Source organism: Talpa europaea (assembly GCF_964194135.1).
Source record: "Talpa europaea genome assembly, chromosome: 10".
Lineage (NCBI taxonomy): Eukaryota > Metazoa > Chordata > Mammalia > Eulipotyphla > Talpidae > Talpa > Talpa europaea.
The window spans coordinates 77,670,409-77,742,497 of record NC_140077.1 but is presented as its reverse complement, the minus strand read 5'-3'; positions in this window follow the sequence as shown (position 1 = coordinate 77,742,497).

Below are 72,089 nucleotides of genomic sequence, written 5' to 3'. Positions count from 1 at the left end.
TTATGATTCAAAAAGAAACATGGAAATACTATGTACATTTGAGGATCTGTTGGAATACAGATGAAATATGGAAAAAAACAACCAAACTAAAATATGATGCTGTTCTAATTATATCGTATAACTTGTTAATAGTTAAAAACCTCATTAATTGTATTATCTGGATTTTTAAAGTTTAAAAACATTATTGTGGTCATTAATTTCAATTCTTTGAATAGGATTGCATCATAATAATTTATTATTATTTAGAATTAACCTAAAATCAACCCATTCCTCTTAAAGGAATTTTCACATAAATTCCTTCTTTTCTTCCTGAAAACAGTGCTATTTTTGAGCATTTTCAATGGTATAGCCAGCCTCTCACTTGGTTCTCAAAGATTCTCACCTCCTGCTATTCACACCCCGTTGAAATCTTCCCTTCTACTTGCTTGAGCTTGAGGCAGTCTACAGCTGCAAACTATGCCCACAGGCCAAATCTGACCATCCAATTGATTTTCTTATGGTGTGCAATCTAAAAATGGTTTTGCATGGATTTATGCCATCAACTTTTAACATTGAACAGATTCCTTGCTTACACCTAGTTTTCAAGATTTTTTTAAATAGTTACATTTTAAAAGTTTATATAACTACCTATATTTCTTCAAATTTGCCTCTCACAATAACTAAAATATTTACTGTTAACCCTGTAAGAAAAATTTTGCTAACCCCTGATTTGCATTCCTTCTCCAGACCCCATCTGGTTTCAGGGGGAGGGGGAACCAGATTTGGTAAAACAAGTGGAGATATGATGGGGACCACCTCAAATACTTTCTACTAATACTCTAGCCCAATTCGCCACCAACTTAACAATTGAATCATCATCTTGTGTTAAGGTTTGTTTGTACCCGGCTTATCACAAGGGATGGAGAGTTCACTTGCCTAGTGAATGATGCAGGTCTAAAATTCCACTTCTGTGCCTCCCCGGTGGGGCAGGGGTTGAGCACCATGCTATGAACCTGTCCACATCCTCTGCAGCATGGGTTCAATTCCCGGCCCGCCAGGGAGATACACACATGGCACAGCAGACCTCTCTTACCTCGCCCGCTGCTCCCCTTAGCAGTGTCTTTGGTCCATCTGTCTGTTCTGTTCCCTGCTCTCTCTGGTGAATTCTCTCACCCTCCCGTGCCTCTGACCTATACCCCAGTTCTTGTATAAATAAATAAATCTTTAAAAAAATAAAAAAATAAAATTCCACTTCTGGTACCAGTTATCACAAGCTGAGCTCTCTGGAAGAGATGCTAAGACAGAAATTGGGCTGAAAGGTGTTTAGTAAGATTCACACCTTTGAGAATAAAGAAGTGGGAGCTGGACTGAGCAGATAAATTGAACTGTGATATGGACCCAAAAAGCTACCCCAAGTGAGACTCTGGATTATCATCCATCAGAATATTGGCCTTGTATTGGGCCAAAATGACTGGACCATCATATTCCTGTTTAGGTTAGGCAGCAGATGTGCTTTGTTTCAGGGAAGTGGTGACCTCAGATGAGATGTCTCTCTGCTGATTTCTCTCCCAAAAAGAAAGGACATTCAAATTAAGCCATTAGATTGATTAAAGAACTAGACATAAGACCTGAAACCATAAAATACATAGAAGGAAATATAGGCAAAACACTACATGATATGCACATCAAAGACATCTTTACAGACACATCACCCAAAGCAGTGAGAGTGAAGGCAAAGATCAACAGCTGGGACTACATCAAATTAAAGAGCTTCTGCACAGCAAAAGAGACAATAACAAAAACAAAGAGAAACCCCACCAACTGGGAGAACATTTTTGCACCCAACACTAATGATAAAGGACTGATCACAAAAATCTACGAAGAGCTGATGAGACTCAACAAAAACAAAGAAAATAATCCAGTCCAAAAATGGGCAGAAGAGCTAAAAAGAAACTTCTCTGAAGAGGAAATGCAAATGGCCAACAGGCATATGAAAAAATGTTCAACATCACTTGTAATCAGGGAAATGCAAATCAAAACAACAATGAGATACCATCTTACACCAGTGAGAATGGCACATATTAAAAAAAAACTAGCAAGGTTGGCAAGGTTGTGGAGAAAAAGTAACTCTCCTGCATTGCTGGTGGGAGTGTAAACTAGTCCAGCCACTATGGAGAGCTGTGTGGAGATTTCTTGACCTACTAAACATAGAGCATCCATATGATCCAGCAATTCCATTCCTAGGTATTTACCCAAATGACACAGAAACATTAATTCCAAAGAGCACCTGCACCTCTATGTTTATAGTAGCACTATTTACAATAGCTAAGCTTTGGAAACAGCCCAAATGCCCCAAAATAGATGATTGGATCAAGAAGATGTGGTGCATACACACAATGGAGTATTACTCGGCAATCAAAAAAGATAAACACATGCAGTTTGCAGCAACATGGATGAAGCTAGAAGGGATCATGCTCAGCGAAATAAGCCAAAAAGAGAAAGAAAAATATCAGATGGTCTCACTCATAGCAGGAATTTAGAAAACCTAAATAAGGGACCAGGAAAAAGACTAATTAATACAAAGTAAAAATCAAAATCAACAAGCAATTATGGACCATAGACACACTGCGGGGGGTGCGGGGAAAGGCGGGGAGAGGGAGTATTAGGATCAAAATAAAGGGGGGTGCAATTGTATAGGGAATATAACCAAAATGAAAATTCATACATTGTGCAAAAATGAAAAATGATGTAAGAAGTATATAAAATAAAATATTAAAAAAAAGAAAAAAAATTAAGCCACTAGATTAGGTAATATCTTGCTTTTGCATATCACCCAAGTCTAAAGGTGTCAAATACAATAAATATACCTAGAGTCACATTTTTATTTTGATCAGTGACAAGGACTACTCCACATAAAAACAGGTTATGACACCAGAATGCTGAGGATGCAAACTGGCCACCTTAAGAGATGAGGGAAAAAAGGAAAATGTTCTACAGAATCACTCCTCAGGACCACTTCTCATCTCTCCTTCCAGTTTACTGGAGTCTTATAATTCTCCTTATAAACTTGATCCCAGATTCTAAGTTTAAGATCTTAGATTCCTTAATTACTTTTAACACTATTCAACTTAGTGATTCTGAATTACTTGACTTTCTATGCATACTTCTGTGACTTGTGGCTTTTTCTATACCAGATATTTCTTAGTCCACTTTTGAGGGAAAACTTCATACTTTTTCCCCACCTTCATCCTCATAAAGAAACCATTTTCATTCGGTGTGAAGAAAAGCATTGTCATCATTGCTACAATATTTATTATTAAATTGTATCATCCAGAAGCCATGAGAGTTACATTCATTTTCCTGGGTTAAAAAAGAATTACATTCATGAGTACATTGTAGAGTCTACTAAATCGACAATGGTTTGAGGTACTTATCATGATGTCATCAGAAACTGGTGTCACTTCAATTATACATCAAAGATTGATATGCACATGAATATAAATTTTGCATTAAATTTTGGTCTTAATGTATCACTCTCAAAAAACCCCTTAAATTCCCATTTAAGGTCCCATTTAAGTGTCTATGACTCATGCATTTATTTGTTAAAAAAGAAAAGGCATGCCTAAAATTTAGAGTATTTCTTCCCTCTCTTCCCTCTCTCCTTCCTTTCCTCCTTTCGTTGTCCCTTCCTTCACTCCTTCCTTCCTAATATTCATTTCTTTCTCACTTACTAATCCATCCTCCTTCCCCAGGGGAAAAAAAAAAGCAGTGTAGGTTTATCAGGAAGGTATACCAACTATTGAGCTGAGCAGAAGTACTGTGTAAGCACAGCTGTAGTATTTCAATGCAGCAGGTAGATCTGGAAAAGTGTCTAAATAGGCTTTCCAGTACAGATGATATTAAGGGGCGGACAGTGCATGGGTGTCTGGGGCTGAGGTAGAGGAACCAGGGGCTCAAAAGAAAGGAATAGCAGGTTTAAAAGGACAAGTAAGAGGAGGACCAGAAAAATATTACAGACAATAAATCACAGCTCACAACTTAATCCAGATGGCAGTTTATGGCACTGCAGTAGCCACTGAGTGGAGAGTTTAGTGAACTACATTTAACATGTGTGCATTTCATTTTATTTAATGTTTAAGCCCTAATTCTTTGTGTCTATGAAAAGTCACAGTCAGAAAATCCATATGGACTATATTAATCAAAGCACATAATTTTGGTGGTAGACATGCTTATTCCCAAAGCCTGGATATATTCCTAGAGCCTTTGCAATGCCTTCTTGTCTTGGGGTAAGAAATATGGTTGGCTCAGCAGCATTTGTTAATTTATGTAAGAAGGAAAATGAATCACATATAAACATATGGAAATATCCAAATGCCAATTTTTTTAGGTTAGTTCTTTGCGTCCTCATTTTCCTTTTAGCCTGGGATTTATGCTATCAGCGTTTAACATTAAACAGATTCCTTGCTTATACCTAGTTTTCAAGCTATATATAATACACACACACACATATATGTGTGTGTATGTATATATACATACACATATTAATGAATTTTCAAAGGCATATATATCTAAAATATGTATATATGCATGTATATAAAGATATATTTTGCCTAAGTAAAATCAGTGTTTTAGAAAACTGATGAAGGATTGGAAACTACTTGTGGATCTAACAGTTAAGGGTCATGAACATTTAAGCAGGAGTTACTGCCATCCAGAGGCAGAAAGCCATGAGCTGCCATAGCCTATTACAGTTTACTATAAAGGAAGTGAGCCAAGAAAAGTATGTAGGTTGTTGCAGTTTTGCTTGTTAAATCATCAAAGAATGGGAAACTAATCAGATTTGAGTGTCACTGGGTCTTTGGCCCTACTGTCATCATAAATGAAGGGACATATTTATTATTGAAGGAGAAAATAGCTTTCCATGATGTAAGGCTAACCATTTCCACAGACTCCTTAAAGTGCAAAGGTACAAAACATCTTGAAAATTAATTCCTCTCTATTTCTCTGAAAATATTTTTGTTTCTTATTTTGAAGTCATGTGAGATCTCAATGGGGACCCTGAAATTAATGTCTGTAGTGGCTGATGAAATCGGCTCATCTCTCATTGGTGTAGGTAAAATGTAGTATTTCCTTGCCAGGAACTGTGTGCTAGGACACCAGGTTATCCATCATATAAAGTGGTGTTAAGCATTTGGATGTGGGCTTCCAAAAACTACCATTAAAGTGCATAATAAATAATTTTAGTGGAATTAGTGAGTAAAATCATAAAAGACTTTGTGCAGCTGAAAAGCACTGGGATTATACTAGGGGAGTTCCTTATTATGCAAGCTCTAACTTAGAGAAAATGACACGATATTTTTCTAGGACTTCATCATTCGATGTGGGTCAGTTTCTACAGCTGTTCCAGAGGCCGAATTCCCTCTGGCAAGAAGTGAACAAATACATTAATTCTACAATATTTCTGCTTGTTTATATTTTTCAGGTTATCCAAATTCAAAGCCTGCATCCACATGAGTTTTAACAATAGGAACAATAACTCCAAACAACATTTGCTGTTCACACTTTATGTTGTCTATGACTCATACAAGCATAGATTAATCCCTTCCATTACTTTTTAAAACTTTGAGTAAACACACATATCTAAATAATCAAGGAAAAACAAAATCCATCTATTAATTAAGTCTACTTCAATTTTCTAACCAACTTACACCCATCCAAAGGATTTTAATATGAGAACATTTCAAATCAAATAAAAGAATTTCACATAAGAAAACATTATTAAATAACTACTTTCAATCTACCAAAATTATCTACTGTGTATATTAAAATATTTTTTAGGCATCCGCATTCAAAAGAGGGGATGGGAATGACTCCACCCATTAGTAGTATAAATCGTTTTGCCCCTCAAGAAAACCCCAAAGCTACATTTCTGTAGTTGTGCTGTGCTGTGATTCCTGCCTTAAAATCCATTCCACATTCTGTTTGTAATATCTTTCCATGGACTTCTTGCATGTACAGAGTTATCAGTGCCCTCTACTGGTTTTCTGCCTGAAGTAAGAAAGAAGAAACATCATTCAGATCCTGGGAAACTGAACTTTCCTACCTAAAGAGCAAAAGAAAAAAGAAAAAAGAACCATGAAGATGCTACTATTGGCTTTTTGATAAACATATCAGCTGGAAGGTGGCTTGTTTCTAAGGAATTTCAAATCATTATTAAGGCTTTATTTAGCTCCAAAAAAGGAGGCAACAACATAGAGAAATGGGGGGAAAAGAAAGTAAGTTGCCATATATACAATATATATATATATACACACACACACATCCATATACGTTTATATATATATATATATTTCATTTGTAAATGACATAATAAAAAAGTTTACTCACACAAACATGAATTTGTGTATCGTCTGATATCAGGAGCAAGAAGAATGGTATTTGAGGTAAGGTATAGGGATAATTTCACTTAACTTGCTATACCTCTTACATTCTTTAAAATTTTAACAAAAATAGACTATGTCTCAAATCCTTGCTTCATATCTCCTGTCTAACTTTGTCTTAAAGTTCAGTATCATTTGAATTGTTCTCCTAACTACTCTGCCTGCTTCCCTCTCGATATTCTCATAGTCCAGTCTCATAAGGCAGCTAGTGAGTCTTCTTAAATTTGACACTCATCATTCTTTACCCCAAAGTCAGCCAATGGCTGAATAAAACTCAGTATGTTTGTTCCTTGAACTCGCCAGAAGCTAGAAGAACACACTGCACATAGTAGGTGACTTTAAATGAGTTTTTAAATGAACAGTGAATATATTAATCAACAAACAAGAATATACTAAGATATTATCTGCAGGGTTTCTTTTTGTTTGATGGTTTTGTGTGTGTCTGTGTGTGTCAGAGAATTTAATGTGGAGAAATGATGAAAACTGTTGCTAACTATTCATTCAACTTCAGGGAATTCACTTTACCTCCTTGGATCTCATTTGTTACATGGACCAAACAATACTCCTAGATCTAAAGTTATAATGGTTCAGATCTCCAGCTCTAAATACACACGCACAGATTGTGCTTCCACAGGATGAATTCTATCTCAAGCTGCTTTCTGATGACACTATTATACTATTTAATTGCTAGAACTCTGAAAAATATAGGTGACAATGAGTACTTGCCAGCATTATGCTAAGCATTTCAAAATTGATTTAGGATTTAAACAACCATTGACATAAGTGCTGTAATTATTCTTAATTTGTGGATGATGGAAATGAGACACGAGTGATTAAATACCATTTCTAGAGTCATATGGTTGTAAGTAACATATCAGGATGCAAATCCCTTCTGTCTGATTGCATCACTCTAAGTCACTGCAGATCAGTAATATTCATCAGAGGATTGCCAAGTGCTGATTGGTTTTTTCTAACCAGGCTGCATCCTAGATTGGGAATGAACATATCTCCAGAGTTGCATAGGAGATCTGTGGGTATCTGAACAAAACTGGGGTCCTTTAGAATGGAAAAAGAAGGTATGAATACTGTGTGGGCAAACAAAAGCATTTCTTATGAAATAAAGACTCGTTAACAACATAAATGTCCAACACTAACCAAGAGAGTATGTAGTAAATGATTTCATATCACAACCATAAAACATGAAGTCACTAAAAATGAGGACAACGTTGAACAATAAAAGAAATGCAGAGTTTTAGAAATGCAGAGAGAAATTTCAGAAAGCACTGTAATTATAATTATGTAAAATTGTACACGCATATGAACAAGAAGAAAAATTGTGTTTGCTTTTTATTTTTAGATTTCCATTATTCCTGATTTATTATTGTTTGTATAGCAAAGAAAAAGAAAACCAGTAATCAACATCAATTTTCCTGAAAACCTACTCTAGACAAATGATCTAAATATAATATAGCCTGAGCAATAAGCTCAAGTTAAACTGTAAAGAATGTTTATCACTTACTGAAAATATTGATCCTTATGAAAAGCACATGATTTGCTATATCCCTCCTTATCTTCTTTACTGTCATTTCCTTAGAGTGAAATTTGTCCTTAATACATCTTATCCTTCAATTTCAGAGCTTGTTTCTTATTACACATTTATCTGAAAATTTAATACATAATATTTTCCTGGTTAAACCCATCAAAAAAAGTTTATTCCTTAATTTTAAACCCAATTAGCAAGTCAGGATTTGAGATATTTCACATACTTAGAGCTTATTATCAATGAAACACTACAAAACACCAAATATTATACAGTAACTATAAGTATATAAAAACCCACAGGTAATATACTTTGCATTATGAGAGAAGGAAGTGGGTCTGGGTGCAGAACAGAGGGGTCAGATTACTTACTCCTGGCAATTTGGCCTACAAATTATAAAATTTCAAATTAAAAATCTTAAAACCATGTGTATTTGTAATGTGTATTTATCATGTTGCAAATGTTCTTATTTTTGTCTATGTATGTGTGTTCCACATACAGACCTACCTGAATTGAAATTAATTTATCTTGGTACTCTGTTGCTGCTTTCCTCCCTTCAATGCTTAAAACTCAAAATACAATCAATAATATCCAGTAATATCTACACACTGATAAGGATACAACCTGACTCACATCTATATTAATCAGGTCTCTTCAACTACACAATGTTTGACCCAAAGGATTCTTTACCTTTCAATATTGTTTGCTACAAGATGTGACAAAGATTGAAAATAACCAACTAAATTGAAAAGAGAAATTCTCCTAATGAAAAAGAGCTTAAGTTCACATGCCAAATTCAACCATTTGCAAATAGAAGCATAAACTTATCCTTCAACAAAGCCAAAATATAAGTTTAGGAAAACAGGCTGCAAAAATAATTTCAAATGATATATAATATTATAGTTTATAATTACAAAAGCAGTAAAATCTAGGTCCTATGAAAAACAAATAAAGCCTTAAATCAATACAAGAAACAAATCACAGAATGCAACACCCAAAAATTTTTAGGTTATAGATAGTCAGCTGCAAAACATAAAATAGATATTTTAAATATTTTTCAAAAAGAGATTTACATAAAAACAGAAAAGGCTTAAGATACTATTGAAAATAACATACAGGATAAAGAATGGAAAAAAATAATCACTGAAATTAAAATTTTAGTGGTTAGATTACACACAACAAACTTCATACAGCTGAGAAATAATGAACTGGAAATCAATCTAAAAATTAACTAAAAGGGTCTCCCCTGGTGGCGCAGCAGTTGAGTGCTGAGCTGTGAAGCTGCCCCCAGCCTCTGAACTGCCGGTTCAAGTCCCGGCCACCAGCGAGGGTCCCACATGGTGCGCAGACCTCTTCTGCCGCCCACAGCTGCCCTCAACACTGTATTTCGTCAGTCTGCCTGTTCTGTTCCCCGCTCTGGCTCTGGTGACTTCTCTCACCCTCCCGTGCTTCTGACCATACCCAGTGCTTGTATAAATAAATAAATAAATCTTAAAAAAAATTAATTAGAAAACTGGAGTGACAAGAAGATATGAGAGGTGAAATATGAGCAAGATGCTAATAGACATGGAAAAAACAAAATTACCCCAAACTGAGATAAAAGACATGTATAATGGGAAAACGAAAATGGGGGGTTGGGTCATATGCGCAAAAGTATAGCTGAGACTTAAGATTTAAGAATTACTGCAAATCATAAGCAGGATTACAAAAAATCCACACCTGGAAGAGACAGAATGCTGCTGCAGCATTCCAAAGCAAAAATAATAATAAAAAAAAAAAGGACAGACATTAGAGATCCCCAAGGCAGTCAGAGAGAAAAGACATATTACTACAAAGTATGATAATTAAATTGACATCATGAGTTTTTAGGGCAAAACTACAAGTCTGAGGACCATAGAGATAGCTTTAAGGACAAGGGCATAATAAACAGTTGGAAGTCAATTAATACATCTGAGGATTCAATTCCAACATATCACCCTAAATTAAGTTGTAAAGAAGTACTTCAGGAAGATTGCAAATTATTCAAGAGATAAAGAATAAGAAGCAAGGAGGAATGGGCCTAAGAAGAGAATAAAAGTAAAGATGGAGAAATATTAACTATATAAATAATAATAACTAATTAGAATCTAAAAGAAGGTGGAACTAAAACTGAGAACAAAAATACAAGCAAGACAATGAAAACTCATTAAAGTTCATAAGTTTAAACATCTTATATTGCCCCTGAGTAGAGAAAATTATGTTCACACATTGGCTATACACACACACACACAAATACATAATGATTTAAGGTAACCACTTGCATAGTACAGTAATTGATGACATCTATTTTTTTTACATCTTCATTAATCTGTAACTTTGATTAAGCACCTTTCTAATTTATTTTGGGTTCCTCATATAACTTTCTTTGGCCATTGTTCTATAGCAAATCTGACAAAAACAGAAACTTTTCTAAGTGTGGGATTGTTTCTTCTTCCTCTTATTTTTCTCCTCCTTTTTCTCCACCTTTCTGTATGTGTACCTCACTTTCTCTCTATTCTCTTTAGATGCCAAGAGTACATGAATGAGCTACCATGAAAATATGCACAGACTAGCCTGTTGAAGAAAAGTGGGAGATACATGCTACTCAACAAGCCACTCACCTGAGTTGTAGAATCATGAAAAAATAAATGTATGTTGTTTTACTCCATTAAAATTTTGGGCAGTTTGATATGCAGCAGAAAATAACTGATATATCCACAAAATAAAGAGATAAATTTCCAAATTAACAGAGGGAAGAATGGGTTTTTAAAAATCAATGAATAGGTAACTATATAAAAAGTTATAATGTATATGTAATTGAAAATAAAGAAGAGGAAAAGAGAAAAGGGGGAAGTATACATATTTTAAGTAACAGATAACCAAGAACTTTCCAAAACTAAACTAACTTTCCTGTGGCACATACAAAACCACAGGTCCAAGAAGCTCGGGGAAACCCAAATAGATTAAATACCCCAAATATCATATCTGGACATACCATTTTCAAACCTCAGAAAAGTCAAAGAGCAAGAGAAAATATCCTAAAAGAATTCAGAGGAGGGGAAAACACAACGCTATAAAAGAACACAGAGAATTACAGCATGCTTCTTGTCAGAAACCATTCAACCAAGATAAATATAGACCCTTATAAATGAAATCACAATAGGAAAATGAACGAAATATATGAGGGGGTAATTTACAGAAGAACATACATGGTACATACATTTCAAAAGATGGTCAACCAGTGTAACAAGCAGAAATGTGAATTTAAAAAAAAAGAGGAATTACTTCACACAGTCAGAGGTATGAAAGTCAACATAAAAAGAAGTGTGACAGATAAAAGGGCATTATAGAACACAGGAATAATGCTGATATGACTGTACATCAGTACAGGGGTTGAAAAATGTATGTAGAACTATCTCCTAAATTTGAAGATGCACACCCCTTCCTTACCACTGCCATCCCATTCCTAGGAAATGAAGTTCCCAACAATATCCAATAAACAGAGTCAACAAGACTACCAAGCAAGTAGAGGATGACTAGAGAGCTACTTATTTTGTAATTAGCAGAGAAGTGGGGTTTTTCTGATAATTTTGCTTATATATTCATAAATTAACTCAATGTCAGTGGACCACTTAAATATGGTGTAATTTTAGTACCCACAACAACTGTTTATTTTTGTTCTTGCAATGGACTATGATATATAATTGAAAAGATATGTAAAGGACATTGTACTAACTTAAGTAAATCTCCAAAAATAATGGGGTAAATTCTAGTATTTATATAAATGTATACTTTATATAATGCTCACAATTAAAATAAGAGGGTATATTGTTTAATAAGTTCATGAACATTAAACAAGTAAATATATGAGAAAGATAATCACAAAATTCAGAGAATGATACTTCTAGTGGGAAACGAATAAATGTGATTGAGGATGGGGCAAGAACGAAGAGAGCTTTGATTATATTTGTAATGTTTTTATCTCAAAGTACTCTGTGAGTACATGAGTATGTGTCGTTTTAGTTTTGCTGTCTTTTATTATCAAAATATTTTCAAAAAACAATTAAAAGTATATAATCTAGAATCTGTATGTGAATCTCAGTTCCATCATTACTATTACCTTGAGCCAGTTAATTAACCTGGATGAGCCTCATGATCTGATGTAAAAATAATGCCCAACTTACAGTTATAGTGATAATTAATGCACTATTGTTAACACATGTAAAGCACTTAGCATGGTGCCAAATGCAGAAATCACTCAATAAATGGGAGTTGTACGTGGGTCATCCCCTGGAGAACTGTGTCTGGAACATAATTATTATGGCATCTTGTCTATATTGTAGTGCAGGCAAGGTTTTCTCAAGAGGGTACATATCAGTTAGAAAGCTGCTGGGGCCTTTAACTCCTTGTAAATCGTGTTATATGAAACAAAAATAAACAGTTGTTGTGGGTACTAAACATTACACCATATTTAAGTGGTCCACTGACATTGAGTTAATTTATGAATATATAAGCAAAATTATCAGAAAAACCCCACTTCTCTGCTAATTATAAAATAAGTAGCTCTCTAGTCAAGAACCAATTCTAGACTAGTATTTAGGCAAAGTAGGTAAATGAGCTATTCAAGGAGCTTTAGAGGTTTTTAATAACTTTCCTCTTCTCCAATAAACTAATGTGTTGCTCCTGGGAGTACTTAAGCTTTGCACTAACAGGCATCTTTAAATGTGTTTTTTATTTTTTTAATTGTACTGTATTTCTTATAGAAGAGAGAGAATAAATATACCTTCTAAAGATAAGCAAATCAACAAAATATATTCTTCCTGCTCTTTTGACAAAATCTGGTCCCTAAAAATATCCCAGAGTGAAAAAGAGAAAAGTCCTTTCACATGCTGCCTCATCAGTACTGCTAGGTTTATAAATTTTTTGCCATTAAATTTCACTCCTATTTAAAAAAGAAAAAACATTTTTACTACTGTCATACTGAACACATAATACTCTATTTGTTCTTGTTGTATCTATTGATAGTTGCAAATAATTATATAAATTTAGTGAAGAAAAAATTTTTTGATAAAAATGACTCTTTGACCACTATAAAATAAAAGCCTACAGGTAAAAACAGCCCCCTGATGTTTGGTGGGTAAACTATATCACTATTATTTGCAAATATCTCTTTTATCTCATCCCTTTCAAATTGAGAGAAAGAAAAACCCTCAGCAAACCAATAACGTAAACTAGAAATCTTAATTGCAGTTTCAATCCCAGTTTTTCCTCTCCTATTCACCCTTCTAATGCTTTGCTCTTCTGCGAGAAAATGAGACTTTCTGTCCTGAAATTGTGTCATCCGGTTAGGACATGAAACCAAACACAGTATGATTAGAAGTGAGAACAATGCAACCTATGACTCTACTGGCCAAACTGGACATCTGTCACCCCAGGTCAGTCCTTCATCAGGGGAATGTGGCGTGAATCTATAGCCACTCATTTTCATATGGCTCTTGCTTCCAGGCTATCTGAGGACCTTTTCAATCTAATAGATCTGCCATCTCAGTGGGGCAAACACATAATAAGCAAATGGACAATTAAGAAAAGCACATGACAGAAAGAATACTGAAAATGTATAAGTAACAAAGAAGGACACAGAATAAAATTGAAAGCTACAAACCATCATGAAGAACGGACAGTTGGTATCTATGCACCCAGACATGGCATAAAATGCAAGCGAGGAGATGGAATAGAGCAAAATACTAATTATAATCAATTTTAATACCTTTCTCAACTCATGACAGATTTAGTGAAACAAAGTTTAGAAAAGATATTACAACCCAACTGGAGGTCTGAATGAAGGATAACTCTAACAATACAAGTTTTAAACCAAAAAATCAATAACAAATAGGTATATATTATATTTATATAATCCCAGAACTTAGTAAGGATATGCTTTCCAAGTGAACACAGGGATTCATAATAACTGACTACATAAAAATCAATAAGTTGAAAAATAGTTAATTAAAAAATATTAAAATAAATAGTACATACATAATTTGTCCATATAAAATAATCTAGAAACTAAGAATAAAAATTCTAAAGTCTTTTCAACTTGCAATTTTAGAAAACGATATTAAGCAACCCTTGGATCAAGCAGGAAAAGAAAAAGAATTACAGAATTTCTAGAAAATAATGACAATTAAATAAGTTCTGAATGTATGAAACACTGGCAAAGCAGTGGTCAAAGTATGAAGGCTTATATAAATACTAATAATGTTTATCTCTGAAAATGCACCAAAAGAAGAAAAAGAGCAACAAACCAAGAAAATAAATCATAGGATAGCAAAGGGAAAAAAAGCAATTTTTGCAAGAGATTAATGAAATAAATAAAATAAAAGGAACAGAAGTCACAAACATATAACTAACTTAAATTCATATTGGTTCTTCACACAACAGGATAAATTCCAACAGGGCTAGAGGTGTGAATGTAAAATTATTATACTTAGGCAAGTTATAGAAGAATATGATTATATCCCTTTATTAACTTTATTATTATTGTTTGTGGAAAAATTCTATAATTCAAAACCCATTTAAAATAAATACTAAATCTTTCTATATAAAACCAACATAATTAAATAAAAGCAAGGGCTAAATAATCAATGATGAAGGCATATAATGAGGGATTAATACCCAAAATATAAAGGGCTCCTAAAATTTGAAAAGAAAAACAGAAAATACTATTGGGTTATACAAAATTTCTTCTGTATGCAAGGAACTTGGGTGTTGCCATTTAATCTGAAAACAAGTAAAAAGCTTAATCAACAAATGTCAACAACTCTGCTTGGATCTACAAGCAAGATAAAGACACAGGAAAAACTGTGCAGGTGGGGAGAAACAAATACTGTTTAAAAATGAACAATTATGTAACAAAATTTTAAAAATTAATTTAAATTGAAAAAAAAAAAAGATTGGACAGAGAGCCAGATTGGAGCGATAGCCAGGCAAAAAGCAGCAAGCAACGGTTTAGTGCTCCCAAGATGGGAGTACAATCTAAGGTGAGTATAGTCCTGAAGTAGGAACACATGAAATGGATTTGATACAAGGGGAGGACAGTGTAGGCAGCTCTAGGATTCAAACATTCCCATAGGACCTGCTCCTTAGGGGACCCCACACTATTGTGAGACTTGGGCCTCCCCGATGGCACAGCGGGTTGAACAGCCTCTGCAGGGTGGGTTTGATTCCCGGCTAGCCAGGGAAATACCCACATGGCGCAGCAGACCTTTCTTGTTGCTCCTGCTGCTCCCCTCAGCAGTGTATTTCCATCCGTCTGCATGTTCTGCTCCCTCCCTGCTCTGTCTCTGGTGAATCCTCTCACCCTCCCGTGTCTCTGACCTGTACCGGAGCTCTTGTATAAAAATAAATAAATATTTTAAAATATATATCATGAGACTGTATTCCCATGATAAATATCAAAGAAAAAATGCCCTTTGACTTCTTTCAAGGGGTGGGGACAGGAACTATTTCAAAATTCACTGAGCATCTGTTCTTTTTAACAAGTTCTGCCCTCAGGGAAATCCAACCTGCTCAGATATTATCAGAGCCTAACTGATCCAGGGGAATGGTAATACCCAACTCCAGGCAGCTCAGTCCTTCCAGGTGGAAAAATAAAAATACAACCCCAGCCTACTCTGGCCACACTCTCCCACCTAAAGGGGGAGACAAAAACTGAGAAACACATGTGAACTTCAAAATCCAGAGGCATAGATCACTAAAAAACTGAGACCTAGTGAAAGGACACTCTTCTGACACTAAACCACCACATTACTAAGGCCCATATACAGCAGGTCCTTTTATACAGAGCATCACATCTGGGTATCAGGAAAAATTACAAGGCACAACAAGTAGCACATTTTGAAGAGGCAGAGCAAACATCATAACTAGACATGGCAGAAACATTGGAACTTTCAGACCAAGAATTTAAAATGGCTATGACTAATACATTAAGGGTTCTAATGCATAAATCAGACAGGATGCAAGAACAGATGGGTGATACAAGTAAGGAGACAGAAATCCTAACTAATCAATCAGGATAATTCACAATATGGAATTGTAAAAGACAAAAGAACCAATCCGGCCCCCACCAAAAAAAAAAAAAAATCACAGTTATGAAAAATGGAATGGTAGTAGGGATTATTATAGAGTAAATTAATTTTAAGACAAAATCACCAAATGCAATGTGTTATCCTTAATGAACTTCTAATATAAACAAAACTACTGCCAAATTTTCAAACATTCAGAGAAATTTGAACACTGATGAAAATGAGGATTAATTCTAAGTGAGATAATGGAATGGTATTTATATACATAAAGAAAATGTTCTTATTGGTTAGAGATGGGTAAAATAACATGATATCTGGAATTTGATTTAACATAATCCAGGAAAAAAGTATGAAGGAATGGATGCGGGTGGGGAACAGGACAAATGAAAAATGAAAAATATTGGAAACATATTGATAATTATTAAAACTAAATGATTGATAAATTCCATAGTAGTTTTTTAAGATTCGAAAAAGCATTTTGTTGGCCTCCTTTATAAGTGAAAACTATTTTAAGAAAGAAATAAGAGTAGACAACAGGATATTATCTTTATAATGTTCTTTAGCTCTGTGTTACCAAATGTTAGGAAAACCAGATATATGAAGTTTCCAAATTCTTTTATTCATTGTATCTTACAAGCAGTTTTATAAAAAGAAATAGGTCAGAAAAATAGTGATAAAATTAAAAATAATATGATTCTTTTGTTCAATGTGCTTAAAAATGTTTAATCAAAGGTGAAAAAAAACTTTTTGCAGATATCAAAATGCATCAGCAGAATAGGTTAAATTGTGTTGAAGTAACAAATAGCTCTAAAATCTCAGTGGCAGTGAATGTTTACTTTTTTTGCACATATTAATGTCCAGTGAGAACCAGTGTGCTCAGGGATTTCTGTGCATCCTGTGGGAGAGTCAACTTTCTCAATCACCTTAGAAGTGAGAGGCGTTGACTGTTACCAGGCAAACCTATTACCAGGGTTTCACTGAGAAATAATACAGATTGCTGCTGTATCTCACACACTGGCCAGAGCACATTATGACTCAAACCCAACTGAAGAAAATACTGGGAAATAAAGTTTTCCTATATATCTAATAAGAATAAATTAAAACCAAAATTTGAAAATACATATATGCCTGCTTCTCCTTTCTATTGTTAAATCATTATTGAAATTACCCTGCCCCTCCTCCAAGAACTTTGAAATGGAGCAAATAAAATCAATCTATAAAATCTACAGTCTTATGGTTCCAAGCACATGTATAAGAAAAATAAAGATACCTTCAAGGACTGAAAACATAAGAAGCTCATCCCAGCATTGTATTTTGTTGTTTGTGCATGTGTGTGTCTGTGTGTGTGTGTGAGAGAGAGAGAGAGAGAGAGAGAGAGAAAGAGAGAGAGAGAGAGAGAGAGAGAGAGAGAGAGAATACATATATCTTTATCCCACTCTGGAAATACCTTGAAAAGGACTAGGCAAAAAATTACCAAAGCCTTCTTGGACTATTCTGCTAAAATGTCTTCCCACTCGTGAATTATTCATTTATTTAAAATCTCCAAGCACTAGGCACTTGTGGAGATCCTAGATATTCAGTGACCAAATGAGACCCATGCATCCAGTGACACTGATCTCCTCAAACTTGGACTTTACAAAACACACTTCAGGGACTTACTATGTCTACAACTGCCTGGTGGTGGGATGGGACAGGTTCCAGGATGAGACCAACTCCTGTGAACAGACATAGAAATTACTACACAGCAAGAGAAAGTTATACTATGAAGAATTCAGGAAAGTATTATGTATAGTAGCATACTTGCAACGAGAAGTCAGATCTCCAAATTTGTTTTCCCAATTGCAAAAATCAAAAGCCTTCCCATGTCATTATTTTTTTCTGAATGTCCCTGTTTACTATATGCTATTTCTATACAGTCAAGTCAGTTAACTTGCACCTATATCATAAAAGCATAAATCAAAATGTGTTAAATCATTTATATCATAAAAACAAATCAAAATGTGTTAAATCATTTAATGCCCTCACACTAGTGTAATAGTCAGGCTTTCATTCCTCAGTAACAGAAGTCTTTCAGAACTCTAGAAATAACCTCTCTTTCAGATTTTAAGAATAAATTTTTGTTACACATAATGCAATAGCCAAAGAGTTCAACGTTTCATTCTACTTGCTGTTAATGTAATAAAGGGAAAGTTAAAATGATTTATGTGACTGGTAGTATATGTGGAAAATATGTAGCTTTTTGTTAAGATAATAGGTATAGGACTTCATGGATTTACTGAAAAACATTATTTTTTTACACTGAAAAGAATTTAATAGAATAAGCTGGTCCTAGGTACTTTGCAATTATGATGAGTCAAATGAAAAGATATACGGGAATTTTTTTCCTTTCAGAAAGAATACTGCTGTGTCTATTCTGAATTGTTTCCACACTAAGTTTCAGAAAGTGGTTGATTCCTGCCTCTTTGTCCTCTTCTCCCCTTGTTGTTCTCATATGTCAGTAGGTTTTATCATAAAAAGGAGTAGAGGAAAGGTAGGCTATTTTGTTACTTGATAGCTGCTTTAATAATAATAATAATAATAAACACTTTTGAAGACAAGAAGATTGTACCTGTTGAAGAAAATAAGAGTTGAAAATTGAATAATTTTAGTAAATTCAGCATATCTCCTATCAGATACATTCAACAATTACATGTATGTGAACACAAATAATAATCATTTTTAAGCTCCTGATTATACTCAAGGATGGATCATAATTAAGAAATTTCTTCAATCATCCCTTTTTCAAAGTGTACATCTATTTTGTAATAGATCTGAATGAGTACACATGTATATATTTGAACTATGTAAATCTGCTATTTTGTGAGTAAAAAATGATCAAGCACTGGGGCCTCCCTGGTGGCACAAGGGGTTAAGCACTGCACTATGAAGCAATCCGCAGCCTCTGCAGCATGAGTTCGATCCCCAGCCAGCCAGGGAGCAGCCCGTATGGCGCAGCAGACCTCTCCTGTCTCGCCCGCTGCTCCCCTCAGCAGTGTATTTCAGTCAGTCTGCCTGCTCTGCTCCCCACTCTGTCTCTGGTGAATCCTCTCACCACCACCCCCACATCTCTGGCCTGTACCCCAGCTCTTGTATGCATAAATAAATCTTTTAAAAAAATCAAGCATATGCATGGGGGTAATTAAATGGATTATGGCTTGATAAGGAAAAATATGGGAATAAACAGGAATAAATATAGAAGCACCATAAAACATTACATTTCCTATTAATATTTATGGAAAACATATGAAAATTTTATAATTAATAAATGAAAGTCAATCCAGAGTTAGTAAAATGAGTCAAATAACTCCATTCCAAATTATTTTTGAGGGCCTCCCTGGTGGCTCCCTGGCTGTCTGCAGCCTCTGCAGTGCAGATTCGATCCTGGCCAGCCAGCAAGAATCCCACATGGCAAGGCAGACCTCTCTTGTCTCGACCGCTGCTCCCCTCAGCAGTGTGTTTCATCAGTCTGCCTGTTCTGCTCCCCGCTCTGTCTCTGGTGAATCCTCTCACCTTCCCACACATCTGGCCTGTACCCCGGTTCTTGTATAAATAAACAAATCTTTAAACAAAAAAATGTATTTTAAAACATTAAGCTGAAGACTATATTACATACATAAAATATTTAGAATCACCTCTATATTCTGTACTGTCCAATTTACATTTTCATTTTAGGACCTCAAAGTTGAAATACCCTACAAATCCAGAAAGCAACAAATTCATGACTACGATTTCCAAGAGCATGATCGCAAAATGACTTTTTGCATTTCCAATGGTAGGAATATGAGTAAGGTTTTAGTAGAAATATTTTATTCTTATTGAAATTCTAAAAAATACCACCCAAATAGGAAAAGCAGCCTCCAAAACAAAGTATTGTGTAACAATCCTGTGATTTTAAACCTATTGATCATGTCAGTCTACATTCTTAAGCCAAAGTTGATTATTTTCCCTAAGATTATTTTCCCCAGTGATATACATTTTATGAAGGAAGATATAATAGTCAAAGGAGAGTGACTTGTATAAGGTCCTACTAGCAGTTCAGTTATAACTCTAGTCTCCTGCTCTCAAGGGATTCTTCTCACTATGCCACATGAGCGGAAAAGACTCTACAAGTGTACTAGGAAAATTATAATAAAGTGTTTTTCTTGTTTGGGCTTTATATGAAGGCTGGAAAATCTTATCAGTCTCTAGGTTTTCATTTTCAAGCTACTACATTGTATTTCTCATGCCTTCTTACCTGATTCTTAAACATTAGGCAACATTCATCATGAAGAGAAACGTAGACATTCTCATCTATCTCCTATATTAGCTATTTTCTAAGCAGGAGTTGTAAGAAGGAGTGTTTCTGAAAGCACTTCTTTAAAAAGCAGTGAAATGAATTTTAAGGTAGGATGCTGAGGTCCCGTTTCATCTATTGTATCAATGAGATTCTTCTGGGCAAGTGGGAAAGTGGCCACAGCACATAAACTATCTCTCCCACACAGTAAGTCCAGCCAAATATCCTATTGATTTCACAGAACTACCTACCACAAAGACATTTAATGAAGTTGGTAGTTTGAGAGGACAAGTCCCAAGATGTGTGCCACTAGACCAAATACCTCCACCGTAACACTGTGGCAGTTTCTGCCTCTATCTTGAGATGATCTATTTCGATAGCATGTGAGAAACAATTGATCATGCAGGTAATAGATAACTCCAAAGTAATAGCATCCAAGGAAAGCAGAACAGAAATCACTTGAGTACCAGCTTCTAGCGCCTGGGGCTGAAAATGAGCTTTCATGGAGCCTGAACCTAAAAAGGATGCATTCTTGTTTTATAGACTACTTATATAATCTGCTATATTTTAACATCTGTAAATGTTGATCAAAGATAGAAAAAGTAATGGATTTTATTATATATAAACTATGACCATGCTAGCACTGTACATGTAATTTTCCATCACATTTGACCAGCTAAACACACATTATAAAGAGTTTTGGCAACAGTTTTCACATTGTTGGTGGTTTTTTAAACACTAACAGAAATAGGGAGGAAATCCTCAAAAGAATGAAATCATTAGAGTAAGTTCTATTTGTATATTTTTAAACAATCAGAACAATTCTTTGAAGGCAGTTTGTGGTAATAATTTTATTCACGTTTCCTATATTGCCAGTGCCTGGAATCTACCCTGATCTGGCTTCTTGGCTGGCTGCCCTCCTATAAACACTGTAAAAATGAATTGCTGCCACAAGGAATTGTCTTAGAGACTGGCCACTCTCCTAAAGTACATGTCACAGTGGCAGGTTGAGTTAGCAAAACAAACCACTTCATCAGATTCAAGAAATTACTACTAAATGAATAGTGAGTCTTTTTTCTTAGTTGCAGTATTGATGGTGAGGGTTCTTATCAAGTGAGCACCTTCTGATGTAAGCACTAGTTAGGAACTGAATGCACTTAACCTCTTCCTTGTAACAACATTCCAGGAGTGGTGTTATTTTCCCAATTTTGCAGGTGAAATGAACAAAGGGTGACAGAGGTAAAGACTCTTGTCCAAAGTCCCAAGGTGAGAGGCATTTATCGCCCCAGCTCAGCACAATACTAAAATTCTAACTCATCCAGTGATTAGCCAATTCATAGGCTCCTAAAGGTGACAGCAACAAGTTGAGTCCTGCACAAAACGGAGTATGATGGGATGGATGGTGCTTTCCATAGAGAATGATGATTTATATAGTCATCGAACCTTTAAGTCCTTTTAGATGCCTGCCACGAAGCTATCTAGGTCTGAACAAAATTTAGAGAAAGAATAACAATAGAAAAGTGTGAAATGTGTTTACTTGAAAACCAGAAAGAAGATTTCAATCCATTTTGAAAAATAACTTCAATTCTATACTTGTAAATTACTTCTGTATTTAGTGAAGGTGAGTTCAGCTGTCCAATTATAAGAACAAAAAAAAGCCATAAAGGACCATGTGAAAGAAAATAAACTGTGACATGATCTCCAACTCAAGTAATGAAATCCTTGTTCTCAATATAGAATTATGTAACTTTAATCAATACAAAGTTAGTTTCTCTGAAACACCACTAGATGAATGACGAACATTATTTCTTGAATGTCACTTTGGAGGGAGTCCAAATTATTATGAAATCAAATGATAAGTCAAATGCCTTGCTTTATTAGTATACTCGTTTATTCATTCAGTCCACAAATAGCTATTTAATACAACTATGCAAACACTTAAAGCTAATGGGCAAACAAGCAAGACCATGGTCTCTGTCTTCATGAAGTTGGATAAGCTGGATCAGTTGATCCAGGGATATTTAAGTTGTACTATTTAAACATTTATATAAAAAGTGTACATTAAGTCCCTTCTATGTGCAAAGCACTTTGTTTCATCCTTAGAATGAAAAGGGGATGTACATGTCATGCCTCCTTCAAGTCACATATACTAAGAGCATCAAGTAGGAAATCAAATTGCAATAGCTCAGGATGCAGCTGAGGCAGAGGCAGACAGTCCAGAGTCAGGGTGTAGTCAAGAAGGCCCGTGGGGAGAGAGTTCACTCTTCACCTCAGCTACTATTGTGGTTGATGACGGGCAACAAAGCTGTACCATCCAGAAAGCCTCAACATGCAGGAAGGAAACCTTGGTTCTGGTCCCAGTGTCTTATAATGTGCAGATAACCTGGCTCCTTTGTGGTTCAATCTCCTCCTCTGTAAAATGAGGGAGTTTGGCCTAGGGAATCTGTCTGTTCCCTTCAGTTAATTTAAGCCATGTGAAACTTTATATTCTATTTTATTCAAGAAGATATTATAAAAGGAAAACATATTAACCTCTAAGGTAAACATCTTAATTTTCCTTATAGATTAAGTATTTCATATGTCTCACTATTATCTTCCATAGTACCTTTTAAATATGTATTTGCTACTTGCTATGGTATGCAGTGGGCAGAGTGCATCTTGGGAATTCTTAAAAGATAAAAATGATAAATCACAGGCATATAATAGCACATTATATTAAAAGATGTATGTGACTAACAAAAGATCCTATGGACTACTTAGACATTTTGTCAAGACAGTACCTTCCACAAAGGGCCACCTCATATCGGAAGCACTGACATCCACCTACCTGTTGTAAGTCAAAGACACACTGTTTCTAGATTACATCTGTCACACTATTTAAAATTCTAAGACTGATGGCTTATTTCTTAAAGGGTTAAGGTTTTATCTCTGGATGTCTCATGCAAGATGCAAACACACTCAGAGAGTCACTGCAATAAGACATCAACAGAGAGGAGATTAAGGAGAGAAAATGTAAGGCAGGAATGTTTTGATGACTAGGAGGCAAAGAAACAAAGTAAGAAGTGGCTGCCTTTAGAGGCTCTGCAGAGGGAATCCTGGGTAGCCAGAGGACTTAGCACGGCAGAGAGAGACTTGGCTGTGTTGGGAAAAGAAACGCTGAGCAAGAGGGGAGAATGCAGGAGACAAATTCTGTCCACTTCACAATTTTTCCAAGGGCTAGTCCTAGTGCCAGATGTTTGTCATCTAGTCAGTAAAACTTGGGGTGATTGAACTCTTCATCTTTAATCCTGAAACATTTTAATTGTTTAGATATGTTCATGGACATGTCAAAAGTGGTTGAAATTAAATGAGATATTGCACATGAAATGATTTGTATCAACTCTAAAGTAAGAAACAGATGTTATTGTTTTTATTTGATAGAGAAAGCAAGGGCAAGGGGCTTTAGAGGATAAAGGGTAAGGGAAGTAGCTATATAAATATATAAAATTGTATTTGGCAGCATAAACTAATTTAGCCCAAAAAGCAATTTTGCTGTCTCTTAATCATAACATCAATCCTTCACTTCTGAGCAGAAACATAAATGGCTCTTATAGAAAAAAAAAAAAACATTCCCTGCCTGAACATAGCAGGCTGTAACACAACAGAATAGGCTTTCAGCCAGAGAGGAGGTGACAGAAGCAGTTAACCCCCACCCTGCCCAGAAGGCACTAGGCTTTTGCCTCAGAGAAACCCCTCCTCTCTATCAGGTAGAGAGAAGGGAAATTCCAAATATAAGCTAGAATTAATGGAATTACCGAGTCCATTTATGCAATGATCTGTGAAGAACAGCAATTGTGAGTGCACCTCTGAGCTTCCCGTTTATAGATGGTAAGTTGTAACATCCATATCTAGCCTCCAGATCTGCAATAATTAGGGAATAATTGCAAAGCATTTTACTCTCTGAAAGTTGACCACAGGATTGATTTCAGCAATAGTTAAGGTTCAATTCTCCACTCCCAAATAGGCGTGGTGGTCACACAAAGTCTTTTGGAACCGCTTTGGATAACAAAGCAAAAGGAAAACAAAACCAGAGCACCAGCCTCAAACAGAAAAGGGACACATTCTAGTTCCATTTGTAAATTTGTCAATAGTTTTCTTCCACAATTTTATGGTAATCCAAATTTATGCTCATGAAACTTGATTCCTCAACACAGTTCCAAATATCAAATCATATTCCAGATTCAATTTCCATTTCCTAAACCATTTCACCATCATTCATTTTATTTGCTTGAACTTCTTCTTGAAAATTTTTCATGGTAAAATAAAAGGAAACCATGATTTCAAAGAGGAAATAGCCAGCCTGATCCAACATAAATCCCCTCTAGTCAGCTCTCTCCACCTGAGTGAATCTTCAGCACAGAACAAGTCCTGGAGGCAGAAGCAACCACCAGAAACAGTAAAATTGAGGCTAGAAAAATTCAGAACACTAGGCCTACCGCAAGCTTGCTAGTCTCTGCTTTCTGCTTGCTATCCTAAGTCACCAGAAGAGAGTTGGTCAGCTATGGAGGTTGTACAGAAGTATTTCCGGAGTAAGACGAGCCTGGCAACAGGTGGTTTGTGATGGCTTAACCACACAGAGTCAAAATAATCACCAACCAGGCTCTGCAAACCATATCAAGGTGAAGCTTTTAAAGTGATAGAGACCAGAGAAGCATCATCCCCACACCATATCCTTCTCCCATGGCCACAGAAGAATAAGAGATAGCTTTATGGAAATTAGAACCAGAGATTATCTATTGTCATTTCTAAGTCTGGGTCCTTGCTATCCAGGCCAATAAAAACAAAGAAAAAGCACTTTACACCCATGACCTTGGCAAAAAGTATGGGGCTGATAGTGCTAAGATAGGACAGAGACATGGAGATATGAGGACCCTTGGAAACTACTGGAGAAAAATGCAGAAAGGTATGTCTTCCCTAGAGAACAATCTGTGAACATATAATCAAATCACCCACACATTTCTCACAACCCATCAGTTTCAAATATATATATATATGAACGCCACACACATAGTGTCTGTCTGTCTTGTCTGTCTGTCTCTCTCTCACACACACACACAATTACATATACATATATGTATATGTAATTACATAACATATATCTGAGAGATATGTATATCACTTTCTAACAGTGATATGTATATTACTCTCTAACAGGTTTATATGAAGAAATTTAACTCCATGTAGATTGGGAAGGAGAAAATTGATAGAAATTTGAATCTCTATCACTGGGAAGTGGATAGGAAAAATATGGTGTACACAGTGATTCAAGCAAAAAATTATCAGTACATACTGTAACATAAATGATATTTATACATATATGCAGGGGAATAAGAAAAATAATGAAATAAATAATGCAATACCATTTGCATAACTTAAAAATAAAAGCACACAAAACCACAATACACATTTGGGAACAAAGATTACAAACAAAAACACCCACATAAAACATAAGGTTGTCTATGGGAGAATTGAGGAAAATAAATATAGGAAATAGATATAAAAGAAAAAGAGGAAGGATCCTTATATAAAAACATGATACTTTGTCATGAACTGGGAAATATTTTTAACACAAGTATAAATATCTGATTCCCAACAGCAGCCCATCTGTGCAGTTTGACTCACATATATAGTGTTTCTACTTTTTTGTCTCCTCCTTCTTATCAACAGACTTACATGCTAATAACCATATGTGCATTATAGACACAGGAGAGATACTGGAGATATACTGGAGAGATACTGGATCAGATGGATCCCCATGCGGATGTACATGAATATCCAGATCCAAGACGAGAATTTTTGTACAGGTTTCCCAAAGACCATAGCAATTCAAAGCTATGAAACACCTTTAATATCAATCAAACCTCACATTTTTTACAGATGAAGTGCTGGAACCAGCAAGATGACAAATGACCCAGAGTATGCATGTCCCGTAACTCCAGCTAGGACACTTTCAACTACATTCCTGAACTATACCATTTAACACTGAATCACATTATCTTGTATCATTTGCTATTATTTCATCTTATTTTTGAGGATAGTTGCAATGTCTCATTTATCTCACTTAAGAAAAATTTCTATCATTGAATAGAAGCTAATGTTAATTATCCTACTTGCTGTAGACAAGGTTACAGTTTCAACAACTGGGAGAAACAACTACTATCATTCTATAAATGTATTCCACAGGTCATGATGAGATCTGGGTTCGTCAAAGACCCTTATGAAAATTAGTTGATCTTGATTAAATCAGTGAGTTGGTACCATAATGAGGAAGAAAGCTCTTTGTTTCACCACAGTTTTCACCTGGAATACAGCAATTAAGTCAAGACTCATGATGAAGTGCAGTACTTTATATTTGCTAAGTTCCTTGATCTAATATTGAATTAACCTCACTGGAGACCTGCCATATTGATTTCTTTGTGACTACTCTATCACACCAATGCATTGTAGGTAGCAAACAAAGCCTTTAAACACACTCCAGAAAAAATATTTTCCATTCTCATGCACACCCTACTGGTTACACCTTTGCCTTTGTCATGTCATTAAGCAGGGGTCTCTCTGAATGACTTAACATCTTTCCTCTGGATAGATGTTTTGGAATAATGGCATTTCACATAAAATTGAGCGTTTTTTTATAACAATATATTCTGCTTATGTTGTATTCCTACAGTTTCAACCTTGTAGGTTACACAGGTCTGAGGATGCCAAGGCCTGATTAATTTTTATTCATCCTTCAAGATTAAAAACAAGTGTAATTAATACATGCAGGAAAACTCCCTGGGTCCTCACTAAAATTCCAGAAGTAACCTGCTTGTGTGTCTTTTATTCCCACAAGACCTGCAAGAAAGCAGGAACTGAGTCTTTTTCTTTGTTTCCCATAGCATCCACCCAATTCCTGACTTCCAATAAGGGCTCAATAACTGAGAAAATATTCATATATCAGAGTTCAGAGAGGCAATATCATGGACCCAACTCATTTGTAGGTGTTATGATCGAGAGGTTCCAGTCTATGGGACATGGTAGTATTACAAGTTCAGGTTGGCAAAGGGGATAGAGCAAAGGGGATAGAGCTATCCCCTTTGCCAGTGTAGGGCAGAGAAGTAAGCTGTTTTGTCAAATCAGAACCTAGCAATGGCTGATGAATACAGATTTTAAAGAAGTTACTTGGGTAATGAGCTTTAGTGACAAACTGTCAAAAATTTAGGAAAATGACCCTTCAGGGTTGGAATGTCAGGAAATCAGAACTGGATATATTGTTGTTGACTCTAATCCAGGGCTCTTTATAAACTTTTAAGCCAAGTACAGGGGCCAACCTCAGAACACAGGCCCATCCAAAATCCAAGTTAATAACAAGCCTAAATAAATTACCAATAGGGATACCAAAAAAGATAAAATAAGAACAAACTGGTTTTGAAATAATATAGACATAAATATGGCTTCAATGATACAAAGGTAACTTCTAATACCTATCAAAAAAGTATAAGGTAGAAGTTCTTATAAAAATACAACATAAGCAGACTATATTCTAATAAAATTTCAGTTTTATATCAATTTATATTATAATATGTGAAAAAAATTATAACTCCAAAACATCGACACAGAGAAAAGTTGTTAATCATTCAAAATTAGTGTATATATATTATACAAGCTTTCTGACATGATTCTACTGCATAAAATTTTAATTCTCATATGATAAAATTACCTATTCAAATAAAACATTAAACTTTTTAAGTGTGTATTTTTATACCTTAAAAAATGTCTTTAAATCTTTATAGATTTAATTCTGTAGATTAATTTATCAGAAAACCAAGATCAAAAGTGAAATACTAACTTCTAAGGATGTTCTCCAACATTTTGCAAAGTAATTCTTATCGCAAAGTTGGCTTCCTTTACCATCATCTCAGTTTAAAACTTTGCTGGTGGATCAATCCTTTCTCCAAAGCCAGTAGAAGGAAGTTTCTCACACAATTATCAAATGACCTTGATACTTTTCCAGACTTCCAGGGAATTATATATTTTCCAGAAAATATTTTAGGAGAAGAAAATATCCTCTATATTAGTACATAGCATAATAACAATGAAAATAAATGATTAAGAAATTCTCCACAATGAGTATTTTTTTCTGGAAGATATTCACAAACTCTGATTCTCCAATAAAAGTTTCCTCATATAAAATAACTAGCATGCATATATCTTAGCCTTCATTTCAAAGGCAACTGGTTTAATGCCCTTTTTGAACAATTCACTGATACTCCAGCAAGAACCTTCTAAAAGCCTACACATTTCAAAGGACAGGTGACTGAAAAAGAATTTAGGGTGTTTGGACATTTACTGGATTATTAGAGATGGGAGACATGGCATTGAGTTCAGGGAAGAAAGTCAGTCATGTGTGAAGCCTCTTCTTCACTCTCACTTACCGGAATGAAATGAGGACAGCCAGAGTTTAAAATGACCTAACAGGCAGCAGAAATGGCATCTCCCAAGGCCCCGTCTCACATCAGTCAGCTTCCTTTCTCCACTTAAGAATTGACTGGGATTACATACAGGAAACATAGTCTTCATCGTAAAAGATAGACATTTATTCCTAATTCTAAAATTTTATTCAACAAAAATTTTGTCTAAATGCAATATGGTATCCTAGGTCAAACCATGGAATAGAATATTAGTGACTATTAGTGACATATTGAGAAATATTAGCGAAAAAATGAGAATTGAGTGTTTGGAAGTAGTTAATAGGAATATACAAATGTTGGTTTCTTCATTTTTCCAAATGTACTATGGTGATATGTCAACTGGAAGCTGAAGGAAATCTATTTTCTCTGAAACTGTTTCAGAAATCATAAACTTATAAGAAATAAAATGTTTATTTTTTTAAAACTCTGTGAGAGTCTCATTGTTAAGCATAGTATTTCATAAATCATAAATTTATAAGAAATAAGTTTTATTTTTTAAAACTCTGTGAGAGTCTCGTTGTTAAGCATAGTATTTACTATCCATGCAAAACTTATTTCAATCACACTGCTTTTGAAATGTATAAACTGCATCTTAAATGTTTTAGTTGCCTAATAAATAACTCTACCTTGAATTAGGAGAACAGATATTTATAACAGCATCTAGAGATTCCATCTTATTATAAATCAAGTCATTGATGAAAGAGGATTCATAAAACAGGGGATAAAAATGTCAAGATAATCGCATGGCTCTCGAAAAAATAACAAATTCAATTAATGGGGATTGTGAATTACACATTTGCAAATTTTTTTAAAAAGATTTATTCATTCTTATACAAGAGCTGGGGTATAGGCCAGAGGCGTGGGAGGGTGAGAGGATTCACCAGAGACAGAGCAGGGAGCAGAACAGGCAGATGACCAAAACACACTGCTGAGGGCAGCAGCGGGCACGATAGGAGAGATCTGCCACTCCTTGTGGGAATCTCCCTGGCTGGCCTGGAATTGAAATTGAACCCGCACTACAGTGGCTGTGGACAGCTTCACAGCACTGCACTCAATCCACTGCACCACCAGGGAGGCCCACATTTGCAAAAATTTTTATAAAAGCAGTTGAAACTGTTTTGCTATGGCATACAAAATAGAACAATTTTTAATTTATTTTAATAATATAATTTTATTGACAGTGGGTGACTTGTTGCTCTGATTTGTGACAGAGACACTAAATTTGTATCAAAATAATACTGCACTGTGATTGATTCACAAAATTTTTGAGGATTTTTCAATCTCTATGTCCACAGCTTGAGCAACTAAAAGACGAAATCTGGTAAGTAAAAATAAAGCAAATAACCATTTTTGAAATTAAAATAGTAATACAGAAAAGAAAGAATCAGATTTTACATTTTGAATCTGCATTTTTAAATCCTCACCCAATTGAATTCCTATGCTACTTAAAAGCAAGGGGAAAATGTACAAGATCTAGTGGGGGAATGACTGCAGGAGCAACAATAAAAACAGTGAGAGGTGTTAGGAGATGCCCTCCGCAATAATGTTCCAACAAGTTCCCATAAATACCATTAGGATCCATCTTCCTGTTTGCAATGGATCTACCCAAATCACCCATGATAATTAATCTTGCATCTGTTTTTAAGACACTCACATGGCCTCCTTCAGTCACACATTCCCACATTCAGCAAATATCATTGCTGAAGAATTTTCTTAGTTTAGTTTCTAAATTACTGTGTAATTCCATGTAAGAAAACCAGAATGTTAGTTTGTTGGCATTCCCAGTAGTATTTTCTGTTTGTATAGTGTGAATCAGTCCCTCAAAGACTCAGGCCCTCTAGATGAATGAATAAAAGCATTTCTGAGGCCTTGCCACAAGATGACAAAGCAACTTTTCCATATGACCCCAATTCTCACGCATCCTGACACACTGCAAAATGTAACGGCCAAACCAAGAGGACGATGCTGAAACAGCATTCTTAACAGCATGGTGCTTGCTAAGTCAATGTACATATTTATTAAAACAAACAAACAGAAAACACAAGATTTCAAATAGCTGGGAGTATGTTAAGACAACAAGATCTGTGTTATCCAATACAGCATAAGATTTATGTTAATAAAATTCCACAATAATACCACAAAGCAGGTAGTTTATCATGTAAACTAGTTTCACATAAACTAGTTTCCTAAAATACTTTTCCGTATATTTCATGTGAGTTTATTTCAGTTCCTTTAAAATATTTTTTTCATATTAAGGAAGTTGAGAAATTTACTTAGACACTAAAATTACCAAATTATCTTGGATTTGCAATTCTATTAATTGTTCTTCCCTTGTATTTCTTGGCAGACTCAGAAGACGTAAAATTTAGCCCTACCTAAAGTTGACAAAATATTTTAGGCCACTGAAAGTGTCACCAAAGTAATTTTTCAGGCCAGTTTCAAATTGAAAACATGTTCATGCCTTGCACACAATTTTGTCACACAACTACTCTTCAGTGAACTCACAGCAATTCCAAAGGCATTTTTTTTAAATAAGGTTATTTTTTTTTTGTGGGTCCATGTGGAGATGTTTGTTAGTCCAAGTGAAAAAGACCTGTTCAGAAATGTCCATTTCTTCTTATTAAAAGTGATTTGAATGTTAGTATTAATTTTATGTGACAAACTATATAATTCTTTATACATTTGCAATTATCCTCACAGTGTCCAAGTTGGTCAGTATTTTCTCCACTTCATTTATGGAAATGTGAGGTTAAAATACATTGTAAAAGTGCAGATTTAATAATAAGAAGCAGAAAAGAAATCTTGTGCCTTGAATTCTAGCTAAGTATTATGCAATAAAGCCTTTTTTGAAAGAATAATGTAAATTTTTTCATTATAGTAAAACATCTAGATGGTAGGAGAATCTATTACTTGGACCACAGAAAGAACATTTGGTCAATAAAAATAATCGACTACATAAGATATTAACACAGAAAGAAAAATAAGATTTTATTTTATGAATTTGCCTTTAAATTTCTACCAATTGCCTTTAACTTTTCAGATCAATTCCTCCTCTAGCTAAAGCAAAGAAATGCAGGAAGCCCTAATAGGGTGGTAATTGGGAAAACAACAAAAACAGTGACAATAAGTAAGGAAAGAATAAATTTGGGAAATCATGCTCCTTGGGTAAACCTGAGCATTTTTGTTACATGTATATTTTAATTCCACTTCAGGACTTTTTCTTGAGTTTTTCCCACTCATTCCCAGGTTTTAGTTTTATAGATGAGAATATATGAGATTTTCCTAAAATCATGTATCAAATTTATGTTATTTTCCTGGGTATGTAGAAGGGTGGACCTGTCGAGTGGGGCAGGACCTAGAAACCAGAGAGAGCCATTGAAGGGAGCAGGAGCCCAGGCTGTTCAGAAGCAGATAACAGAAGAAATCCAGCTAATATGCCTGGGAAACTGCCTAGGAACTGGGTACAATCCAGGGCAAAAAAATGTAGTCAATAGTGGGAAAGACAGACTATTGGATAGTCAAGCTTCATAAAAAGAAGATAAAATAAAGAATGTCTGGATAATGTGCTGAGAATAAGAGAAACATGAGGTTGGCCTTTGATTTCAGTGAACAATGACTATCCTGGCAAGGAGGGGTGGCAGCATAGTCCACTTAGTTTTTTGTTTCTGATTTCAGAAGGGAAGGTTTGAACAATGTCAGTGGGCAATTCACTGATGGGTCAGTCAGCTGCTGCAGTTGGGGAGATGAGCTCTTCCCACGATTCACCTGGTCTTGCCACTTGGGCTTCTCTGATGATGCGAATGGCAGCTACTCTGTCACTGTACACTACAGGAAGCTGTGAAGATCCTACCCCTGTCTTCTGTCCCTTGGTCTTCTCACTAAAGCCTTCCATCAGTTAGCCTCCCTCATATTTGTTTGTTTTTTAATCTTTCCTTCTACTCATCCTTAATTTATCAACTTAGATTTTAGTGCTAATGACTTATTCTTGTCCCTACATCAATTCATTGTCTTTGGGATACCTAAAGTTCTCTTACCATCATCACAGTTATAATTCCCAGGTTATGTTCCCATTCCCCACTAGACAAGTTTCAAGAAAGCAGTGGTCAGGTTTATCCCTTATTACACAATTGCAGACCCAGTATTTGGACTGGGTGTTTGCCATTTATAAATAAGCATTAATAAATAGTCACAGAAAGAAAATAACTACATAAGCCAGGGATCTAATCAGTGTTCTCTCCCCTTGCCTGTCACTCAAGGCCTGTTCTATAACCGCATCTTGACTTCTACTTACCTCAAAGCATAATGTACAAGCCACAACTCCACAGCATCATAGTTCAAAAGGTCTGCAAACAGAAAGACTGGTAGGCCTGCTCAGTTTCTCCATCTTCCCTGCCAGCATCCTAAAGCAAACCACATAACCTCTTTCCTGGAATAATATGGTATTACCCAAAGTCTCCCCAACATCACTTTTGTACATGTTCAAAAACACTCTCATCAGCAGCTAAGATCATGTTTTGAGACCACCATAGTATTATTTTTCTTTCCCTTAACACATGTCATCTCCCTAAAGGCTCTGTCTCCAAACAGACTCACACTGAGCTAGGCATGGCTTCAACAAATGAATTGGGAGGGGAAGTGAGGGGATGTGGGCACAATTCAATCCACAACAGAAAGAAATACCTGGGTGCTAGGGAATAAGATCCTGGACCTTGCTTGGGTACCAGTACCTGAACTGGTAGGGCTGGTAGGGTGAGTTGCAGTAGTAATGATAATCTAACACAAGTTACCATGGAAAAATTAATAGGGACTCTAGAGAGCAAAAACATGAAAGGAAAGCACAAATTTAAGTTTGACTGCATGCTATTTATCAAATAAATGTAATTTGCAAGTACAACTATCTTTTACACAACAATCCAACAAATAAATGATTATACATAATAAATCTGTAGCAAACCAACTTTGATTTTTTTTTTATTATAACCATTAACTATATATATATTCAGTTTTTGCAAATGAACTACTATGGAAGGTTGGTTGTCCAAGTGTAGAAGAGGTTCTCAATGATGTTGCATTTTTGTTTGTTTTTTCAGGAAGGGAATATTAAGAACAGCTTTAAAATAATTGGAGGAAGTTCTCTCTCTGACCCTAAGGTCTGCCCAGTCACCCTATTGTGCTCAGTGTTTCAAACAAGTGAATCCTGTTGGCCAATCTACTTCATGTGAATGTCCTTCTAGTACTTCTAAGGCAACATTCCAAAACTGAACTTAAGATCTGTGTCCAAACCAATTCATTCCATGCTTAACTTTGTTTTAAAGGATCTTCAGTTCTCTGCTAAGAACTCTTCCACTGGCTAAAATCTCCCAATATTTTAAGATTCCATTCAAGTGTCTTCTTATTCAGGAAGCCTTCCCTGAAGACCTGGCACAGGGTGGATGCCCCTTTTTGTACTCCATGAACACATGATGCACAGCACACTCAGAATTTATCCAAATGTAGTGCAATCCTCTTTATTCTTGTTTTCCTTCCTTAGTTGACTTTTTGTTAATTCATTCTACAAACACCTGCCAAGCATCTATAATGTTCAAGAAATGTTTTGGGTTCTTGGGTTACCTAAGTGAACAAAACATACCTTCTGCCATAGAGGAATTTGGACTCTAGTGGAAAGAAACAAAGACTAAGCTTTTAAAAAAAAAATAACTAAAATACACACAAGAAAAGAAAAAAGAACAAACAGAACAGGGAGGAGAAATTAGGAGTGTGTGTAGGGTGAGGGAGGTGGCAATGCTGGGTGGTGCAGCAAGGGTCGGGATCATTGTATATGAAAAAGGACATGATGACAGTGAAAGTAGCCACACGGTAGATGATTCCCAGGCAGAGAGCCCAGCCAGTGCAAAGCATTTAGGTGGGAAATGCCTGGCATTTTTGAGGAACAATAAGTTAGTCCTGTGACTAGAGCAAAGGAAGTGAGGGTAGAGTAGTAAGGGAAGGAAGTAATGGAATTATAATGGGCTTGAAATCAGGTGAGGTCCTGTAGCCCATTGTAAGATCTTGGCTTTTACCCAGAGTTAAATAGGAACCCAGTGCAAGATTTTGAGATGATATCATGATGTACGTTTTTTAAAATTGCATTCTGGCATCTAAAGATTTAGCTGACAGGATAGAGAAAGGAAGCCCTACTAGAAGACTACTGCAGGGAGTAGCACAATAAGCATGACTCCAAGCAAGGAGGTAGTGGCACAGAAGTAAGAGGGAAGAGGTTATACTAGGAAGACAGAGCAAACAGGATTTCCTAACAGATGTGAGGCATGCGAGAATGGTAGAAGTCCAGTAAAACTGCAAGATTTGGGGGCAGAACAAGTGAACAAAAAATGAAGTCAGCCTCAAGTGCTATGAGATGACCAAGATAGTCCGTGCAGATAAAGAGGGTCAAGGTCTAAGTCCTAGAGCACTTCATTGTGGAGTGGTGAGGAAGAGGAGGGACTAAGACAGAAGACCAAGACAGAGTTACCATGAAAATAAAAGGGAAAAGAAGAAAGTATGATGTCTGGAAGCCAAATCTTGAAGGTACTCCTACATGGAAGAAGAGGTCAACTGTGTGGAAGGCTGCTGAAAAATTAGGAAAGATCAAGACTGAAAATTAATCGTTGGGTATGTCTTATTCATCTTTGAACCTATAGCATCATAGGCAATCAGAAAGCCTACCTAGTCTGTGTCTCACAAGACAATAGCTAATAGAACACCAGCAGAGATTTGGAGTGGAGTGGAGGCGGGAAGAGAGGGGTGGATTAAGTATATAGATGGTAAGATTCTTAGCATTCAGTGGTTTTCCCTCTGATGCATCTTTATCATATTCCTATGCCATATATGAATAGGCATAGATGATATGTAAATGGGCAATTTATTTATGTTCTTTTCTCTTATACTGGCCATAAAACCTTATTAAATACCTTTCATATTGCTTTTGTACAACTCTCATTATGTTTCATACTATAGTTTTCTGCTTTTTTTAATTTTCAGATTCACCAATAAGAATTGCTTCATTATTTAAAAAAATATTAAAACTCTTAAACAAAGATGAATGAGAAACTAGAATATGCAGTGAAATTTTAAAATGCAAAACTTACTAGACATCCATAGACTGTTAGGAAAAAGCAGTATTAGTACATAACAAACCAGTGGAGGTAATACACTGAATGTTACCAGGACATCTGAAACATTGCATTATAAAACCCTCCATGAAAATGTTTAAAAATTGATTTGGTTAGGCAATCTGTCACTGAGCTTGAAATAGCAACTAATGAAAAAATATCAACACCCTGAACTGAAAGAAGATATATTTAATGGGATGGCAAAAGGCCAGGGTTAAGTCTTGTTTTATGTAGCATGTTAATTATTCGGAAGGAGTAAACATTTACAGATTATTTTCTGAGATGGTACTAAATTTGATGATGCTACAAAAGTGATTCATAGAGAAAAATAAAATGCAGCAGGATCTAGGAAATTTAGTACTATTAGTAAGTGAAAGAAAAAATTAAATAGAATGAATAAAAAATAAACCTTGAAAATATCTGAAGAATAAAGTTTGATAGCAATGATTCTGGGCGTTTTCAACATCGACAGTAACACATGATGTCAAGTAAAATAAATGTGGCAAATAAGGGGCTCAGCAGCTTTTACTCGGCCCATGCCAAGATAAAATGGCCAAAATTTCCCTTGGATAACATAGAATCTGGAGGAAAAGGGCAAAATTTTGGAGTAGTTCAATTTCAAAACAGCATGTGCTAACTAAAGTGGAACTGGGCATGGATTTCAAGCACCATGTTGGGTAAACCAAGTATGAAAAGTATTGAAATTGAAATAATTTTTGGTTATTCTGTTTGGTTTGAAGATCATGAACTTTAAATAAAGCAACACTATGCTGAAATTCCTCTGGCACTGCAGTTATCAAAAAGAGTCTTCTGATTCCAGCAAGACGGCAGAATAAAATAATTAAAATTCTCTGACTATAAATATTCATAAGTTATGAAAATATTTAACAATTTTAATGCACATTGAGATCTCCAGTAAAGAAAGGATATATTCAGCTGCCTGAATTAAAAGGGAATTGAAATGAAGGGGAACTAGGCTATCTCTGTCTCTGTCTCCAGTGGGGCAGAGAGCAGGGAGAGAAGAACAGCAGGTACCAGTTTCAGAGAACTACACATACTTTCTTAGAACTAGTTGAAGCAGAATTAGAATGAATACCCCCAAGTAAAATGATAATTCTCAAAGATCTACACTCTCAGGAAAACAGGGACAGAGTTTGTCATGCATAGACTGTTAAGAACTATATGGGCTGTGCTTTAGGATGAAAATTAATTAATGTAAGGAAATATAATAAGCAATGAGAAAATATGGAGGGGAAACTAACCAAGCACTATTTTATACAGAATAATAGTGCTAATAAATTAAGATGTACAAAATCAAAAAGGAACTTAAAATGGACTAAACACAGTTTAAATTTTAGACTCTCATACTGTATTCGGAGAGAAATTATCCAAAAATCTAATTATGTGCAACTGAGAAAACACAAACCTGAAAGATAATCACACTGAGATTTATTTTTTCTCAGAGTAGATGATCATTTTTTAAAATGTTTCATATAGCTGAGGGGAAAGATGGTGTCAAAAATGCTTCGCTCCCAAGAGAATAATCTAACATAGACCAGAGTAGACTCAGGATCCTACAATTTGGGATAGATCTAGATCGATCACCTCCTAGACATCAGAGATCACTGCTGACCAAGAATGATGGGAGAGATGCTGGAGAATTTATTTCTGTACCACAAAAGGAGGTGGCATGGCAAGAAGCTCTGAAGAAGGCGTCCAGGGCGGAAGCTGCAGCGGAAAGCCATGCTCCCGTGATAGGATAGTGCAAGGGAGGGCACAGCTGCTTAGAACACATACAGCTTAACAAAAAGAAAACAGGGCCTCCCCTGGTGGTTCAGCGGTTGAGCACTGGGTTGCGAGGCTGCCCACAGCCTCTTCAGTGCCAGTTCGATCCCCGGCCACCGGCGAGGGTCCCACAAAAAAAAAAAAAGAAAGAAAAGAAAACAAAGAACCCAATCAAAAAATGGGCAGAAAAGCTAAAAAGGCACTTCCGCAAAGAAAACATAGACACAGGTGGTCAACAGGCACATGAAGAAATGTCCACCATCACATCATCAGAGAAATGCAAACCAAAATCACAATGAGATACCACCTCACACCTGTGAGAATGGTAGCAAAAGACCAGAAACAGTAAGTGTTGGTGAGGATGTGGAGAGAAAAGAATCCTCTTACAGTTTTATTGTGAATGTAGACTGATCCAGTCCCTATAAAAAATAGTATGGAGTCTTCTCATAAGGTTGAAAACAGCTACCATATGACCCAGCAATTCTATTCCAAGAGTTCCACCCAAAGAACACAAAAGTACTAGTCAATGGTATATACGCACTCCTATGTTCACTGTAGTACTATTTACAACATGAAGCTTTGGAAATAACCGTTGCGCCACAAGATAGATTAGTGGATCAGGAAGATGTTGTATACATACACAGTGTAATACTAGTCAACCACTAAAAGAAAAAGAGATGAACTCTTGCTATTTGCAACAACATGGATATAATCAGAGGGGCCTATCCTAAGCTAAATATGTCTGAAGGAGAATGACAGAGAGCAGATGGGCTCGACTTATATGTGGAATATAGAGAAACAAAACAAAGGGTCAGATAAAGTCAGGCTGATTAAAAAAAAATCCTAAATCTGAGTGTAGAATTGAGGCTACCAGAAGGGGAGAACAGGAAGCTGGGAGAGCACAATGGACTATGGTGTAGGACTACGGGTGTTCTGGTGGTGGCTGTGGTGTAGCAAAAATACCAGAAGGGGGGATCCTACGCCTCTAAATCAAATACAGTGTTGTAAATCAATGTTACCTCAATTACAAAATAACTATACTGAAATAAAAAGTTAAAATAAGAAATAAGAAACAAAAATGTTTCGTACATGCTTGTATTCTGTTTGTTAAGTTTGTATTTCTAATAGATTGTGCAATTTAATTCTATTACTCAGATTTTCTCCTTCTTGATCTGTTCCAAAGGGAGTTAAAATCTCCAGCTATTTATCTGATCAGTTTGTCAGTTTTAAACTTTACATGTGCGTGTTGAGGCAGTTACTATGTGAACATACATTCATCATGACTATATTAAGTTCCTTCAGAAACTCTTCAACTGCCTTTCACATCTTTGTCCTTTATGATATCTTTGCCTTGACTTTCATTTTTGTCAGATATTAAGATTGCTACTCAGAATTCTTTCATATCCTCATTTTCCATTTCCAGTCACTTATTTAATTTTTTTATGATTTTTTAAAGATGTAATCCACATCTTTTTTTTAAGATTAATTTATTTATGCATACAAGAACTGGGGCACAGGCCAGAGGTGTGGGGGGTGAGAGGATTCACCAGAGACAGAGTGGGGAGCAGAACAGGCTGATCTACTGAAATAGACTGCTGAGGGGAACACTTTTATAGTGTCTCCTACCAGGCATGATTTTTAGCCAATCTCAATATCTGAACTTCAACAGATTATTTTAACCCCCCAAAATGGTAGGATTCCCTTTTAAAAAAAGACTGAATAATATCCTTTTGGATGTATAAACAACATTTCTTCATCTATTTATCCACAGAAAGCCAGCTGGCAGTGTCTATGGTAAGCCTGGTGTTAGCATTCCAAGGATGGGCAGAAGTCTGTGGGTGGGCAGTGGGCTTGACCTCCTGTCCCCCCAGGGGAGAACTCATAGACTGAAGGAATCTTTCTCAGGGTACACTTTTCAGCACTGAAGGAGTGAAATGGATAAAATGGAATTTTTTCTTACCGTTTTCAACCCCTTTCAACCCATCTTGTCTCATTTTAGCACTCTGCGGGGATGTAATAACCTCTCACCTTAATTCCAAAGCTCTCATAAAGGTAACTTTCATCCACAAACGCTATTAAATTGAACTTTCTATGGAATGACAAGTCTGGAACTTCTTATTCTGCCATCTTTCTGATATCGCATCTATGTCTTTTTAATCTCAATTTTGTTTTTCTTCACCATCTTCAACATATAGCCTATGTTCCACAGACTGAGAAGGCTACCCCAGTTCTGTCCAAATCTAGTAGGGTGGAGTTAAAGAAAAGGAAAAGCACACTCAATTCCCTTTAAAGGAATAACCTGTCATTCGCATACTTCACTTTCACTTACATTTTATGTGCCAGGTCTTAGTCACATGACCATACCTAATCGATGTAGCTTCACAACTGAACTTTCTTTCTCACTAGAGGAAGGGGAAAAGCCATGTTGTTGGCTTAACCTCTAGCAGTTTTTGCCATAGAATATCCCTTTGGCCCCATATAAACCCTCATCCTCCTCAGAGAAGATCATCCTAAGAGCCAGTTCAATTACAACATCCAACTCAAAACCAGGAATTTCTAGATAGTAGAACACCATCTCCAAAAGGTCCAAATATGGTGTTTCATGGCTCTGCCATCTACCAACTAACGCACGTTATCTGCTCTTCGTTTCTATATCTGATATATACTACTAGAGAAAGAAGATAGCCAAAAACACTCACTTAGAGGGTAGAACGAAGAAAATCAAAACAATCACCAGTCCATAGCAATACTAAAAAGCAGGAATTCCAAGCTCCCTGCCTGGTAGTAAATTTCTTGCTCTTGTCTCCTTGAAGGATCCCCTTATTCACTGTCTATCACCGCCCCTGCACTTGCCCTCTAGAAGTCCCTCCATTTCTCTTTAAGCTCCAGGACCACATGTAGTGTGGAAATTGAAGAGTATTGTTTTCCTAGGGCTACACAGACTTTATGATTCACTTACTGCTAGTGCAGGGCTATAGTCTAGGGGTTATTTTAGAAATCAGATGGAAAATAATCACTGCTTTTTTGTGGACAGATTTGTGGTTCCTTAGAAAATACAATGCCTGAAAACTTTAGTAGGCTTGATAGGCCTTCCAACTATTTTTTTCCCTCCGTTCCTCATGTACAGCTTCCTAACCAAAAATCTTGCCTATACTTTTTTTTTTTTTTTTTTTTGGTGGGACCCTCGCTGTCGGCCAGGGAACAAACCGGCGCTGCAGAAGCTGCGGGCAGCCTCGCAGCTCAGCACTCAACCGCTGCGCCTCCAGGGGAGGCCCCCAACTCTTTTTTTTTTAAATTCTTTTTTTTTAAATAATAAATTTTATTTTTATATTCCCCATACAATTGCAACCCCCCCATTCTGACCCCAATCCCTCCCCTCCCGCCCCCCACCCCCCAAAAAGTGTCTCTGGTTCATAGTTTTTTGTTGATTTTGATTTTCACTTTCTTATAGTTATTCATTTTCCTGGTCCCTTATTTAAGTTTTCTAGATTCCTGCTATGAGTGAGACCATCCGGTATTTTTCTTTTTCTTTTTGGCTTATTTCGCTGAGCATGATCCCTTCCAGCGCCATCCATGTTGCTGCAAATTGCATGTGTTTATCTTTTTTGAATGCTTAGTAATATTCCATGGTATATATGTACCACATCTTCTTGATCCAGTCATCTATTTTTAGGCATATATACAATAACAAAAACAAAGAGAAACCCCACCAACTGGGAGAACATCTTTGCACCCAACACTAATGATAAAGGACTGATCACAAAAATCTGCAAAGAGCTGATGAGACTCAACAACAACAAAGAAAATAATCCAGTCCAAAAATGGGCAGAAGAGCTAAAAAGAAACCTCTCTGAAGAGGAAATGCAAATGGCAAACAGGCATATGAAAAAATGTTCAACATCACTTGTAATCAGGGAAATACAAATCAAAACTACCATGAGATACCATCTTACACCAGTGAGAATGGCACATATTAAAAAAACTAGCAACAACAAATGTTGGCGAGGGTGTGGAGAAAAAAGGAACTCTTCTGCACTGTTGGTGGGAGTGCAAACTGGTCCAACCACTATGGAGAGCTGTGTGGAGATTTCTGGACCTACTAAACATAGAGCTTCCATATGAGCCAGCAATTCCACTCCTAGGTATTTACCCAAAAGACACAGAAACATCAATTCCAAAGAACACCTGCACCCCTATGTTTATAGCAGCACTGTTTACAATAGCTAAGCTTTGGAAACAGCCCAACTCTTGCCTATACTTTAAAAAGTTTCTTCACCGGCCTGTAGCACACTCCTTCCCATCTCCTATCAGCTTAACAATGACTCCCTGGAAGTTGAGTGAAATAATAGACTCAAACAGGAAGACAATACTCTTCAGATGATCTTTGCTAATAGAGCGGTTTGAATTGTCTGACCCAGAAGTCTGAAAACGGAGTGGTTTTACATGAAATGTTATTTGAACTTAATTACTTCCAATTTTCGCTACAACTCCTAATTTCTTCTTTTAGTACTTCTTAGAAAAATGATTTTAAAGTTGCTATTGCTATGGCAAAATAAAATGAGTCTTTTTAAGCCTGAAAATATTTTAGAATATGCCCGTATCAAATAGAAATTCAGCTAGACATCAAATTACAGATACAATGAGTTTTTTTTCCCTTCCTTAATGGCTTTAAAAATATTACTCCTTTTCCTTTTTGTTCCCAATGTTCTTGTTGAGCAATCTATTATCCTTACTAGATATAATATTCAGTTTAGCTGTTCATCCAAAAAATAAATAAAAAATGAATGATTGATTTCAGTTACTATAAAGTATCAAAAGGGGTGAAAAAGTAAAATATAAGCTAAGTCACATTATAATAAAACTAAAATGATTCATTACATTGAGAAACTTCTAGTAAATTCTAAAGAAAGAGCTGGTCATTAATATATTCATTGTGGACCCACAAGAAAGACTGCTTTGCCTTGCAGCTGAAGTGAAGCACTTTTGTGTATGCTGGTCTCACTTAAATAAAATTATTTACAAAGGACTCTACAATCTTCTTCTAAGAACAGGTCAAATGTCTGCACCTGAGTCAGCATTTCTGTGGGTGAACCCTGGGAATCTGTTCCATAAACAAGCTGCCTCGGTGATGATGGTTTGCAGCCAAGTTTTGGAACCACTAACATGTAATCTTTTGTATCACTGAGTTGGCCCATAGATTTAAATAACTGAAAGTCACTAAACCATGGATGTTTCTGGCTTTTCTTACATTTGAAGAAAAGTTCAATCAGGGGATATGGATTCATTTGGACCTGCAGACAAGAGGTGATTTTACTTTATCTTTAGGGAAAGAGTTCTGGGGACTCAGCCCTAGCTGGAGAATAATGAACTGACCCAGGTGGGCCTGCCCTTCAGGAAACAGCACTTCAGCTCCTCCAGACCACAGGGTTTAATTGCTAATAAGAGAAACTGCATTACAGAGCTTCAGCCTTTCTGCAGTTTTATCCCCCACTGGCTACTTTATGGAGCATAATACTTCCTGGAAAGCTGAAGAGAACATTGAATTAAAAAATTTGTTTTACTCTAAAAATATATATACGTTACTTTATGTTTCAGAGCATTCATTCTGCTATCATAAACATTTCTATTCTGTTTCAAAGGTAAGCATTTTCCCCCTGCATTCATTATTGTCTTTGTTTAGGAAATCTCTCTTTGTGATGAAGTCACTTTCATTTTTAACCCTAAATCAAACCATAATCTCATGACCTTTCTCAAACTATATTTTTTTCTTCCTTTCCTTCTATTTGTCTCAGGACTTAGAAATTACATTTAATTTTTAAGACATCAGGTTTCTACGCAAGTAATGTTTGATGCATGTCTTCTCTCTGCTAGATGTTAGATACTTAATACTTTGACATATTATAAAGCATTTACACTTAGCAAAAACCACGGTGTGGTAAGGGTCATAATCACTGATTATAAATGAGAAAACTAAGACTCAGCAAGGTTATGCTGCATGTCCAAATTCATACAGCTCGTACAGGGAAAATACAGGATTCCTGACAGGTATTAAGATATCTTGCAATTTCCATTAAATGAGTGGATTTCAAGTTGTATTCTCTGAACCTTTAATATTCTAAAGATATGTTTCAGGGATCTCACAAGTGTTAGGCACAAATTTCATTTTTGTCTTGTAAATCAAACTTTAACGTGCTAAAAAGCACCATCCAGTGACTGTACAATTAGATCCACCCGCTTTTGTGCCCTCCTTAAAATAAATTTTCCCTATGCATATATTTAAACGTTTTATAAATGTGCTGATGATTAGGAAAATGTTTTTTTCTGTACTGATCTTTTGTTGAATTCAGACATGCTCATGCTTTCATAAATTCCACAAATAGGACACATGTGCTGTACTCAATTAAACACCAAACAAAGCTCAGGCACATCTGCTAGATGCATTAATCCATCCTGATATGCAGCTTATTGTGAAATAAAAACTGAATATAGAGCAGGTCGTGTGGTAATTATACAATATTATAATTAATAGAGGCACTTGTCATTTGTATTATGAATGTCTCTCTTATTAAAAGGTATTAAATTGGTTGTTAGATATTATTAGTGATTCACTTTGAGTTGATTCACCTCTAATGCTAAAAGTGTTCTATATTATTTTCAATCATCCTGAAATTATAAAATGAACTATTTAAGCTCTTTTTAGCCTTTGCACCTAACGCCTCTGTATGACACATGATTTTATTGGTAAGGTCTAACAAAAACAAAACAGAGAAATCAATAGGTGTGTGACAGTGATGTTAGGGCTCACCTGCCACCCTTAGCCCCAAATCCAATTTGTGCTCTCACAAGAAAATCATTGGCTGACTTTTATTAAATAAATGTTATCAATTTCAAATTCTACAGAGACATCCAAATGGAACAGCATTGTCATTTGCTCTACAGAGTGGGGCTTCAATTATTTTTCCTAGAAAAATAAGGATCCTACTATTTTGAAAATTAAAGATCGGTTTACAACACCAAGCTGCCATTTGACAAATAAAAGAGCACCCTGTCATGAATGAAAAATAATCATTTACAGAATAAATGGACTTCTTTGTAATTTTCTGTTCTAACAAATTAAGGTTAAAAAAAAAGAAAAACAGCGTATTTGTGTGCCATTATTCTCCAAAGCAAAGTCTTAACATAAATATTATATTCTCAAAGGGCATTTCATTTATAGTATCCCTAAAAGAAAGAAGACAGACTTGAATTTAAATGGTGATGAACTGATAAAAATTACACAATTTGGCCAATATAGCATTAAATATTTTATTGTATATTTATTATGTATGGTAAGATATTAATAAGATTCTATAATTGCCTGCATTAATGCATTCAAGAACAAAGTAGGGGCCTCCCTGGTGGCACAAGGGGTTAAGTCTCCGCACTATGAAGCTACCTGCATCCACCAGGAAGCTACCCACATGGTGCAGCAGACCTCTCCCATCCCTCCCACTGCTTCCTTCAACAATGTATTTCAGTAGATCCACCTGTTCTGCTCCCCACTCTGTCTCTGGCGAATCCTCTCACCATCCACACCTCTGGCCTACACCCCAGTTCTTGGATGCATAAATGTTAAAAAAAATCCTTATAAAAAACAAGAACAAAATAGTCAATGATACTAATGTACAGTATGTTATAGTATGTTATTTAAAAATATCTTCTTCCCATAATATATTATCTCAAATTTTTTATTTAATGAGTAACTCAAAATATACTCTTTTTACTCAAATCTCAACCACTTCACATGTTTGCAGATAGACTTTCAAAGGCAATATACTCTTCAGAAACAAATCTAGTGAACTATGCATTCAAAAGTTATAACTAATTACAGCTTTCTGTTTTGCCAGTTACAGCAACGCATGTGCTATTTCCTCGCACTGCCTATGTTATTGGGTTGAAACCACCAGTTCATGAAAACAAGCTCAGCATCCCCTTTTCATGTTTAATATAAATCAACTGAACCCTAAAAATCTGTTTTGTTTAAGCTCATGATAGTTACCAGTATGGACCATGAAAATTTTGACCTTCTAACTCTTAGAACATTTTTCATTACATTTCTTTGTTAAAAGGATCTGTTTGTATATAATTAAATATGGCTTTTTTAAAAAACTTTACAGTTGGTAGCTTAATGTATTTTTGTTTTATTTTGAGTACAAAGGCTATAGTATGCTTTTGTTGGCATCAATGCTCGTTAGTATGCCAACTACATAATTTTGTTCTCTGCAATATGTCAGCAGTTGAGGGCCTTGGGCTCAACAGGTGGTGCTAGATAAGGTTCTGGCAAATCAAATAGGTAATGTGTTTTTTTCTTTTGTCAAATTATAATTAAAACCAGAGTCCATGTAAAATGAAACTTACATTTTCCTGTTTTAAAAAGGGTTCAACATCCAACACAAATTATTTTCTGCAACAAAGACCCATTAGTTAGGAAGCATATTGTCTATATAAATAGGCAACACCTTCTCATCTGCACTTTCCTTGCTCTTTCTAAAGCCTACTTTGTAATCCTGAAGTATAAGCACCATTCTGCAAGGTTTTGACTCGTCCATCCTTGGACAAGTCAATTCTATAATTCAGGAGTATGAATGTAAGGAAAATTTAACAAGGAATTTAAACAGTGTTATATACTTACCTTATACAGTAACAAGAAATTATGGATAGTTTATCTAAATCATCTGTTTTAAAAAATTTCCTTTGTATGCTAGGGTATTCTAGTCACTGATTATAGCAGAGAAAAGACCATTGCTTTTATTATCAAAAAGCTGAAAAAAAAATAAAAAATATCCCAAGAATAGGAGTCGTCTCCTATCATCTAATATCCAGCCTTCCTGGAAAGCTGGTCACAGCCATTATGTGATGAGGCACTGAAGGACTCATACCCCTGAATATGTCTCTTAAAATTTTCCCTCATGAAAGCTGCTTCTGTGGGCCTGCTGCTTATGTGCTGCTTAGTCAACATCATTCCAGAGGAACAAATGAGACCATTGCCACATGCCTCCTCTGTTGCCAAGAAGCAGCCAACTTTGTCTTCCTATGGCTACTGTACATTTAAAATTATGGCTTAATCCCTAATAGCCAAATCTCTCCTACTAAAAAGGGTAAACATGAAGCTATCACACTTCTGGACTTCAGAGTATACTATAAATCCATAATAATTAAAACAGCATGGTACTGCAGCAAAAACAGACACACAGACCACTGCTATAGAGTCAAAAGCCTGGAAATAAAACCACATATTTATGGACAACTAATCTATGACAAAGGAGCAAAGTATATATATTGGAACAAGGAAATCTTCAATAAATGATGATGGAAAAAAATGGACTGTCACATACAAAAGAGTGAAACTAGAGAGCACTGTCTCACACCACACACAAAAATCAAATCAAAATGGATCAAAGACTTGGATGTAAGACCTGAAATATAAAATAAATAGAAGAAAACATAGGCAAAACACTCCATGACACAAACTTCAAAAACATCTTTGAGGACTCATCTTCAGAAGCAAGAAAGGAGAATATGAACAACAAGGACAACATCAAACTAAAATCTTCGTACAGGGAAAGGGATAGTAACCAAAACAGATAATGAATGGGAGAAAATATTTGCACATCATACATCTGACAGGAGACTGATATTGAAGCTCCACAAATTGCTCATACAACTCAGCAAAACAAACAACCTGGTCCGAAAAATGGGCAGAAAAACTAAATAGACACTTCTCCAAAGAAGAGATGCAGGTGCACAACAGGTACATGAAAAAATGTTCATCATCACTTATCTTCAGGGAAATGCAAATCAAAGCCACAATTAGATACCACCTTATACCTCTGATAATATCAAAAAAACAGAAACAAGTTCTGGCGAGTGTATGAAGATAAAGGAACCCTCTAATACAGTTGGTGGAAATGTAGACTGGTCCAGATTCTATGGAAAGCAGTCTAAGGTCTTGCAAATGACTAAAAATGGATCTGCCATCTAACCAAGCAATTTCATTCCTAGGTATGTACCCAAAGAACACAAAAACACTAATTCAAAAGAAAACCTGCACTCCTATGTTTATAGCAGCACTATTTACAATGTCAACATATAGAAACAATTAAATGCCCCAGAACAGATGAGTGAGCAGTCAACAGCATATATGGATTTGGCACAGTTGGCTGTATATGTCCTCAATGATATCATTAATTGCCCTCAAATCTTGATAAAATGATACTCATTTGTGTGGGGTTTCTTTACTGGTAGCGTAGGGGTATTGAATAGGGCTTTATTTTCCTTTCTTTATACATTTCCATACCTTCTCCCCCCTTCTATTTTGTTTCCAAAGATATCTGTTTTTCCAGTAGCTGTCCTCTTTACAGAATGTACATTGTTCTCTCCTTAAAGGTTCTCATATCGCTTCTCTATTTTTTCTGAATTCTATTCAGAGAACAATAATGGGATTAATTTAATAAACAAAGGAAAATAAAGTCACTGAGGCCACAAATGGCCATTATCTTATCCCAAGTACCATCCAGTGTTTTAAAGTTCCAAACAAAAGTTGTCTAAGATGTGTCTTCCCATCACCAAAGACCCAGAACAAGTATCCCAAACAACAGCTACACTCCCCAAATAGCGTCTTCCCACCATAAAGAGCTAATTCCACCCTGGCTGTGGGATCTAGAACCTGGCCAGGAACCCAAAACAATATTCGAGGTTCCTGAACTAACACCCCAGTGGAGGAAGTAGAACTGGATCAGTGCCCTGTCTACGCCATGGGCAGCTGAGCACCAAACATCTGTCCTGGTTAAGCATCCTCTTTACCCACCATCAGAACTACAGTTCCCCAAATACTTTTCATCTGACCTCGAACCAAAACTCCCATTCCTCTCCCTATTTGATCTATTTCTGTGTTTCTTCTTTCATTTCAATTTTATATTTTTTTCTTGTATGGCTTGTTTATTTTAACTTGTAAATATTAATAAAGTTTGTGTTGCTTTGTTTAAATTGCACACTCCTTGGGTAATAAGAGCTTTCACAGCACTACATCCTCCCTGCTACCCACTTGCAGATGATGCAGCTCCCCAGTGGAGTGGAAACCCTGCCCCCCCAGTTCTCACTGCCCCTGCCCAGTCCCTGTACCCCATCTGCTTGCTGGCTGTGTTCCTCATCCCTACAAGTAGTGACTTCAGGGTCTGCTGTCTGTTTCAGAGGAATTCAGTAATTTGGGGTGCCCTGCTATGAAGCAGTACTTTTTCTGGAAAGGGAAAGTCCAGGTGGATGGGGAGGAAAAATAAAAATGAATCCCTGACAGTTAGTACATGCACACTTTCTGGGTGGTGACAAGGCCTTAAGGGATACCAGAGCAGGACACAGAGGGTCACACCCCCTCTCCTGTGGCCATGGCCAAATCAAGTAGGATGTGAATGTTGCAGAGATGGTCCCCACAAGGGAACACAGTCCTCACACCTATGACTGGAACAGGATCACATCTCTGGGCCCACAAACACCCTGAATATCAACGCTTCCCCAGGGTCCAAGCATACATGTGCCACTGCAGGCACAGGCAGACCGGGCAGAGGCCAGTCTCACTCACAGGCTCCTCCCCAGTGGGGCAGCATAAGGCACACAATGGGGATGGCAGGTCAGCAGTGACAGGCAAGCCCTGGGTCTGAGGACAGGAGCCCCAGCGACCAGGGTAGAGCAGCTGCCCAGCAGATCCCTGCACACCTTTGGGAGGGTCACTCTTGAGGGCATGCTCCTCCAGCCTCACCTCTCTTATTCTGTATTGGACTTTGGAATTACCTGGGATTTTATTCAAATGCAAATTCTAATTCAACAGGCTCAGAATGGGAGCAAAGAATATGCATTTCTAACAAGGTCCCAGGTGAATCCAACACTGCTGGTCCAGAGAACAAACTGACCAACAACTTAGCTTCCTCTCCTGCATTATGCAGATGAGAAAACCAAGTCTCATAGAAGATGACTTGACAGCAAATTTATTAGTGGTAGAGCCGACAAGATCCAAAAGCCCAGTCTTCCTTTTACTATATTACACTTTTTATATAAGATAAAATAATACTTAAGATGGTGAAACCCAACATCAAATACAATCATTTGATCTCTTCATTTGGTAATGAATAAAAAAATACAAAAACCTTATACATCTATGACAAATGTTCTTACCTTATATTTCTCAAAAGGAATAAAAAATATTAAGTGTAATTTTAAGAACATGCATACATATCTTCTGGAGAATGTGTTTATTATGTATTGACTATGCAAACTAAAATTGCTGTTAAACAGAGTTCACTATAGAGCTTTCAAGCAAATTACACTTATTTTATAACAGTGCTTGAATTTATATATTTTCTTTTAAGATATTATTTTACCTGTGAAAGATTTTTACAATGGTCTAAACTCTTCCTCAATAATAAAACCTTATAAGGCACACTGTGAACCCCACTACTACTCCCCCAACCCCCTTTGATTTAGGAGCACATCACAGCCCCACACCTGAAGCACTTCACAGCTACATCTGAGAGGTGGGACACTAATCTGTGTTAGGTCATCGGCCCCTTCCCCCAAGTCTGGAATCCTAGCTCCCAGGAATTGGGTCCCAAGGCACCAGGCCCCCAGCACCAATAGACACTGTTCACAATACACCACAAGCTGCAATTGGCTGGGATGGGCTGGCAGCTCAGATACCCAAGAGCAGGAGGCTAAGACTGAGCTGGGCTCACAGTATCACCCACTCAGTGTCCCACAGCCAGACTCTCAACCGCGCCTAAGTTTCTCAATGTAGCCGAATAGGAACAAGAGTCACATATTCTATGCCACCCTGACATAGCAGATGGTCAGGTGCTGCACACACAGGGAATGCATGTCAGGCACTTACTTCAGGTGTCCAGATGGGTATTGTGCCCCTGAACTTCACTGGGCATCACCTGCCCAAGACCAATCATTCAAGACCAAGAAAGGTATTCAAGTTGCCTAATACATAACAGCAACACAGAGAGTTAGGCAGAATGAGAAGGAAGACAAACATGTTCCAAAAGGAAGAGCATGACAAAACCACCAGAAAAAAAAGCAAAACAAAACACAGAACAAACTTAAAGAAATAGGGAAAAGCAGAGTGATGATTATAAAATATACTCATCAAACGTGGAAAAATAGATAAACTCGAAAATGTTTCAAAGACACAAACAGAAGTTTCAAAACTAAAGAATATAATAACAGAACTGAAAAATACAACAGAAAGGTCCAAAGGAAATTGAATGAAACAGAGAAGCAGGTAAGGGAGTTCAGGTAAAGCAACAGAACTCAACCAGACAGAGCAGCAAAGTGAAAAAAAAAAGAATTAGAAAGAGTGAAGATATATTAAGAAGCCTCTGGAACAATAGCAAGAAGAATAATATTTGCATGATAGGGGTCCAAGAAGGAGCTGAGAGAAAGAGAAAAATTATTTGAGAACCAAGTATAGGCAACCTAGAGAGTTCTAGGTAAGAGGAACCCAAAGAGATACACACCCATATACATCAGATTTAAGCAGCAAAAATTAAGGAGAGAGAATCATAAAATCAACAAGGATAAAACGGTTTGTCACATTCACAGGAAAACCCATAAATTTTTTTTAATATTTTATTTTATATAATTCTTACATCATTTCTCATCTTTGCACAATATATGCATTTTCATTATGGTTATATTCCCCATACAATTGCACCCCCTCCCCTTATTTTGACTCTAGCCCTTCCTCCCCCCATCCCTCCCTTTCTCCCTTACCCCCCCCCCGTAGTGTGTCTCTGGTTTATAGTTGCTTGTTGATTTTGATTTTTTACTTTGTATTGATTAGTCTTTCTCCGGGTCTCTTATTTAGGTTTTCTAAATCCCTGCTATGAGTGAGACCATCCGGTAGTTTTCTTTTTCTTTCTGACTTATTTCGCTGAGCATGATCCCTTCTAGCTCCATCCATGTTGCTGCAAACTGCATGTGTTTATCTTTTTGATTGCTGAGTAATATTCCATTGTGTATATGTACCATATCTTCTTGATCCAGTCATCTATTTTTGGACATTTGGGTTGTTTCCATAGCTCAGCTATTGTAAATAGTGCTGCTATGAACATAGGCATGCAGGTGCCCTTTGGAATTAATGTTTCTGTGTCATTTGGGTAGATACCCATAAGTTTTTTTTTTTTTTTTTTTTAGATACCCTTAAGTTTTTCAACAGACATTTCAAGTGAAACTTGAGAGGCCAGACGCGAGTGGCAATACATATTCAAAGTACTGAAAACCAAGAATCCTATATCTGGCAAGTTTAATATTTAGAATTAAAGGAGCAGTTAAGACTTTCTAGGTAAGGGGCCTCCCCAGTGGCACAGTGATTGAGCGCTGGGTTGCGAAGCTTCCCACAGCCTCTGTAGCACCCGTTCAATCCCCGGCCACTGGGTGAGGGTCCCACATGGCGCGCAGACCTCTCCTGCCGGCTGCTGCTCCCCTCAGCAGTGTATTTCGTCAGTCTGCCTGTTCTGCTCCCTGCTCTGTCTCTGGTGAATTCTCACCCTCCCGCGCTTCTGACTGTACCCAGTGCTTGTATAAATAAATAAATAAATCTTAAAAAAAATAAAAGACCTTCTAGGTAAGCAAAAGCTAGTAAGCAAAAGTTCATCACCACTAAACCAGATTTCTCAAAACTAATTTAAAAAACAGTGATAACTAACATCAAGAAAATGTATGTGAGAAAAAGATCTCTCACTGGAGAGGAAAATATATAGTAGAAATAGCAGATCAATCACCTATAAATGAAACACAAAGATAGAAAGACAAAAGTAGCAGCGTTAACTGAAGCCCTATGAATTAAAGCATAGATATAAGATAAAGATATAAATGAGACATCAAAAATATAAAATGCTGGGGGAAAGCAAAAATGCAAAGATTTGGAATGTATTCAAAAGTAAGTAGCTATCAGCCCAAAACAGAAAGTCATACACATAAAAAAATTATATCTATACCTCATGGCAACCATAAAGCAAAATCTTACCATATAAAAAAGCAAATAAAACAAAATAAACCTTAGATTATGACAACAGAATGATGGTTACCAGACTAGGAGGAGAAAAGGGGACAAGGAGACTGGGGAAAGGGTGTTAGACAGAAAATAGATTCTTCATGATGACCATAATGATAATAGAGATGCTGAAATATAAAGCTCTACATTTGAAACTTTAAAAAAATAGACAAAACAAAAATCAAATTCTTAGATTATGAAAACAAAATAGGGGGTCACCAGAGAGGAAGGGGGATGAAGAGCGGTAGGTCAAGGAAAGGGAGTCAACACTATAATGGTGGATGCAAAGATTTTTAGGGGGTTCATAGCGTAACAGACACAGATGTCGAATTATAATGCTGTATTCCCGAAGCCTACATAATGTTATAAACCAATGCTACTTCCATTGTAAGTATTCACTAAAATAAAGAAAAATGTATATGTATGATTTCACTAACAACTGATGTACAGAGAAAAAAAACAGATGAACTAAATAAAACAAAAATAAACATCTAGACTCTAAAGCCAATTTGGTTACCAGAAGGGAAGGTGGAAAATGGGTGGATAAGTCAGGACAAAGGGACAGTGGTAAGGTGAAGGACAGAATTGGACTGTTGGTGAAGTTGAGGTAGTATGTACACAGGTTGATTTTCAGTGATGGCCACCTGAAACTTACATAATGTTACAATGCAATACTACACAAATAAAAAATACTTTAACAAATAAAGTGGAGTACAAAGTCATGACTCAAGGGGCTGAATACAATGATTCCATTTATATGGAAAGCACAAAATGTGGCTCAACCAAATAATATATACAAACCAAAGGAATAATGAACACAAAATTCAAGACAAGACAATCATGATGGGAGAGAAAGGGATACATCTGGGAAATGACAAGCAGGGACTTCTGAAGTAAGAGATAATGTTATTTGTTAAGCTGGGTGTTGTGTACGCAGGTGCATCATACTATTATTCTTTGAACTGTATGTGTATATTATAAATACTCATTAAATTCATATTTTGAAAATAAAGGCAAAAAATAAAGTAAATAATTACTGGGAAACTTAAAAGTACCTTTAGACCTTAATTATAAGTATTAATGCCAGACACTCTACCCTAACAGTGAGCCTCACAGTTTGTGGTACAAGATAAGAGAATTCAAAATATTATTATTTACACATGGATATTCAAGTCTTTAATAAAAGAAAAATATTACTTGAGTAAATTATTATCTTCATTGGTAGATGTGTAAATGAACTGCTAACTCATCTCACAGATTTGCTGTTAGTACTGCCATAAATATAAGACACAAACACGTTTATGTAGCTATCTATACATACAAAGGAAAATTCACCCTAAAAGTACTATTCTATAACAAAGATGTTGTCATACTTAGGGTTGAATCATACTTTTAAAATTGCCATTCAATCCTTCATTCATTAGCAAATATCTTAAAATTGGCATTAAAAATGATTTATATGTGCTCTTTGCCCAACTGCAAGTGATTATTTTGGTTGGTTGCAAGTGAAAAAATAAAACCATTCAAATTAGTTTAAGCAATAATGGGATTATTTCTGGCACCCATCAATGAGCAGTCTAGGGACCATCCTAAATTCAGACCCATAGCTCCAAGAATACAATATGATTCATCATCTGTTGGTCTGACTTCCCAGCTCTTTCTTCCTTACAATGTCTCCACTCTCAAAGTCTCACTAGAAATCAAGTAGCTGTCAGTTGCTAAAGGTTGAAAACCTAGTTTTGCAATTCCATTGGAGGGCCTCCCTGGTGGCACAAGGAGTTGAGTGCAGCGCTGTGAAGCTGTCCACAGCCTTTGCAGCACGAGTTCGATCCCCGGCTGGGGAGACCTCTCCTGTCTCCCCGCTGCTCCCCTCAGCAGTGCATTTCAGTCAGTCTGCCTATTCTGTTCCCCACTCTGTCTCTGGTGAATCCAACTCCCACACCTCTGACCTGTACCCTAGCTCTTGTAATCATAAATAAATAAATCTACAAAAAAAAAAAAAGAAAGAAAGCAACCTCATTGGAAAAAAACAAGTTTTCCCCAATAACAGTAGGTAAAGCGCAAGAATTTAGTTCCATTGGCCTTGTTTGATTAACATGCTAGGCCACTGTGACCAGGAAAAAAAATGAATGATTGATCAAACTTGAGTAATATGTCCAATGGTTGCCCCATCTCAACCACTCATTAAGGATTTCCAATGATCCCTCCCCCCCAAAAATCACAAGTTGTTATCAAAAAGAAGGGTGAACAGGGCCTTCCTAGTGGCTCAAGGGTGTAAGCACCACACTATGAAGCAATCCGAAGTCTCTGCAGCACGAGTTCAATCCCCAGCCAGCCAGAGAGAAACCCACATGGCGCAGCAGACCTCTCCTGTCTCACCCGCTGCTCCCCTCAGCAGTGTGCTTCAGTAGGTCTGCCTCTGCTGTTTCCCACTCTGTCTATGGTGAAACCTCTCTCTCTCTCTCTCTCTCTCTCTCTCTCTCTCACACACACACACACACACACACACACACACACACACTCATCTCTGGCCTGTATACCAGCTCTTGTATGCACAAATAAATAAAATCTTTAAAAAAAAAAAAGAAGGGTAAACAGATTCAACACAGACAAAAAGAATAGGTGTCCATAATGGGGCCTACACCCCAACAGAAAGATTCCAAATATTATTCTCCTATACACAATGCATTATGATCCAAGCCATCAGCTAGACATAAATTTGCATTTCCAGATCAGACACTTGCTCTGAATTTTAGTGTCGCAAATCTATTATCAAGAGACAATTTTCAATAAAATGTCTTACAAGGATCTCAAACTCCAAGAGTCCAAATTTGAACTTCCTATCTTCCCTGAATGTATCCCTTGTTCTGTATCGTCCCTTGGGTTTATTGTTAGTTCTATCCACCTCAATGCAGAAACTTAGAAGTCACGCTAGATCACTTTCTTCTCCCTTATCCTTGTATTCATTTGGCCACCGGAAGCTATAAACTTGACCACACCAAAGCTTCCAAATGTATCCTTTCATCACCATCTCACTGACAGCTTCAGTACAAGCACTCCTAATTTCTCATATAGATTTGTGCAATGGATTCCTGAATGCTCTTTGTGATGCCAATTTCAACCCAATTCCTGACCCATCCTCCACACTAGCGATCCACATAGCGATCCACATCCTCCACATAGCGATGCTTATGATCTGTCCTGATTTGTATGTGCCTAAAATTCATTAATATTCACTATCAACTTCCAAATAAGATATGCAGCTTTTAATATTACACACAGCCTCAACAGGATGTGACTGCACCTGCCCCACCATCTTTTTTGAATACTTCCTCACTCACACCTTACCTGTGGTGCAATTCCTATACTGGCTATTTCCTTTAACTCCCATCCTATCTTTTAAGATGTGCAATAGCTCAGATGTTGTATCTCTAGAGCCCTCATTTTGAAATCATTACTATCTCTCTTCCCAACCTGCTCACAGAGAATCTGTGTGTGCTTCTTCCTACTACATTCATCTACATTTAAAATTCATCTCATTTATAAATGAGAAGTTGCCCTTCTCATTTATAAGATAATTGTGGATAAACACCTGTCTTCTATTGATTTCTCTGACCATCTACCTGGAAAAATAATTGGTTATTCATCGACGGTATGGGTGTAAATGTACAGGCCCATGGAATTCTCTGATCTTCCTGCTCATTTTTACTAAGTTGTGTCCTGAGAGTTGGGTTTAGTTGGGTTTAACATATCTTAAGAATGGTCTGCCTCTTTAATTTAGTTATCTTGCTTTCAGGACTGTCTGAAATGCCTTTTAATTTTGGTTCTGAACATAAAGCATAAAGTATTATTTGAAAATCCGTAAGAAATTCATCACTGGAACTACAAAAGTGCAATTAGCCACCATCTCTCTCCCTTTCTGCATCCTCTTGCCTTGTTCCTTATAAGTTGCCTGAAATACAAACTGTCTCTGCTCCCCTGGCAATTCCTCTCCTTCATTACTGGTATTTCAAGGACATCAATAGTGAACAGTGCAAAGATAAATTCTTTTTTAAAGATTTATTTTTATTTATTTATGCATACAAGAACTGGGGTATATGTAACAGGCCAGAGGTTTAGGGGGTGAGAGGATTCACCAGAGACAGAGTGAGGAGCAGAACAGGCTGATCTGCTGAAATACACTGCTGAGAGGAGCAGTAGGAGAGACAGGAGAGGTCTACTGGGCCATGTGGGTTATCTCTCGGGCTGGGGATCAAACTGTTGCTGCAGTGGCTGGTGATAGCTTGATAGTACTGAGACTTTAACCCCTGTGCCACTAAGGGGCCTGCAAAGATACATTCTTAAAGAAACAGTATATTTCTTTTCTGAACATGATTTACCAAAGGTTCCTTGTTTTCGATACTGTTCTATTCCCATATTATTTTAAGAATATTGAGCTGTATTCTACAATTGACCATGTTGTTATCTGACTTAGATTAGATTTACCAGTATGAGATGCTTAGTTTATAGACTTAGTGACAGACAGATAGTTAGCTGTCAAGTTCAGGTTACAGAAGCAGAAAACTGGAATCATCTGATGTCTTCTAGTTAATGGTCTGTATACAAATTAATAGAGCAAATAAAGGTGAGTTTAGGGGGAGAAATGAGTCAATTTACTGTCAAGTTTTCCATGGAAATTTGTTACAAATATTAACTTTAATTGGGTTCTTATTGTATTTAGTCAGCTATATTTGATATATCTTTGAAGAAAAGAAGATCATTGAGTCACATTTTTAGAAGAAATGATTGAGAGTAACCTTTAAAAAAACTCATGAATACAAATGGATTTTAATGGGGGTCTATTATCGCCTCAAAGCTTGTATGCAACTACATTAATATTAATGAGAGTTAGACATACACATTTATGAGAGATGAATAGACTCTTACTGTGTTTACTACAGGGCTGTTTGGCTTGTCCAGAAACCTGTAGTGTTGAACCTAGCCAGAGTTGCTAACAATAATGAATATAAAGAGAAGAGGAAATCTCCTCTAATGTGTAGTTTTTTCCTCCCTCTTTTTTAAAGGCACCATTTCCTGCAGGAAAAGATAATTTAAAATATGTACACTTACTGGTTTGTAAATTTCACTTCAAGTGACAAGCTCACATCCTGCATAAATAATTAATAAGATAGAAATGAATATGTAGCAGGCTGGTTTCATTCCTCTTAGGGTTAAGTTCTATTTCTGTAAATTGGCTTGTCCCATTTCAGTTCTCATGGTCTGCACATCTGGGCATTTTCTTTGGCTCTTTCTTGGTGTCCTGAGATCATCAGAGATTTGCTAGTAATTGACCTGTTTGGATTGCACATGTGTGGCATCTGTTAAAAGATAATGTAGTCCTCAGTTCACTATTAAGTGCTGGCCACATTATTAACTTGTGGTCAAACCAGTATCAAGACTCCTGAGACATCATTTTCCTTTAGACAACTTCATTTTGTTTTTACCGTAATCTCCATTATAAATGGGGCACTTTGGTTGAGAACAAAGATTTGTGGATCATACAGCTTGTCAGTCCCATGTACGTAGTAATTAGTTATCCAGTCCTTATTGTCCCATTTTCACTCACCTTCTCTTTCTGTCCCAGGCTCCCCACCCCAAGAACAACAACCACTAAAAATCAACACAGTTCTTCCCAGGGGAGAAAGGATCAATATAATGTGAAAGTCAGATGAGTTAACCTCTACCACTTACTTAACTGATGAAGACCACCACTGCTAACATCATTTACATGCTTTGAAATATAGATGGCTCTTGCAATTTCTTTCCAAATGCCCGGATAAGCTCTCTCTATTTAGTAAGCAGAAAAGCTCTCTCTATTTAGTAAGAAAGCTGGGTCACAGAAATACTTGCTTTCCTTCTGTTACATAGCAGACATTAATTTGAGCCAGAACTTGAAAGGAGAAGCCAGAGGCTAGTAAGTAAGCACAGACTCTTGTGGATGTAAGAGAACAGCAAACTTGCAATAATCTAGAAACTAACTGTACATGGTGGGGGAGGAGGGAATGCCCTCTTTTAATATGGGTAAATTGAATTTAATTCAAGTCCCTTTAGATTAATAAGCATGTTTGGACAACTTGACTAAAAATTGCTCAAACCAGAGTCAACAATGTTTTAGCAGAAAGATAAAAGACACAGCACCATTTGTAGAATCATTTCTAGATCAACTGATGATCAAAGTGCTACAAAGTTAAATTCAAACTTCTTTAAATGAAGAGACTAAAAGATAATATTGTAGTTTAAAAAAGAAAGTTAGTTAAAAACTACCAGGTTTCTACAGTATCTAGGGAGAAGCTAGTTAATTTATAGCACTCTAATAGAAATAACACAAATTATGCATTACAATTCTTTATTTACTTTTCAGTTTGAAGCACTACATAATAGGGAATTTTAAATCACAGAGTTATAAAATATAATAGCATCATTTGAATGAAACTGGTATTTTAGGACATTTTGATACAAATTTCTATAAAAATCCAAAAGTATTGAATTGCTGGATCATATGGAAGCTCTATGTTTACTAGGTCAAGAAATCTCCACACAGCTCTCCATAGTGGTTGGACCAGTTTGCACTCCCACCAGCAGTGCAGGAGAGTTCCTTTTTCTCCACAACCTCGCCAACATTTGTTGTTGCTAGTTTTTTTAATATGTGCCATTCTCACTGGTGTGAGATGGTATCTCATTGTAGTTTTGATTTGCATTTCCCTGATTACAAGTGATGTTGAACATTTTTTCATATGCCTGTTGGCCATTTGCATTTCCTCTTCAGAGAAGTTTCTTTTTAGCTCTTCTGCCCATTTTTTTTTGACTGGATTACTTTCTTTGTTTTTGCTGAGTCTTATCAGCTCTTTGTAGATTTTTGTGATCAGTCTTTTATCATTAGTGTTGTGTGCAAAAATGTTCTCCCAGTTGGTGGGGTTTCTCTTTGTTTTTGTTATTGTCTCTTTTGCTGTGCAGAAGCTCTTTAATTTGATGTAGTCCCAGCTGTTTATCTTTGCTTTCACTATCACTGCTTTGGGTGATGTGTCTGTAAAGATGTCTTTGAGGTGCAAGTCATGTAGTGTTTTGCCTATATTTCCTTCTATGTATTTTATGATTTCAGGTCTTATGTCTAGTTCTTTAATCCATTTTGAGTTGGTTTTTGTGCATGGGGCGAAGTGGTAGTCAAGCTTCATTCTTTAGCAATTCCACTCCTAGGTATTTACCCAAAGGACACAGAAACATTAATTCCAAAGGGCACCTGCACCCCTATGTTTATAGCAGCACTATTTACAATAGCTAAGCTATGGAAACAACCCAAATGTCCAAAAATAGATGACTGGATCAAGAAGATATGGTACATATACACAATGGAATATTACTCAGCAATCAAAAAAGATAAACACATGCAGTTTGCAGCAACATGGATGGAGCTAGAAGGGATCATGCTCAGCGAAATAAGTCAGAAAGAAAAAGAAAAATACCGGATGGTCTCACTCATTGCAGGAATTTAGAAAACCTAAATAAGGGACCAGGAAAAAGACCAATTAATATAATGTAAAAATCAAAATCAACAAGCAACTATAAACCAGAGACACACTACAGGGGGAAAGGGGGGAAGGCAGGGAGAGGAAGGATTAGGGTCAAAATAAGGAGGGGTGCAATTGTATGGGGAATATAACCAAAATGAAAATGCATACATTGTGCAAAAATGAAAAATGATGTAAAGAATTATATAAAATAAAATATTTTTAAAAATCCAAAAGTATGAAGCTTAAAATTATTGATAATTAGCAATTTGCAATAATAATATTCTGGAATAGATAGAAGGGAAGAAGCACCCTCTCCCACACTCTAACAGGACAAGAGACTTTTCTTTCACAGAAAAATGCAAAGATCAGAATACTGAACAGAGGATTCATGGAATGTTGGGTGTGGTCTTTGAGGTCACTGATTCAATCCTCCACTTTATTCTGTTTCTACAGCTTTCTCTGTAGTTTTTATCCCATTTATTAAAGTCTTAACATCTTGATTATCAGTTATTTTCTTATTTAAAACTCTAATTTCTGTTTACTAATTTTGTGTTTGAGCTTGTTTTTCCTGAATTTGGTTGTTATCACTTTGGTTAGCTTTTCTGAGTTCTTGTGCATAACTATGACTTTCTATATCTTCTTTGTTCTCTTTAATTTTCTTTACTATAGCAAATTTGAACTATTTCATAGGGAGATATAATATTCCATGTCTCTGTGGTGGTATTTTGGAGAGTTCTTCTCTCCCTGTGATGCCATATTCCCTTGAGATCTTAAATTGCCATTTGTTAGTAAATTGGGAGTTAGCATTTTTGTAAATTATTTGAATAGGAATTAAGTTTTCTTATAATTGCTTCCACTTTGTCTTCATTATAGAATATTCAAATTACTGTGAATCACTCATTCTTACACTGTGCCATGACATAATTTGACCTTTATTTGGCACCAACATAATTGTAAACAGAAATGTAAACATGAACACTAAAACTTCTCACGAGGTTGAGCACATGCCTTTAAAATTCCTTTATGCTATGCTCCAACAGATACTAAGAAGTACATGAAAAATCACCCTGCAGTAAGCATCTACAATTTTCCAGACATTATGCTGGTATTTTAACATACACTCCTCACTTGAGCTGAATTATATTGTCTTATTTTAATAAAGATTCAGAAAATGCAAATAAATTACTTATGGTAAGTGGCAAAGTTATGACTAAACACAATCTTTCAGATGCCAAATACCATGCTTTGATCTTACCACAATTTTATGCATTCTGTTTCATATTAAATCATATGCATACATATTACTATAGCCGATTGTACATAAGAATTTGAAAGAAAATGGCAATTTTTACTGTGGCTACATCAGGAATACATTTACATAGTATTACTTTTACAAAGACTCAATGATTAAAGATAGGATGATAGAATTAGTATAATCAGTATAGATTTGCAATGTTACTAACAAATTTATAAAATATCAATCAGTATCATTCACTATAATTATTCCAATACAATCTTATCCCCTTAGATTTGAACCAAAAGCATTCTGCATAAGAAGAATGAAACAGAACACCTTATGTAAGTGTTCTCATGACAACACTATAAGGAAAAGTTTCTTATAAGGAACATATCTACCATCTTCCTTAAGAATGTCAATCACAATTTAATATCGACCTCCAGCGTTTACAGCTTGGCAGAAACACCAAAGTAGGATTGAGATAAATTTAATAAGCTTTCCCTTAAATAGTGAGAGAGAAAAATCTTAAAGCCTGCCTGCTTATCATTAAAGAAAAAGCATGTTACTTTCACATAGCAAATTACTTTTATAACTATCTGCTCAGGATTTCTAGATAAACTGAAGTTCATGCTCAAATTTTTTAAATCAAAAAGGAAATGAAGAAATATCCCGTCAAAAAAGAGAAACTAATATCCTTCTAAGCAACTGAGTTTTAGCATTAATTCAAAAGAATTCTCATTAGCTAAATATAAATAAGAATTCCTATTTGATAAATGGCAGTATTCTTCCTTTCTCTCAAAACTCTGCCTAAATTTGACATCCAAGAAACCTTTCCTCACTTCTTTGTTTCTTATCCTTCATTCTTCATTCATGAGCATTTATGCTTTTTGAACACTAATAATTTACATTACTTAGATGGTGTTCTGTTATTGCTATTGGTGGCCAGTGGATAAATATGTGTTCTCCCTCCAACTACTAAAACTTCTATTATTTTCATTTTTCTTACTACTGAGCATAGTACTGTAAGTGTGAAGAAACATTTTATTTATTTATCTATTTACTTACTTATTTCATAGAAGAACTGGGGTTTAGGCCACAGGTACAGGGGTGAGAGTGGTGAGTAAAGGAGGTGGATTTATTGAAATACACTGCTACAGGAGGCAGCGAACAGGACAGGAGAGGTCTACTGCACCGTGTGGGTCAGCTCCATGGCCAGGGATCAAACTCAGGGCAGGGTGGTGATAGAGCTGAGACTTAACCCATAGGCCACCAGGGAGGCCCAAGGGAAGAAACAATTTAGATAAAAAAAATGATCACATTGTAGCAAGATATTGCTTGCTACCTTCAAAAGACTAAAAACAGTGAATTTCATTTCTAGTGGGAGTCTAGATTTCAGAAATTTTCAAAAACTCTCTAGAATACATAAACTTTTGAGTGCTGCTAATCGCCACTGACTATAGCATCTAGTTAGAGGTAGTATTTTTTTTTTGGTGAATAATTTTTATTAGGAAAATACTTGACCATCTCCCCATTTCTCCCACACCTAGGCTCCAGTAATCATCAATCCACTATTCATTTCTATGAGTTTAACTTTATTAGATGCCACACATAAGTGCAATCATCAGCATTTGTCTTTCTCTGCCTGACGTATTTCACTTATCATAATGTCCTCAAGGTCCATCCATGTCATTTAAAAAGTCAGGATTTTCTCCTTTATTATGACTTAGTTATATTCCTCTCTGTGCGTAAGTATGTGTATCATATTTTCTTTATCCATCATTCATCAATGGAAATGTTGGTTGTTTCCATATTTTGGCTGCTGTAAATATTGCTGCAATGAACATAAGAATGCAGATATCTTTACAAGATATGGATTTCATTTATTTGACTATTTACCCAGAAGTGGAATTCTGGGTAGTTTTTTTAATTTTGTTTGGTTCCTCCACACTGTTTTCCATAGTAGTTACACCAATTTACATTCCCACCAACAGTATACAATGGTTCCCTTTTATCCACATCTTCACCAACATTTTTTAATTTCTTATCTTTTTGATAATAGAATTCTAACAGGTGAGGTTTTCACTTTCATTTCCTTCATGAAGAGTGATGTCGTGCATCACTTTTATTACTTTTTATGTACTTGTTGGCCATTTACATCTCTTCTTTGGAAAATGTCTACTCAGGTCCTTTGTCCATTTCTAAATCAGATTATTTGTTATTTTGCTATTGAATTGAATGTTTCTTATATATTCTGGATAAATTAACCCCTTACCAGATATTTGGTTTGAAAATATTTTCTCACATTCCATAGCTAGCCTTATTAATATGCTCACTGTTTTCTTATGCAGAAGTCTTTTGAGTTGATGTAAACCACTTGATTTTTGCTTTTCTTGCTTGTGCTTTAGGTTTCAACAAAATGCTAAGACCAAGGTCAATAAGTTTTTCCTCTATTCAGCCTCATGTTTAAGTATTTAATTCACTTTGAACAAATTTTTGTGAGTGATGTAAAATAGGGGTTCAATTTCTTTTTTTCCCCAGGACCATTTATTAAATGGTCCTGTCCTTTTTCTACTGAATATTTTTGGCTTCTTTGTCAAATATTAGTTGACCATATATACAGGAGAGTTTACTTCTGCACTCTTGGTTCTATTCCATTGGTATATATGTCTGTTTTTATGCCAATACTTTAATGTTTTGATTATTATAGTTTTGTAATGTAACTTGGAAGCAAGAAATGTGATACATTTAGTTTTATTTTCTCTCAAAACTTTTTTTGTTATTTAAGATCTTTGTGGCTCCATGTAACTTTAGGATTTTTTTTCTTTTTCTGTGAAAAAGAAAAAGCCATTGGAATTTTGATAGGGATTGCATTGACACTATAGATGATTTAGGCAGTCTGGAGAGTCCAACAGTATTAATTCTTCCAATACATAAACATGGGTTATCTTTCCATTTATTTGTGTCTTCTTTAATTTCTTTCATTGATATCTTAAAGATCAGTGCACAGATCTTTTACTTCCTTGGTCAAATTTATTCCCAAGTATTTTTATGTTTTTGATGCTAATATAAATGGTATTGTTTTATTGTTTGCATACAGAAATGCAACTTTTTTTTGTATGTTGATTTTGTATCCTAAAACTTTACTGTTGAATTACCTATAAATTCTATCAGCTTTCTGGTGGTGTCTTTGAGAGTTTCTATATGTGAAAACATGTCATCAATAAACAGTCAATTTTACTACTTAGCTTCTGATTTGGAAGCCTTTTTTTCTTGACTAATTGCTATGGCTTCAACTTACAGTACTATGTAGAATAGGTATAGTTCCTGATTTTAGAGGAAAAACTTTCTACCTTCACGGTGAGCATGATGTTAACTATGGATTTGTTACATATGCCCTTTATATATTGAGATATTTTCCTTCTGTACATAATTGTTTAAGAGTTTATCATGAAAGGATCCTAGATTTTATCAAATGCTTTTTTTGTATCTATTATGACTCTCATGGTTTTTGTGTTGATTTTAATAATGTGTTCTAACATGTTTATAAATTTTTGTATGTTTAATCATTTTTACATCCCAAGGATAAATCCTTTTTGATCACAGTGTACGTGCCTTTTAGTGTAATGTTGATTTTATTTTGCTAGTATTTTGTTTTCCAAATATAAAATCGTAAACAGTTATGATTTGGTTTTCTAGGATTTTAACAATTGTAGTCCTTATATTTAGATAATTTTGCTTAGAGCTTTTGAAAATTGAGTTGTCTAATCTCATTTTAAGTTTTTTCCCTAAATAGCCTGCCTTTGATTCCCACATTCTGTTTTCTAGAGTGAACTTTTATTTGAGCCTCATTGAAATAAATTTTCCCCATCATGAAATTACCACTTAGCTTAAACCATTAAAACTACCACACACTAAAATATGGAACAAAGGAGAACAGAATGCAAAGCCTGAATGTCCACAAATCCTATTTTTCAGCTTATTTCAAAAACAGTTACACAAGCTTCAGTAAATATTGAAAATTAAGACTACTAGAAGGCTCTGTGTTTTGGTTCATAGCAGGACCCAATAAACCATGATGGGTGGGCAGACACACATCTAGGCATGGTAGGTGGTAGGAGGACTTCTGTGAATTCACTTAAGGAGGATTAGGGATGCTTTGAAGGTAGAGGTGCTGTGATAACATACATTTGAATACGGATGAATCTCTACCCCCAAATCATTTTCAGGTAGATATTTTTTAATGGTATTGTATTATTTTTTTATTGCAGTAACATTGGTTTATAACACTGTCCATAATTCAGAGGTATAGATTCACACTTCTTCAGATGTATGTAACCACACCACACCTGCCACCAAAGCACCACAATCCTCCACCCAGTGCTACCTCAATAAAAAATAATGCAATTTAAAAGAAAGGGAGGAGTGAGGGCAGGACTAATGGAGGGGAAAAAAAAAACTCACATATGGACCAACTCTCACTAGCCCTTTGACGAGACCGTGGAAGTGAGAATCATGTCCTCTCTCTCGTGGGTTCCTGGGCTATCTTCTTTAACCACCCCCTAACTATATTGGATAAAATTTATTTGGGGGAGGTGATAAAAATATAATTGTGGAAAAGAAATTTAACTAGAAAGGTGGGAGTCCCCTAAATCTCATAAAATGTCTCGTTAGGTTGCCAAGATACAGTGGTTAATTTTATAATTATAACTTCAAAGGAACATTTTTTTTAAGTTGTAACCTATTCCCTTTCATGCACTGTCTTCCTACAGTTTCTCTCTTTCCAGGGCATAATTAAAACAAATTTGAACTGCCATATAATTACACTAAAAATATGTAGCACATTATTTATGTATTAATATCAAATTTTCTTCTTTAACAGCAGATTTGGTATTTGGAAATAGTCAAAAATTATTCTGGGTTAAATATACTTAAGAAAGTGGACAGGGGCCTCCCCGGTCGCACAAGGAGTTAAGATGCAACCTATGAAGCTATCCGCAGCCACTGCAGCACGAGTTCGATTCATGGCTAAGGAGGTACCCGCATGGCACAGCAGACATCTCCTGACTCGCCCGCTGCTCCCATCAGCAGTGTATTTCAATCCGCCTTTTCTGTTCCCCACTCTGTCTCTGGTGAATCCTCTCACACACACCCACACCTCTGGCCCGTACGCCAGTTCTTGTATGCATAAATAAATAAATCTTCATTAAAAAAAAATCTAGAAAACTTAAATAAGGGAACAGGAAAATGAATAACTCTAAGAAAGTGAAAATCAAAATCAACAAACAACTATGAACCAGAGACACACTATGGGGGGTGGGGGGCGGGGAGGGGAGGGATTGGGGTCAAAATAAGGGGGTTGCAATTATATGGGGAATATAAAAATAAAATTTATTTAAAAAAAAGAAAGTGGACAATCAAGCTACACAATGTTGATTTAAAAAGAGAGAAAAATCAACTTACTCATGCATTGACCCATTTACTTAGTGAACAAATATTTCTCAAGTCCTTGGTATGTGCCAGGTCCTATTCTCAGTGTGAGGGACATAGCTGAAAAGTCCCTGTTTCATAGAACTTATACACAGTCAAGGATCAGAATGAAATATCAGATGTTGGGGAGTTCAGAAGAAGAAAAATAAAGCTGAATGAGAAGATACATAGCAAATGGATATGGACACTATTTCAGCAGTCAAAAATGCCCTGATGAGATGACTCAAGAAGAGACAGTGAAAGAAAGATGATGGTGGTATCTGCTTACCCAGTGCCCTTCATTCAACCTACAGCTTCTACTTCTCAGTTCCACAAATACCAATTTCACTGTTAGAATCTGTTGCTATAGCACCTCTTTTGAAATAGCTAAGCCCTGACTGCTTAGAAATTTTCATATTCACCCAAGAAACCAAACTTTCAAAAATTTCCATCCCTTTATCCAAGCTACAACAATCTGCAGTGTTTTATTTCATCAAATACAGATAAATCAATAATCACAATAGAAGATGAATTTTATCATCAGTCTTCTGCCTTCCATCTTATTATTTTCTAAAGGAATCATAAGGAAATTTCAAAATAAATAAATATACAGTGATTAGAACTTAAAAAAAATCTCTATTTCATTTTCTTGCTCTTCTGAACCCCTTTCAAAAAATGGCTATCTAATACTTTGTGTAGTCATTTGTTTAAATCCCCTAAAAGAGAAATTACCCTCTTGCCTAACCTTTGGCTTTATCAAAATAGGTACCTAACTAGTAACAGACATGTTGGTCAATTAAAATAATTACTCTGCATTTTCTAAAGCATACATTTTCTATATACTCCTCAAATAACAAATTATTTAAGATAAGTTCTGTTCAGCAACCCTCCATTGTTCAAAGTCTAGTAAGACACCAAATTACATTGCCCCAATTATATGCAGTTTAAATTTGCCAGAACCATTTCATCCACTGCAAATTACAGTAGGCCAGAATTTGACTCTTGAGATTTTAGACCAGATGTAAATTTCAAAGAATATTTTTGTCTGAAGATGCATTAACTATTCTCTGATTTGAGAGTCGAAATGAATTTGTTTCCTAGCCTCCAAACAAAACTGAAACAATTACCTAAAACAGCAGTTGTGAAATTCTACTAAAGTTCATTAGTATATATTTAAATGGAGGGATCACAGCAGACCCCTTTAATAATGTTTTCATATTACTTTCTGGAGCCAGTGAAAAACTTATTCTTTAACTCATAAGTATCATTGTCACCTACTAGGTTTTGGCTCAGTTCCTGATTATTTTAGGATGCAGTCTATTGTACAGCTGATAGAATGTTATGCTGTTTTGATGTTTACATGTGTTTCTTCTCCATTGCATGCCACATCTCTTCCACTCACTCCATACCTTCCGAAATCACCACAAGCCTTGAAGATGGAGGAAATGGAATTTCAGAGAAGACCAAAAGAGGTTCTGATCTATAGCAACATCATAGGCAAATGTTGTTGAAAGGAATTATGGAAGTAGTTAAAGTTGGAGTTTGCTTTGTTAATATTTACAGTAAGATGGGACCAGATATAATGTAAACTCTCACCAAAATAATTCTACTCCAGTGAAATTAATCACACACTTTCTATAGATGCAGTTTCTTCGCGTCTGTCTCTAAGAAGAGGAAAGCTTGTGTAAAGAATTGAGAAAGATTTGCTGCATGGTTTGTACTGACTTCAAACATTTTTTTGATTAATCATGGGCTCCTAAGAAAAAGTAAATCTCATTCTCATCCTGCCCTTATCTCCATCAAATATATAATCCTCTCTAAAATCAATGTAGCATATACACATATTGATTTTTAATGACATACACCTGAAACATCAATGTTATCATGTAATGTTATTTCAATTAAAAAAATAACAAAATAATCATTTGCTTTCCATGAGGAAGTCTTAGGTGGAAACCATAAACTCAAGAGAGAAACTAACAAAAAAAAACCCAAAGTAAAAGAAAAAATTAAAAGGCTAATTTTTCATATACAGCAAATAAGTTTTTCACCTCATTTAAAAGTCCAGGGTGGCTGCACTTGAGTTTATTTGCCCCCAACCACAGATGAAGAAGCAACTGATGCCACAGGAAAGCAGGTGTAGACTTGTGAATCTAAGTCAATTCTCCCTGTGAATGAAGCATTAGGAATGCATTCATACTACATTAATGCTCACCAAAAAATTATTTGATGGGCCTCCCCAGTGGTGCAGTGGGTTTAGCGCAGGGCTGTGAAGCTGTCCACAGCCTCTGCAGCGCCAGTTCGATTCCCAGCTGGCCAGACAGAGTACCACATGGCTCAGCAGACCTCTCCTGTCTCGCCCGCTGCTCCCCTCAGCAGTGTACTTCCCTCCTTCTGCCTATTCTGCTCCCTGCTCTGTCTCTGGTGAATTATCTTACCCTCCCACACCTCTGGCCTGTACCCCAGTGCTTGTATAAATAAATAAATCTTTTAAAAAATTATTTGACACATTTTAAGCATGTCATCTTCAAAATGCATGTTTTTCTTCCTGAAACTATAGAAATCGCTGACTTTTTAAATGACCCTTTTATTCAATTCCTTCCTCCCTTATATAGGGTCTATCTTTGTGCCTCAAATGTGTATGACAGATACACCAACCTCTCCTAATCACATAACTAAATGTGCGTTGGAATCTGGTTGAGGGAAGAGGGCCAGCAGGGGGGGTCAGTAATTCAAGTCATTCTGCATTTCTGAAGACTTTCTGCATTTCTCACTAAGCACTCTGTGTACACTACATATATCTTATCAAGCATGAAAACATTACTCGGGTTTGTTCAGGCACATGGTTCAGGCACATTTCCTCATTTCTATTTATAAGAAGTTTTTGATAGCGTCTAAAGCATCATGAATAGAATTTTGTGAACTGCCTTGTCCCTAACTCCAACTTAATTTAAAGTTGAACATCCTGTTCCTTAAGCAATGTTTGGGTATTACCAATATACAGAAGACAGATGAGATGGGCTCGTGGCAATACAGCTTTTAACCTTTCCTCTCCTCCACCATGACGGAGCTGAATTACTGTAAATGATGGGTACCCTGTCTGCAGTGTGGACAATTGATTTGACCTGACTGCCTCCAAAGCTCTAATGGACTTTGTGGCCAAATCCCCTGAGATATAAAATATGTCGAAGTGAATTGGGGCAGGTTAAAGAACAGACCTGCTTTTCATTGCAGTCTCTAGCTCTAATACATCTCCCAGTTGTTCAGGGCAAAAGATTAAAAATGATCAATACCCAAATCATTTTTTTTAAGTGTTGCCCTCAGTAAATCTATTTTTGTTATTTTTCCCCCTGCCAAGCATGGTTTTATTAACCATGAAAAGATCTTTTTCTCCAAACACAGAATTGCATACACAGCTTTATCTTCAGTTTATTTTGATTTAATTTATCCTCATCTATTCAGTATATTGATTACTTGGGCTGTACAAAATTTCTTTCTTTTAAATAGTGAATTTCTCATTCTTTGAGTTTACACTGAAGTTTCTATTTGAGAAACGTTATCCAAAATGAAGAAAATATGGGAAGAAATACTTCAGACAAACATAAGGGGGACTAATAAAGAAAAGAAGGCCTAGACAAAGTTCAAAAACCTAGATACAAAAATTGCAATCCTTTAAGTTGATGCTATACATTTTTTCTAACTCACACAATGCAGCAGAAGAAAAGTCAAAGCTAGAGTATAACAAAGTGCTCAATTAATTAACAGTATGAGAAGTGAAGATCAATTATGAAAAGATAATTTTCTTTGCTTTCAATGCAATCCTAGTACTTGTTTCTCAAATGGCCACTAGAAGCAGCAGCATTCACACCAAGGGGAAACTGACACAGAGAGAAAGAGAGGAAATTCATGTAGAGGGAAAGAAAAGCAGGATGCGGGGACCAAAGGCAGAGCTATTGAGGGGGGAAACCTTAGGAAACCCAGGGAAGCATACTCAGGAGTTGCTGGTATTGATTAATAATATTTTATTGTGATCTCGCTAGATACAGAGCTTCTTTCTGAAGGATGTTATCCAAGCCCATATTCTGGGAAACAACAATTAAAGGTAGCTTTTGTGTCCTCTTGCAGGTACTCTCAAAATATAACCTCTTTAGAATTTTCCTTGAAAAATGCAGTTTATCAGGTCACTGACCTTCATTCAGCATATTCTGAACTATACTTTGAAGAAAGCATTGTTTTTTGTTTTGTTTTGTTTTGTTTTTAAAAAGATTTATTTATTTATACAAGCACTGGGTACAGTCAGAAGCGCAGGAGGGTGAGAGAATTCACCAGAGCCAGAGCGGGGAACAGAACAGGCAGACTGACGAAAATACACTGCTGAGGGGAGCAGCAGGAGAGGTCTGCGCGCCATGTGGAACCCTCACCTGGCAGCTGGGGCTCGAACCAGCGCTGCAGAGGCTGAGGGCAGCTTCGCAGCCCAGCGCTCAACCACTGCGCCACCTGGGAGGCCCAGAGAGTATTGTTTTAAATGATAAACGGGAAAAATGAGATGAAGGACATCTAGTCTTGTATGTCAAGATTATAATCTCACTGAGAAAATTAGATAAACACTAGTGATAACATTAGTCCAAAGTAAACACTGAGTGCCGTCAGAGTCATGAAGCTCCTTGGTTTTTAGAGTTGGGAGAAATGTCATGCCCTTGTCGGAGCAAAGACAGCTTTGTGGAAGAGGTTGTGTCTAAGCCAGATTCAACACAACCTGCCACTAAAACAATTTTAAAGCTTTAAATATTTTAAGAAAGTAGGTACATGAGGGGAAGTGATTTCTGTTAGTGCTGTGTCATGTCTCTAATTATAAGCTTTTCTATGATTTAATGATCGAGGGACCTTTCTATGAAAGGCCAGATAATAGAATTTTCCCCTTGGTGGTTCACATGTTCTGTTGTCACCACTCCACTGGAA